Here is a 72,089-nt window from a genome sequence, read left to right on the forward strand (position 1 = left end):
ATTACAAATGAACACGAATAAGCATATTGCTTTAGTGGCTTGTCATCATTTGAAAAACACTGTCATCATTTGAAAAATAGCAAACAACATTTTGGCAAAGAAAAAGGAAAATATGACTTGGAGCACAGCAAAGTAAAGGGGAATCTGAATTAGCACACTTTAGGTTCAGAACTGCTGAATAAACGTGACTCATTCTTCTTCAGCAGTGAAATCTCTCATGCCTCTGGTTGCAGTTTCTGTCTGTAAAAAAACCAAACAAATGGTGCAGAAATGAAAAATAACTGCAAATCTTTTTTTTACATACTATTTTTAAAATCATTCATTGATTCATTTAGCTATATGTTGGTAGCATTTTGCTGCCACGTTTCGAACCTACACAGCAAGGATGACATGGACACATTTGATATTACAAAGAAAAACCACATCACTGTGGTTATGAACTGAGTACTCTGACCTGAAAGCAATTTAAGCACATTTGATGTAACATTACATGTAACTTGTGGACTTGTGGATGGTGTGGAAGGGGAGGGAACCAAAGTAGTACAGACAGCCAGACGCAAAAAAAAAGAACGTGAAAAGACGAGGAACGTACACAGCTACACGAGAGGGATGGACACCTGAGAGAGGTCAGAGAGACTCGAAAAGGAAGGACACAGAAGGACAAGACAAAAAGCCCAGGGACAGAAACTGACAGACTGAATACAAAGACCCACGTGACACAGAGGTGTGTGTGAGGGTGTGGGGGGATGGGGGGGTCACTTTTACACTTCAATCGTTAACAATTAATTCATACCCCAACCGTGTAAGGCTATTCACACTGGGCTAGAACATATACATACGAGCATATTAGCCTGTATTTCATCATCCCACTGATGAGCAGTTATAGTTCACATGTGGTATACTCCAACTCCCTTAACCATCTTCCTTAAGGCGAACCAAACCTATACCCTTGACACATTTCAGAATGACCTCAGACTGATTGGTATTTATACGAATGTTTTCCTGATAATAACCGAACTCTCTCTGAAGAGCTTATAAGTGGGTTTATTCCAATAAAATCTGAATTAAACGCAGACATTTTCCAATTGAATCCATGCATGGGGGCCTGCAAGTCACAGATAAGGAGCCTTATGATACATATCAGAAGAGCGTTTGAGGCAAGCGGATCAATACGCTCGGATTTTGGCCCATGCTCCTGTCCTCTGTGCTCCCAATTGGTTGAGGCTACGACAAAGAGCTCATTGACAAATTAGGACTAACGTGACCAAATGGGGGATGAGAAATACTGTGGGGACAGACACCCTCTAATCTAAAACCACATTTCTCTCGGAGACAATCGGCAACAAACTCGCCGGGATCAATGCAATAATGGGTGATATACTCACTGTGGCGCCCAGTTACAATTCGAGCTGCATTCGTGTGTGTGTGTGTGTGTGTGTGTGTGTTTGTGTGGGTTGGTGTGTGTGTGTGTGTGTGGGTGGCTGGGTGAGTGTGTGTGCTTGCTTGCCGAAAAAGCTGACAGCATTGATTTGGTGCTTTTGCGAATGAGGGGTAATTTTGTGGAAGCTTTTCTGTTTCTCTTTTGTGCTGTGCTCTTTGTCATCACCTACTCATCCTGCACTGCTGGGACACACCTGTCCCTCGAGAGAACACAAAGATCAAGAATATGATGTGGATAGACGGACAATATGGACGCACAGTAACAAACACGATGTATTTATTATCCGCCTCAGTTCGTCGCAGAGGAGACTGGCCGAAAGTCGAGAGGGGCATGGAAAATTGGCAGAGTCGCCGTGTGTCACATTTTTCGCTGCGATCGTTTGTTTCCACTGCCAGCTTTCCTGAAAAGCCCGTGGCCCCGGTCTCATGTGAACCGCGGCTCGCGAAATGTACAAAAATGCTATGAAAGCAAAGTAAACAACAGGCGGGTCGTGACTGTAATAATACCCGCGTGGCGAGCTTTTCGAGCCTTTCAGCACGTTCCGGCGTTCCCCAGCACGGTTGGGCCACGGCAGGCGTACATAATTACAGATTTCGTAGGCTGTCATACCTTTTAAGGCAGCCTCCGTGTGGAAGTCCAGAGGAATGCACTGACGAAAGCACACTGCAGACGCTCTGCGGAGGTAGAGACCTACAGCTAGGTACACCAATCACAGACACCGTGTAAAGAACAACACAGGCCACATTCTCATGTGTTCTTTGCGCGCAACAATGCATTTCAAACACGCACACAGCCTTCCAGACACATATAAAGGGCCACACTTTCAATACAGTCTATATCAGTTGATAAGCTTCACTTGTAGCAATTCTCAGTGGACAGTAAATATTGTAGTAAGATGAGAGGCAGCTTCAGAACCCTTTGACAGCACTGGTTGACTTCTGCTTATGGCAGGAGTGTACAAGCAAACACAGAGCTGGGACCAGTTGCGTGATCGTCGGAAGCCCACAGCACTCGACAAGCATCAAGGCGTCAGGACATAGAGAAAGAGAATCTCAGCGTAGAGCATAACACAGTGGCGTACCACATGCGTACTGAAGGACCTGAGCTTCTGTGTTCTTATGTTGGCAGTGCAGCATTTGTGTTTTACTAAACACAGCATTAACCAGCATTATCCCATAATATATTACCTCCAAAGAAACCCTCCAAACAAATGGTGTATACAATAATGTTAATTATTCTACATAATGGTTCTATAGAATTGCCATTTTACATTTCAGATGAGTTTGCAGGTAGGCTTAATGGTAATTAAGCTATTGGATCGAATATTTTGAAGAATCAAAATAAATTCAGATTTAGATTTAAAATAACAGTCCCTTCACAAAGTCACAATGTAGTCTGCCAGTGTCTCTCCAGCAAAACACCAACAACAAAATAATTGTGCAGCTGTTTAAAATGTTTCTTTCACGGCCACGGCGAATATCTGGATCTAGATCTGCTCCTGAAGCCCTGCTGCAGGATACTTTTACTGCTGTGTGCACAGGTGGACCTGGGTCGGGTCGGTTTGCTTCAGTCTAGAGATTGTAAATGGCCATTAAATATTACAAGGGTAAAGCACGAGGAGGGGGGGGGGGTGTCTATAGTTATTGGGTGCAGACCAAGACTGTGTGTGACTAATGGATAAGACCATCAGACTGTGTGAGGGAGAAACCATGTTTTGGCCCTCATTCATTCCAGACCAGATTAATAACGACCTTAGACCACCTGCTAATTCATTCTCAGTTTGAATTTAACTCAAACAAATTCAAATCAGTTCAAATCTTTGGCTATTCACTGTGGTTTTCCTTCATCTGTCAGTGTGTTAGTAATAGTTAAGCTTGCATAACATGTGCCTAATGTTTTTGTCAGATTTTTTTTTTGTGCCCATTTCAAATCCATTAAATGATCTACACTATGCAAATACTCACTGACTATGGTGTACCATAGTGAGACTTCGCGCCTCAGCACCCGGCATCGTTGCCACATCCACGTCGTGTAAAGCTGTATTCTTGGTACTGAAACATTCATGAACCGCAACAGAAAGCAAACGCCAGAGACGTTTCAGCCATCAAAAATGGCCATTGAATTCTATAAGGGAAAAGTAGCTGTGTGTCAAGACTTTTGGGAAGTGAAAGCAGCACAGTGAGCTCTTAGAAGGTCACTCGCTAACATGAATGAGAAGCACCTGCACATTCGCTAGGTGTTAGCACGCCCATGTAAGGAGACGTATCTGCCTGAGCCGCACGCACGCACCGTCCTCTCCAGCGTTCGCCCAGCTGCCGTCATATGTTGCTTTTAGTCTGGCCTGAGAACCGAGCCCCTGTCTGAAATGGAAATGCGAAACTGCTAGCTGTGCGCGTAGAAGTAGGAAGAAAAAAACACACACAAGCGAGTCAACTCCTCAGATGCCTCTCGTAATGCTGTTTCTCCACGGGCGCCCGAGAGGGGCGATTCAAAGGAAGCGCATCGCTTGCCTCGATTGCAGCCGCGGTGACTGCTAACGAGGATCAAAGCGGGCGGCTCGAAGTCGGCCGAACTCGCTCTCCGTTTCAGAAGCAGGTGGGGGCCGCCGGCCCGCCGCGGTAACGCGGCAGTTCTTGGGGGGGGGGGGGGGTGGGGGGGAACCTCACCGTCAACATCCAGACGAGAGGAGGAAAAAAACAACGACTGCAGGGCACGAGCGGGAGGCGTCTGTGCCTCGTGCATGTTCAGACCGCTGCCAGGTTATGCGCGAACGGGCCGAGCGGGCTCCCGCTGTAAACCGATCCTCGGGTCTGTACTTTTCCACACTGCTGGCGAGGTGGGCCTGGATGAGGCCCGTGCTCAATAATGAATTCGTGGTGCGTGGTTGCGGGTTTGGCATTGCTGACTGGAGCACGGATACATAAATCCATTAATAAAATGAGGATGCATGTGTGAGGGGATGAATGGCATACTAATGCTTCATGCTGCACTTACATCACTTTGGCGAGCTGGATTAGAATTTTATATCCTTTACACTCTTATTAATGAAAGTCTACAACAAACATGACATGGAATATTTACCAAGTGGGTAAAGGGATACGCGTTGCCTCTGTGTGGGAGTATATGCAGCCGTACAAGAAGTATAGAAACATTACTGAGCACATGTGCCGAAATCTTCATATGTAAATACGTTTCCACAGAATTATAATATTTATATGCTCCCATGTGGGCGCGTGACAGGTGGGAATACAGTCTCGGAATACAGTCTCATGACCGCACAAGGGAATTTGTAGTCATTGACTCATACATTTGCATAGGAAGAACACATAAAACATTCAACGATTTCAAATTTTACCTCCTTAGTTATGAGCCGGATTTGGGAAAGGGGGAAGGAGCTTATTTGCTGAGGTACATGCAACTCTGGAGACTCACTGAAGTAACAATTGTGCGGAGGTTGGAGCGTGAGCAGACCTTTATTAGGTGCGCCCTAAAAAGGCACGGCCCTAACGATCTGCGATCAAAGCCCCCGCCGACATGAACATCAGACGGAAATCCAAAATCGAGGAAGACCAGGAACACGGAAGAAGTGTAGGAACAGCACAGAAGGGTAAAACCACAGGCTCCAAACAGCAGGGAAGCCAGGGGAAATGTGAGTAAGGGGAAACAAAGCGGGCATGCAATTATGGAGTTTGCAGGGAATTCACCCAACCTGCCAAGCAACTGACCAATAACAGCGAGAGAACAGGGAAGGGGAGGAGTCACGCCCAAGGGCTAATGGGGTTGTAATGAGGCACAGTTGAGAAAAGAGCCTGTAAACAGGCGCCTCGTTAGGTCATGGGGGAGAGACCTGCGGAGGCTGGGTCAGAGGAGAGCCAGGCTGGAACCCTTCATCACAGTTTAAGATGTGGCGCAAACCCTTGCCACGCCGCATCCGCCTCCGGGTCTGTGGCCATATAGCCACGCCTGCTCTCGTTCTGCTCTGGTCTGGTCCATCCTGGTACTGTTTGCAGCTTCATGATCAATCAGCCAAACCGATCACCAGTTCCGTCTCACGTGGAAGAGCTTCCATCAGACAGTCTGTCAAATGCGAGGGTAGGTCACAATCCTGATTGGTCGAAGGAAGCGACCAAGCCTTTGGCATTCTGGGTTGTGCACCATTTTTTTTTTGGATGCTGCGAAGTGGATGTTTTCATAAGGGCCCTTGACAACCCCGACACACTCCCCGCATCAAGCTGTCCACTCCTAAACAAAAGCAAGGTCTCCCCCGTGTGCCCACATCACTGCCCTCTCCACTTCAGTAATGGCCCAACGTAGGCGTGTGGCGCCTCACCCTCCAGATCCACGGGGCCTGCAGGGTTCCAGCCAGGCCAAGCGGGAGCGACACCTGATTCCAATTCTTTAATCAGCCAGTCTCCTAGCAATTGATCTGCCTGCACCTGCCCGCCTGCTGCAACCACCTGTAGCCCCCGCCGGCCCTCTGTGGACAGAACCGGTCCTCGGCCTCATGTCCACTGGGGCTTTGCCAGTTTTGACCTTATATTAAAAATCATATTCTCTGGAGTGTTGTACCAGAGAAAAGCAGAGAAAGAGACAGAGAGGTCTGGAGCAAGTTAAACAGAGCTGAGCAGTGATGGTCATTTTTCATTCATTCATTCATTCATTCATTCATTCATTGCACTTGGTTGATCAACAACACATGGCTGGCCAAAACAGAACTGAGTAATGAATTTATCCTTTAATATAAGAGCATAGTTTAACTTAATAGTCATGGCTCGATTTGAAATACAATAGTCAGGGTATAGTGCCAAAACTTGAAAAATCATCTCAATGTCCACTGAAGCTATACGTTCTGCGTAGCTAAAGACCCTGAAACATTACAACTATTAACTAAACAACTTTGAGTTGATTGTATCTGTCACATCTAAGAAGAAGTTAATTCAGTAAAAGCATACACTTTGGCAATATCGTGATTAGATATGAATACAGGCAAAATAAGTTTTGTTTTTAATTCAAGTACTACTTGGCGTTGGCTGGTTTGGTGTCATGGGTGGATTACTGGAAAGACACTTTGAGTCCTGATTGGTTCACATCTAGAGAGTGAACGCTCACCCGACAAGACAAGACAAGACAATTAATATGTAGCCTCAAAACCAGATCCTGGCAGCTTTACCCATGGAATTTAAATAAAGAAACTGAAAGGTCCATAATGAATAAAGAGCTTGTTAAAGCCTTCGATCCCACTGTAGCATCCGTCATCCTTCGCTGTGACCCACAGCTGCACACTGTCCCTTCGCCAAAAGACGAACCCCATAGCAGTAGAGCACAAGCGATGGGGGGGTGGTTTGTCTCCGAGGAATCACCGCCGCATTGAGCTGATTTCCTCGGGCACGTTCGTCTAGGGCTGGGCGTCTCCTCTGGGACCAGATCTATTTCATCTCGTCACTTTGAACACACACACCCCCCCCCCCCCCCCCCCCCCCCGGATATCGACAGCACTGGTGCCTGTCCTCCCCTGTGGGACCTGGCAGCGGTGGGCGACGCACAATAAGAGCCAGGCGTAAATTTAACACCGTCTTTGATGTGGAGCTTGTCTCTGGTGCTGGCCCACAGCCCTGAGCACCAGTACACCCCCCCCCCCCCCCCCCCAAAACCCACACGTGGGCCCTGACATGTTCTCATGTCCCCTTTCTGTTTGTTTATTATTGTAGGCTCGATTATTAGGTAGGTCAGTCCATTTTCTTATAAAGCAATTTGTCTGTGCGATGACATAAATAAAGCAGCATTTTATTCAATAATGAAATGGTCTGCCTATTGATATATCAATATGTGTATATACATGATGGATACATGAATTTAAAAATCAATACAAGGCATGTATATGATAGATATGTGCAAAGAAGGTGTCTATAGTTACACAAAAAGCATTTATTATTCTTTAACTACCTTCTTCGTTACTTTAAGTGGCTGTGAATCACTTTCAAATAAGACTCACCTTATAAACAGTTTAGAAATGATTTAAAATGTGTTTGTTACTAGTTATTAATTTAGCCATCAAACAACTAATACACAGAGCACTTAAACAAAGCAGTGTTGACTTAAATTTGTGTAGAATAAAATTGTGTAATTGTAAGTACGTTTGGTAAGTTACTGTAGGCTAAAATATGTCTTATGACGTATATTAAAGTATACCATTAATGGTTTGATAGCAGTATCATATTAACAAACATTTGATGAGGTTGTCCAGCATAATGCTAACAGAGGAGTTAAGGTTTGTAACCAGTAAGATATGAGGATTAATAATATCGATGAAGGCTTGTTATCTGACAAACAACAGGTGACTGGAGCCCTTTTTTATTTAATAAAAAACAGCTCCTTTTTAAAAAGATGTACATGACCTAATTAACAACCATAAATTAACTAATTTTAATTAATCTCTAACCACTTGATTGGGGAGCCTAAGTTATACCAGTGTTTACAAACAACATAATCTACAGTCTTTGTCTGTGTAAAAATGTGCACAATGTTTGAGAATATAACAATCTTTCTCTCACAAACCATGCAGGGGAAAAGGCGGAGTCCGTTCTGGAGCCTTTGTGTAGGGTTTCATATTGTATATTGAATGCATCTTTCTGAGTCTTTCATGTCCAGACAGCCCTACACTTGCCTTAAGCCCCCCATATCAAACAGGCGCAGCTGCCGTGGAGCCTCAAACCACTCCCGCCTAATCCAATTCCTCCGGCCGTCACTTTGGGTGACGCTAGACGAATCATTACGTGAGCCGATAAACCTTTTTACTTCGCATTAGAGAAGCGGTTTTATGTTTTTATTTCCGACTGGGCCAGCAAAACGAATTAATCAAGAGTTCACGGAGCTGGTTCGCGTGCGTGTGTGCGTGTGTGCGTGCGTGCGTGCGTGCGTGCGTGCGTACTCTCATCCAATTAATAATCCGGTAATCTCTCCGAGGCTTGGGGTCCCGGGAAGTGGCCGTCCGTTTTTGGAAGACTGATGCTAATTGTTTTTCCATAACAGCCTTTCGACAGTAAATGTAGTGATGGAAAACGGTAGATTACACTCAGATTGGTGTTGGGAGGGGGGGGGGGGGGGGGGGGGGGGTTGGTATCTTCAGCAACCAGGAAGAACGTTTCTTAGGGAGGGTGCGGCGCGTCCTGGGCGCCTTTAGGAGGGACGCAGACGGATTGGGACGGCGCTCTGGCTGCAGTCCAGGCGGAAGGGCCCCTACGTTGGCTAGCGCCTCGCTCCGTCCTCCAGAGGACACACCAGCGTCCGCCTTTTCCCCTCCTTCCCGGGGATCCCTGCGGTTTAAATGTCACCGGGAGCGCTCATTCGAACTGACACAATTAACTTGCAATCACCTGAATGAGCAGAAGGCCCATCTGACAGGGGTGTGACGGAGGGGCTCCGGCGTGCTCACCTGCGCATCCGGCTTAGCGCAAACAAGGCAGAACTGCATAGGGGCCGTAAGGGACGTGTCCTCTCACGTGTCCTCTCACGTGTCCTCTCACGAAAAACGACAACCAACAGCAGCGCCGCCTGACATGTCACACCCCGGCACGCCAGAGATCCACTTGGCTAACCTTACAGATTCGCTTGAGCATTGCTGCTTAGATACCGCTTGTGTATATTCGCATTGGTTTTGACTTCTAGGGATGTGTCTACACTAAAACGTGATTATGTTTCATCATACAAAAGTGCATGATATTGTAACGGCAACAAAATGAATGACAGAAAAGCTTTTAATCATGAGGAATGACAGTCTATTAATACCTGTGTATAGACGCACACTGTCATTGTCTGTGACCTATATGCTTTTCAGAGGTCTATTGATTGAAGCAATGCTCCCAGGAGACTGTAAAAAGGGGTCAGACGTTGGGCATGGACCCCCCCCACATTATTCTACACTAATGCCCCTCCCCTAGCCTACTGACGAGGATCTGACTTTAACAAGGCAGCACTGGGTGACACACACAAGCTTGTATGATTAGAGGTTGGGGGGGGGGGGGGGGGGGGGATCTCCCTCACTCTCCCCCTCCTTCTCTCTCTGTCTCTCTCCCTCATGTTCTCTCTCTCTCCAACCCCTTCTCTCCTCTCCTTCTCTCTTGCTCTCTCCCTCGTTTTCTCTCTCTCTCTGTCATGTTCTCTCTCCCTCTCCCCCTCCTTCTCTCTCTCCTTCTCTCTTGTGCCATCCCTCCTGTCTTTTCTCACTCCCACTCTCTCTCTCTCTCTCTCTCTCTCTCTCACCCTCTCTCTCTCTCACGCTTTTCAACGTCTGCCTTCCAAACATCCAGTGATTTGCAAAAGATTTTGCAGCTGAAATACAGTCTCCTATTTGTTTGTTTGTTTGGGTGTGTTGTCTGGAGGTTGTAAAGAATGAGTCTCTGGCAAATGGGGTTTGACCACCTGCTTGTAGAGGTGATTACTAATACAGGCCATTCCTGCCAAGGAAATTGGCTGGGAATTGTGAAGCTTGAAGTCCTGGGGCTTTTGGGACCATGTCCAGCAACAGCATCCTGGGTGGTGTGAGCATGTGTGTGTGTGTGTGTGTGTGTGTGTGTGTATGAGAGAGAGACAGAGAGCGAGAGGGGGAGGGAGGAGGCGTTGTGACAGTGTCACTTTGGTCAGTTACAATATCTCCGAACCTCTCAAGCACACTCCTTTGACTCGGAGTTGTGTCTGCGGTCTTCTCCCTTGAAAACCCGGCCAGTGGAGCTTTTTAAACAATCTCATTGTGACAGTTGCCTGTGGCCGAGCCCAGCCCAGAAGAGATTTAGCTTCCTGCCTAATGTGATTTAGTTAAGGTGCCCACGAAAGAAAATGCGAATGTTTTCCAGTTCTGTGATCTATTAAAGGCCAACATTAAGAAATATTCTTTTTATTAAATATAAACCATTAAAGATGGTCATGGGGGAGAGGTGGATGAGGGAGGGGAAAGGGGAGTGGGGGAGGGGGGTAGCAATTCAATATCTGAGAACAGAAAAAGCTTTGGCACCCTCTGGTGTTAACTGTATTTTTTAGTTTGATCTTATTTCAACAGAAGCCTGCAGGGGTAGAACGAGGAAACTCTGGCGAGGTTAAAATATTACTTCACATGAAGTACACCACAGAGAGGCTAATGTTGCCCCAGCAGAGGGCGAATGCAAAAGAATAAATGGTTACCGAGTCCATGCGGAAAATGAAAGCAGTCCAGTGAGAGCACTTCGAGACGACCCCCTCCCCCACAAACGTGTCCCGACGCCCTGCATCTGTGTGCTCCTCTCATGGGGTCAGGGGTGTTTTTCGGGGTTAATTATTATCTGTTGAGGCACAGCGAGTCAGGGCAGGCTGCTGCTGCGGGTCTGTCCAGGGTGACGGTCAGCTGCATTCGACTGGCAGCGACGGGACCCTGAGTCCTGCCACGACTCTCTCGTCGAGTTGGGGTCATGCTGTACCCAGATGTACTGGATGTACGCAGACAGCCGGACTCCTCCCTGGCCACAAAGGGGGGAGGGGTGAAGGGGGGGGGGGGGGCGTCCGTCATCCTCCAAGCGGCAGGACCAGGCAATCGGCTGCCTTCACCTGGACACCTTGGGGTGACCACGCACCTCCGTCGAACACCCTCCACACGGAACCATTCCCACACGGATCTGCAGCTGCTGCAAAGACCACCCAGGAGCTAAGACTTCTCTACTAGAGTGCTTTTTGTGTTTGTGCGACTGCAATCCACCCCCTCCCCCTTCAAAAGAAAAAAAAACCCCAACCACACCCGCCTGTCTTGTGAGAGCGGATCTGGCCTAGCCGTGCCAGCACAGAATGAAGAATGAAGCTACTCCCATAACCAGCCTCATCTCCTCACAGTCCCTAAGAGAGGCACACCACACATTATCCCATTAATATCTCAAACTATCCACAAGGGAAGTGTACAGAGCAAGGCGCGGGCCCAGCAGAAAAGCACATATTTACCCCCGGTGGGTAAAAACTCCCTTTGGGTTTATTACCCATAATCAGCACCATCCGCAGGCTGATCGTGGGCAGGCGAAGCACCGGCGGCAGGCTGACGGAGGCGGAAGCTGTCTGGGTGGAGGTGGGTGGATCTCTTGATGCCGAGCATGTAACCCATCACAGACGAAGAGGGACACGGAGATGAGGAACATGCACTTCAACCACACATCGAGATGATCGCCAGCAGAAACGTTAGACCTATATTTAGACCACAAATGCTAATGCATCAAATAATGAATATGAACTAGTGGAGCGTGGCAGGCAAATGAGATCAGGCTAACTGACTCCCAAAAGCCTTTATTGGTTATTAGCTATAATGACATTGCAGGGTGAAGTATTGCTTAAAGTAATTATGCAAGCTCTTTGACCTATACTTATGAGCGCATATGCACATACTGTATATGCTGCTCATCTTTTAATCTGAGCTCTTTCATGTTTCTGCTCCCAGAAAATCAAGACCTCTCAAACAAGATCGGATGGGGATTGAGCCAATCAAAAACAAAACAAAAAACAAACCCTCTGGCAGAAACGATTCAAGGAAGCACAGGATTATCATGCAAGATCAAGCATTCTCTTGTGCACCAGGGAATCGTTTGTATTTTTTGAGGACCAGTTGCAGGAGACTGTGGGGAAATGGGTTCAGGTATAGCCGGGAACAAAGGCTGTTGTACTTGGTATTTTAAAGAAAGTAAACCCGTTGTTTTTTAGTCGTTTTGTGGCTAGCTGCGCTGCCAACGTGGAGGAGCGAACGGGAAAACACACGGAAACACATGGAAACACATGGAAACACACAGAAACACACGGAAACACACAGAACCTAACAATCGCAGTGTGAAATGTTGGTGATTAGTGTTTTGTGCTAAGTTATTGTAGTCAGAACAGCAGACCATGTTTAAACTTGGCACAGCGTCTAAACTTATAGGAAGCGTGTAATTTATTTCTGCAGCTACAACTATTGGGCCATGGAATAATGTCGTAGATAATCACAGTTCTGACAGATGTAGATATGATTATAACAACTATTGGGCCATGGAATAATGTCGTAGATAATCACAGTTCTGACAGATGTAGATATGATTATAACAACTATTGGGCCATGGAATAATGTCGTAGATAATCACAGTTCTGACAGATGTAGATATGATTATAACAACTATTGGGCCATGGAATAATGTCCTAGATAATCACAGTTCTGACAGATGTAGATATGATTATAACAACTATTGGGCCATGGAATAATGTCCTAGATAATCACAGTTCTGACAGATGTAGATATGATTATCTGTAATAGAACCGGATGACATACTTTATGAAAAAGCTCACCAACATTTAATTTAACATTCATAACTCTAACTTTAAATAAACATACATAAGGGTCAGAACTTCCAAACACAGATATCCTTTTATTATCTCACGCAGACTCAATATTCAGTACTAATTTCTGGTGAATGGCCTGTTTCCACACAATTTGTCGTCATTTAATAGACTGTTGGAATACATTATTAGGAAAGAGGACTAGGTGCACTCAGGTTTCCTGGAAAAGAAAGTCATTGTTCCATCTGCTAGAACAAAAGTGCTAGCATCATTTTCACCTTCCCTCTACACTGTAGCACAAACGTGCAAGATTTCCACAACAGGAAGTGATGCTCCAGGTCATGTGACAATAACAGTTCCTCACCTCTGGGTCTTTACAGCATTGCCCCAGCCCTCTCCCCAGTATATGCTGGGCAGACATCAGTTCGATCATACATGTAGTATGGGTCTCACACAAAGAGGACCCGATTTAATTGTCTACATTCTTGGATGCCTATGGATTCACCAAGCTTCGCTCTGCAAGACTGGGTGTTGTGGATTGCAGGCACGCCTCACCCGTGGTCATACCGACAGAGCCGTGAAAGCTTTCCCTATCTCACCGTCCCAATGCACTGGAGCACAAAATGCAAGGTGGCGTGTTCCGGGTCTTTCTAGGTTCCACTTATGATTCGTTGATTTCGGTAAACTCCACTGTCCCCACAGCCATCCTAGATTTGACAATGGCTAGTGCACGATTGGAATCGCACGAACATTTGCTCTGCTGAAAACCTGTTCCACATAGTTCGAAAAAACTCAGGTGGCGCAGAAGACAGCCCTAGTCTGTGCATTCTGTGGCAATGTGTGGCTGCACACTACGGCCATGCATCATGGACAGCAACATGACATTTAAGATGAAACATGAGATAGGGCAGGGCAGAAAAGGCTCTTATATTTCTAAACTGCATGTGTTGTTAGGTGAAAGGAAATATTTGGGAAAGGACCACTCTCTATTGACGCTTGTTGATTAGCATGGTATAATTCTACACTAAAAAAAGCATTAATGATAATCAGTGATAATCAACGCACTGTTCTCCACCTGGCTGGGTTCTACAGGGTTCTACTGTTCTACCGGCTGGGTTGCAGCGGTGCAGGGAAGGAACTGGAGAAGAACATTTGTGGATGAAGGTGAAGAGGAGCCTATGTCGTTCTGAGGCTGAGGAGCAATCGAGATGTAATCAGAAGCAGTCGGGAGGACCCACAGATTGAGATGACATCGAGGACGCAGCGAGGTCTGGATGAGTAATGGGAGCCCCGTCATTTGCCCCTTGCCCCTCATACATTTGACACAATCTGCTTCTCCATCTGACATCCCTGAACTACCCAGTGCAGCATTCAGACTAACCCGCATTAATGCAGACTGCCACATGCGTTCTGGTCATCTTCATCTCGTCAAAAGGAGGAAGACCCAGCGACTACTACAAACATTCGTTCGCACTGTGCCTGTGGCATGCAAACGAACCCCTAACTCTCTACTGCAAGAGTTTTGCGAGCATGCCGCACAGCTGTGTAAACGCACGGTGCGAGGAATGTGATTGGACGCTGCTCGTTTATCACAACACCTTATTGGTTATATTCCATTTCATCCGACTCTTTTCTGCACAGTGCAGACAGGATATGCTACACAAAAATTGCATTTTGGAGGCCTTTTGAATACTGTGTCCCACTATGTCTTTGTGACACGTTGCAGAAACTGACATAATTAATAATTATTCCTGATATATAAACCTTCCTTGATGAATAAGTAATCTAAGTCAGCAAATCATGACGTTTCGGTAATTTAATTTTGCAGGGGAAAACTCAATTTCACTGCCCATATTAGGGGCAATATATCACACTTCAATAGCTATCTGCTTCACGTTCGTCAGTATGAGTAAATAAATAATAAAATCCATGAATCCTGCTTTGCTGTTAACGTTATCAATAATGTTCTCATATAATCAACAAAAAACAAACAAATAAAAGCATTCTTGGAATTTCTAAATTCCTGTTCACTTATAGCATACTAAGAAAAGTCATCTAATACTTCAATGACAGAAAAAACAAGCGTATTCCAGCCAGATTATTTCATAAATTATGTTTAGTTAAAACCACACTTTCCAATTGCACATTCCAGGAATAAATACTGCATGCGGGCATATTCTGATATCTCCACCATGTGTTTTTGCTGTGCAATTTTAATACAACTTTGAAGTCTTGGAAGTTACATATATATGGCAACCACATAGATTGGGTATAAAAATTAGGTCTCGTAAAGCCTGTCAGTCAAACTGCAGCACCTTGACAACTTCATCCAACAAAATTAGTTGTTTTTTTTTCCCTCCTTTGTTTGTACCCTTTCTTTTCACAAGCACAAAATTATTCCTAGCACAGCTGAGCAGGGAGGCCAGGTCCCAGGGTATCCAGATCAATAAACACATTTATTAGGAACCAACAAGAGAAATGATAAACAATAAGAGCCTATAACAGATGCAGGTCTGTTTTATTTTATTTTTTATGATAAGAGAATAAGACTTAAATCAAAAGAAAGGCAAAAGATAAAAGACAGATCCTGAGGATGGCTTCTGATGTCTATCACGGACAGCCACAGATTTCACGACAGGAAATAATGAGAGATATCCTGCTGACTGCATCAGGACGGCAGCAGCTCCGCAAGAAGACACACACACACACACACACACACACACACACACACACACACACACACACACACACAGAAAGGGAGCGACGAAAAGAACCGACACTTAACCAACCAAGAGGAATTGCAAATGCAGAGTGAGAAGGAAGGGCATCTGTCCTAGCAACACCGCAGGTTCGAACGCATTCAATGTCCTACACCACACAGACTACAATGAACAATGTTGTGAACACACGAACTACCCAGAGCCAGAGGAACGGTAAACACGGCAATACATCAGCGCGTTCATATTAGCGACTATATTAGCGACTCAGGCGGTCAGTCTTCGTGACCCAGTAGCCACACACAACACATTGTTTGTCTCACAGAAAGCTACTAGAAGTTGAACACGGCGTGCAGGGAATATGTAAGTCCTCACAGGGGAGATAAACCTCGTTAGGGTAGGACAGGGAAGAGACATAAAAGAAGCCCACACAAAACAGCAGAAACAATGAAAGAGAAAGACAAAGCAATGCCCTACACAAGAACGAATCAATCAATGAATCAACGCATCCATCAAACCAATCAGTGACTCCTCACAATAAACCTGCCGCTAACGACAGGGTGGGAATTACTGTTCGCCGATTCGTTCATTTCATCCCATCAAAACAAAATCATGATGTGGATGAGGTTGTGGGAAATGTAGCCCAAAATACAGCACAGAATTCCAAGTGAAACGACACAGTATGGGAAAGAAAACTCAATAATTCACTCCAAAAGCCACTCAATCCTCTCGCCGATTTCTGGTTGTCTTGTTAAAGCACAGGACAAAGGAGAAACCACGGAGAACAAAAGCCAAGGTCACCAGCCGACATCCACAACATAAGAACTGGACTTCCAGGTACAAATATGTACAAAGAAATGTTAATACAAGTAGATCATTGCTAAATCGGCCCAATCGTTTCTAGAGTGGCAGAGCTTTCTCTAATAAGAGGTCAGGATTGTAAATTCAGCAAGAAATAAACGAAGTAGCACCCAGATGAAGGAAACGGCTCCACCTGTTTCATACCCAATAGCACAAGATCAGATGATAGTGCCGTTAGCTCCTTACTAAGCTGGGAAGATGAATGGGTTACTGTACTGTCAGACAGTCTCCCTCGTTGCATGTGTTTGGAGGTAAATAATTGAGTGGCTGGAGTAACACGGACCTCAGAAACCATGAACATGTTGCCCCATCTGAATCACAGGAACATGATTCATGACTACTGCACATAAGTACTGACTTATAGTACTAACTTATAAGTACTGACTACTTATTAGTATTACTTGGTCAAGATAGAAAGTTAAGTACTACTTATAAGTACTATAATAATAGTATAATAGTAAGTACAATACATGCTATAGTATAAGTACTTCTTAGTACTGACTTAGCGCAGTGAGTCCTTGCAGAAGGAATTCGGGGAGGGACTCAACATGCTTTATCTGAACATCGGTCATGGATTCTCAGGCATGACTGATGTCGAGCCATAGGCTGTTTAATCTATGAGAGATGAGATGAGCTGATCCTGAGAGATGAGTCTTCCAAAGGCCTTAAAGACTGTCATTATAACCACGCATTGCCCCAGAAACCCAGACACTCAGTCCATCATCTTATCTGCTCATGCAGAACATTTGACAACTTAGACAACAAGATGTTGGTTAATCGCTTAGGGGCAGTTAACACCTTCTCAATCCCTTAAATGTCATCCAATGTTTTGATCTATGCAGATACATTTTGGGATCATGCCATTCTGTTCCTGAGATAGCACTCCTTATAGTCCACATGTATCAGCACCAATTTCTAAAATGAAAGGAAGAGAGAACTTTGTGCAGACCAGTACAGGTGAATTAATCTTGAAAACCCTCTTCAGGTAATTCAGTCCAAGTCTCTTATGACCTGTTCCAGAGAATCCACAGGAGCAGTTCCAAACCAGGGCTAACCACTACTTCAATGACTCCATTACATAAACTCACCACCTATTTATCTTAGAGATAAATATTGGTGTTGGCAAACTATATATTGCTGGCCAAAACACAAACTGCACTCCCTTGACCATGGTCGGTGAAACAAGTGGGCTATCAGGGAAAGAGTGTCAGTGGGAGTAAAACAAACTTAAATTCAAAAGGACTTGTAGTGGCCATTATCTGGACTCAGCTTCCAGGAAGCATTTCAGGTGTTTCATATTTCATGTCCTCAACTTTGGTAAAAGCCCTTTCAACAGTCTCTCACAACTGTTCTGTGCCTGATAACTGTAATGCAAAGTGTGTTGCTACAGCACGGAAGCAATTTTAAAACTCCTGTACATTAATTCCTGAGCTCAACAACACCAACTGGAACTTCATGGAGATGCCTACAGATAACTAGAGGTGGTCCATCACAGCTTGCAGTCTACACAACGCAGCTCTCTTATCAAGAACTTCAACAACAAGCTCCACACCAAAGCACTACGGTATTTCTAATCTAGTGGCAGCTTTAGGAAATATAAACGTGAGCACCTGCTGGAGGCCTCCAATGGAAGCAGCCTGCCCAGGAGCTGGCTTTCTGCACTCGGACTTTTGCCAAGGACTCGGGCCCTGGCGTGAGCCTTAGTCTTTGTTGATCCACCTGCACTCTGATAACACCAAGCGGTAGGTGTCGACAAGCACCCGGAGGTCACCCTGTCCCCGCTAAAAGAACCTCGCATAAAAGACGCCAGTTTCTCAGCCCTGGAAGGAGGCTTGGCAGAAAGGGGAACCAGCACCGGCTCTGAGGTGAGGTCTTTATTTAGACACTGGGAGGCGTTTTCCAGCGTCCTCGGTGCATTGCACTGGTTCTGTAAAAGCATCCCCCCCCCCAGCGTCTGTTCCACTGACACCGGCGCTCACGCTTTGTGTCAACTATTGTTCTCCTGCTGCACGGTCGCCGGAGATCCATCAGGTTATAATAGCTCCTGCCGCAGAGTAACGTCCAAATCAGATCACTGGTGTTAAATGAACACCTACAGTTTACAGCTCTTCGAGACCTGTCCCTCGCAGCTATTAACAAAGCCAACGGTACCTACAGCCTCAGATCCTTTACACACTTTCTCAGACACGTTTTGTGCATGCGACAAAAGCAAGGATGGGAAACTATGAGAGGCCTCATGCAATTTATCTTGTAGAACATCTTAGCTCTGTTTTAAGATGAATCTAGCAGGTCATGTTAATATCTCAGGGTAGGCACGATGCTGATGTTACTAAGGAGTGCTATGCACCCTCTCTAAACAACCCACTCTCAGTCTGATTGTTTCATTCTCACTTTCTATAAATTATTTCCTCCATGCTGTTGCCATGGCACCAACATCCCCAGCAGCGCATGAATTTCCTGGACCAAATCTAAAATGCATTTGAATTTTTTTTTTGTCTTCTTCCTGCTGTATACTAATCTAAAGCAGATTCACCCAAAATGACCACACAGTCAGAGTTCTTGAAACCTAAACTGGTAATTCTAGATATAGACCAAAAGCAGCCCACACAAGTCAAAGTTAATCATATCCATATTAACAAACTCAAGTTCCAATTTATTTAATTTATAATTTCTTTACATTCTTTCTTGCTATCGATTGATAGCACTTTACTTTAACTTGTACTTTACTTTAACATCCCTGTTTTTATGGCAGCCATTTCATTTAATATCAAAGCAACTTAACAAAGGCGTTGCAACGTTACTGCTTGAGTTTGTGGACTTACTGTCAACAAACGCCAACTTTCATGAAAAAGATCCATCTTTACAAAAGAAAACATTCATGTAAAACACTGTCACTACAAATTTCAAAGTGTAGCAGTAGACGGATGTAAATAATTTTGATACAGCAAGCTGGTGTCACGTCATTTGTAATACAAGGTTGCAGCCTTTTCACAAATGATTTGATGAAGAGGCCTGTCAGCTTAGCACTGGCGTTTTCTTCACCACACCCCTGGCACTAGGGTCGCTGAGAGCCGGGATCACACTATATGGCCACATAAGCAAAACCTTTGTTCCCAGGCATTGCAGCTTGTTAGATATTCTATTGTTTTAATATTGTATATTATATAATATAATGTTCGTTTCTTATCAAACTGATTAGAAGGTATGTACAGCAAAGTGGTAAGTAGTGATGAAGTGGTCTCTCTCTCTCTCTCCCTCTCTCCCCCTCTCTCTCTCTCCCTCTCTCTCCCTCTCTTTCTCTCTCTCTCTCTCTCGCTCTCTCTCTCTAACGGAGGACTGCTCCAACTGTGGCATGTGATTGTACTCCAGGTGTGACTGATTCACTCTCCTCAGCACAGTGCCCTGCTGTTACCATTACAACCTCGGATTTGTGTTGACAACGGTCCTCAACCCCATTAATATATGATCAGCAGTGGTCCAATGGACTGGAACTGACCAGATTGACCAAAACAGAATATACTTTTAAGAAGCCGCAGGGCCATGAAAGGATGGATGCTTATAATTTTCTTAGAAATGCATGGATTCACTTACCGTAACTGGTAGATTTATGTATAGCACATACTATATTGGTATTCCTTATGCTAAGTATTTAATTGTTTACAGCAATGCTAAGCCTAAGTTTGCTGTTCTGAAGTACCTTCTGTTTTGCTAACGCTTGCTAGCAGACAATTTCATTAGCAGCTTCTTGATTTGGTTAGCTAATTGTGTGGTGCTTTGCCTATCTGAGATATGGAGCACAGTATACAGGTAAAATTTTAATAAAAAAATGACAGAAGTTACATTAAATGTGTGTTTTGGGCTAACACTTTGTATTACACCACCAATACCATTAAGTACAATGCACAAGAATGCATTGATAATCTTACTTAAATTACAGATGATTTAGTCCAGAAAAATAGAGTTAGAATCAATCAATTTTGTCCATTGTCCTATATTTAATGCAACAGTCATGGCCAGTGTTGCTGCTTTTCAACCACACTGTTGTTCCATCTCTTTCATTCTATTAATACTTGCTCATTTGTCTCCTAACTTACTTGACTCTTGATGTTAAATGACTCTTAACTTCAGGTCTTGTACCACAGGATCCTTGTCAAATCATCAAAGCAGGGAGCGCTCAGACGCAGAGCGTCCTCCTGATCTTATGTTACCAGCGTGTGTATCCCAGACCCAGTCACAGCTGCTACTGACGTGATCTGAGAAAACACAAGGAGGAAGAAAACACCTCCTGATTTTGCCAAGTCAAAAGTGTCCTGAGGGCAACAATTTTGATGATGTCCCAGGGCCAACATACACACCAGCCAATCAAAAGCACTTAATGTCTATGACATCATCAAAATGAGCCCGTTTAATTTTCTGAAGAAATTCAAATGAACTAAGGTAACTGACTTCTGCCAAAGCCTCAGGTAAGCACAATTATATTAATTTCTTGCATTTACATTTACAATTTTTACATTACAAAAATGTATAAAAATATATTTAGAATATTAATTCGAACAATAAAGGAATATTATAATACATAAAATATTACGATTTACAGTGAATGGTGCATAAATGCTTAAATAAATATAGCGGTGCGTCCCTACTTCGCGGATTTTCGTTTATCGCGGGTGGTTCTGGAACGTAACACACGCGATAAACGAGGAAACACTGTACATGAAATACAGGTATTTCAATGCAGTGCTGATGTTAAGCCAAATTTGTAGTTAGCTTATCTAGCTAGCTGTCCTAGCTAACTAGCAAGAACGACCAGCTCCACAGTGCATAGGAATGTAGGGATATATATACATTCATTTCCATATATCTGTATTACTTATATAGACAGTACTAAGATAAGCAGACAGGTTTTGAAAAGCATCTTCTTGAGTCCATCATAATGTGTGTCGTCCTGAGTCCATCATAATGTTGTCCTGAGTCCATCATGTGTGTCGTCCTGAGTCCATCATAATGTGTGTCGCCCTGAGTCCATCATAATGTGTGTCGTCCTGAGTCCATCATAATGTGTGTCGTCCTGAGTCCATCATAATGTTGTCCTGAGTCCATCATTATGTTGTCCTGAGTCCATCATAATGTGTGTCGTCCTGAGTCCATCATAATGTGTGTCGTCCTGAGTCCATCATAATGTGTGTCGTCTTGAGTCCATCATTATGTTGTCCTGAATCCATCATTATCTGTGTTGTCCTGAGTCCATCATTATGTCGTCCTGAGTCCATCATAATGTGTGTTGTCCTGAGTCCATCATTATGTGTGTTGTCCTGAGTCCATCATTATCTGTGTTGTCCTGAGTCCATCATTATGTCGTCCTGAGTCCATCATTATCTGTGTTGTCCTGAGTCCATCATAATGTGTGTTGTCCTGAGTCCATCATAATGTGTGTTGTCCTGAGTCCATCATAATGTGTGTTGTCCTGAGTCCATCATTATGTGTGTTGTCCTGAGTCCATCATAATGTGTGTTGTCCTGAGTCCATCATAATGTGTGTCGTCCTGAGTCCATCATAATGTGTGTCGTCCTGAGTCCATCATAATGTGTGTCGTCCTGAGTCCATCATAATGTGTGTTGTCCTGAATCCATCATCACCTGTGTTGTCCTGAGTCCATCATTATGTGTGTTGTCCTGAGTCCATCATAATGTGTGTTGTCCTGAGTCCATCATAATGTGTGTCGTCCTGAGTCCATCATAGTGTGTATCGTCCTGAGTCCATCATAATGTGTGTCGTCCTGAATCCATCATCACTTGTGTTGACCTTGTGTTTATTGTTCTGCCAACAACAATAATAATGTTATAACATAAAATAAGTTACATTTTAATCATGATGTTGGTTATACTTCTTATTATATCGTATTTCCTTTTCAGCAACTACATTTACTGGTCAGGAACAACCAAATGGCTGCTGAAAAGTAAGTTTATATTTAAATTGTAAGTTTTTTGAAGCACTATATTTGAATTAAAACAATATTTACATTGTGTACATTAGTTTGATTGAGTATAGTTTATTTGCATCAGTGTCATTGTTTTTCTCTTACTGTTCACTACAGATGGAGACACAAGCCAACCAGTCTTGTTGTATACAGTGACTCCCTAGCTACACTCGATGACAATCAGTGGATCGATGATGTCATTCTAGAACTAGAATTCAGGTTAGAATGAAAGATTTTTGGGTAAATTTTTCAAATAAAATTTTACATATTTTACAAGCTTGTTTAATGCAATTTGAGTCAAATTTACAAAATAACCAAATTAGAAGTAATAGGTTCCATATAGGTGAGATCTGTAAATGCTTTGTCCCAATAGTAACCACTCTTACTGCACTACATTAACTACAACAGTCTGACCTGACATTTTATTGAGCTTAATTATCTTTCATTAATATTTTTAGGAATATCTATTCATCTCTACGTCCCCCATTACAGAGAAAGACTTACTTCTTTCCTGTTTTATTTGGTAACAAACTGGAGCGTAGGTAAGACGTTTGTTACTTCATGACATCATGAGCAGCCATGCTTCATGATGGTTGCTCTTAGAGGATAGGTGCACTTGCAAAGTTCCACTGCTTCTTGCCCCAACAGACCTGATCCAGCTCAACAACTGATTAGCAAGTTCATGGGCTGGATAGGTGTTAGGCCAGGGATAAAATGTGTAGGGCACAGATTCCCCAGACTAGAAAAATATCATAGCCTTATATGTTTGTGTTTGCTTGTGTTTAAAACTTGAATCCATGGCGTTGTGCTGTGCATTTTATACATCTGAGTTTATATATATATATATATATATATATATATATATATATATATATATATATATATATATATATATATATATATATATATATATTAGTGCTGTCAATTCCAGGTGCCGCGATTAAAAGTCCTCACCAGGAGTTTGCTCAGGCTCCCTGGATTGTGTTGATTCCACTAATTTTACCTGGATTGCTAATTAGAAAATCTAGCAAGCTTGAGCAAAATCCTGGTGAGGACTTTTAATATATAATATTAATATATATATATATATCATTCTAATACTCATTTTAAGTTGTAAACAATATTTTTTAACTTCTCACTTGTTTTCAGTAGCCAAGGTGATTACAATGAAGCCATATCCTGGGTGAAAGCTGGAAGAATTTTCAGTCGGGAGTATCTTTTCATGTGTCAACATGTGAATGGGTAAGTATATGTTCACATGGCAGTGTTTATTCTGGAAAACAACTACACATAAACTACAAGTGGAGTGGATTTTAGTCAATGAGGCTATATCAAAATATTTAGTGGAAATAGACACTAACCCTAGTTTAGTAGAAATAGACACTAACCCTAGTTTTTACTTTAATCATGGTGTAGAGTGTTTGCTTGAGGTGTGGTTGCTCCTGTCTGAATAATATTTTCTCCTCCTCTGTTTTGACTTTGAATTTTAACAGAAACCACTGGAGGCTGCTGATTATTTGCTTTCCAGGACTGGACCCTCTTGAAACAAAAAAACAAGGCAAGGCAAGGTGATGTGTTTCAGGTTTTCTTAATCAATTTTAATGTGGTTGCTATACTGAACACCTACTCGATAGATAGCAACATTTTAGATGTACCGTTAATTATGGTGCCACTTTTGTCTTATCAGACCCTGTATCCTTATCCTGGATTCTTTACAGAGATCTGGTGGCAATGAAACCATTTGCAATATCAGAGGGTAACTTTTTCCACATTTTCTATCCATCATTTATTTTTTGTAATTCTTTTTGGAATCCTTTTGTAATATTTATAGTACTGTGCATTGTTGTTTTAACAATGGTATGAATTCAATATATTTAAATATTTACAATTTATTAAAATACAACCAGAAAATTCATGTAATTTGTAAGCAGTATTAAAAACAATATATAGTGTAACCTCCTCTTACACTGTAGTAATAGTAGCAACCTGGCATTCTTTAAAATCTGGTATAATAAACCAAATAATTACTTCAGAAAATTACTTCAGTCTCTACAAAACAAAATTTTAATGCTTATACTTATACTTAGTGACAAGGGAGGTCACACTAAGTGCTGATAGCTTGATAGCTTTAACGTTTTTTTGTGGGGATATTTTCTGTATTTTCTGTTTCTATCTTTAAAAAATAAATGAATGGTATAATTTATTATCATTTTTGCATAGTACAGTATATATTTATAAAATTTATAAAAACAATTTATTTTCTTTAACAGGTTTTTAAGTGCAGCCTGGGAACAGACACACAAAACTCCAAGAAGTTTTGCATCCCTTCCTGCTATTTCTGTTACTGTTCCCCAGCAAAGTGGATCAACAGAATGTGGTATTTTTGTCATCTTGTTTGCAAGGCGGTTCCTGGAGGTATCTTGAGAAATGTAATTTTGATTTATAAAAGTCAAATTTATAAATCTAATATATAAACTGACCTTTTCATATTATGATTGTCACTCTCACCTAGGATCTCCCAATAGATGTGTCAAAAGACATAATTGATAAAAGCCACTGGTTCACAATGGAGGATGCAAAGACAGCAAGGAAAGAGCTCAAAGAGAATATTCTCAGTTCTTGTGAAGTCTGTGCAGGTAGCATCTCCATTCTTCATCACTATGCACCAACTGTCATTTAGTGTACCATTGAAATTAAACGTTCCTTTTCATCTTCATAATTGCTTATTTTTTAAAACATTTTGAATCTCATGCTTTCACAGTTGAAAACAATGAGAGGCAAAAAGATCATGACAAAACAGAAGAGGTCAGAAACAATGAGGAAGACAAGATAGCCATGAAAAGAAAAAACAGAAGCAGTAATCAAATTAAAAGGGAAAGTGAATGGAAAGTATGTCCAAAAGAAAAGAAAAATGACAACAGAGAGGGCAAACAGAAGAAATCAGAGGACAAAACAGGTGAAAAAGGGACAATTAGAAATTTAGGTCAAGAGAATGAGATAATCGAGTGCAAAGAATGTGAAAAACAAGAGAAGACGCATGGTGTGGGTTGTGGTGAAAAGGAAAATGTTGTGGATCTACTTGAAGCTTTAGTAAAGGAAGATGAAAGCCTTGAGGGGTATGGAAAGGAGGAAGAATCGACAGGACAAGGAGAATGGAGTCAGAAAAAGCAAGGAATAGAAAGCAAAGGAAAAGTGTACAATGTCCTTGGAAGGTTAACAGTAACAGGAAAACATTACTGTGTTGATGAGGAAGAAATTAAGAGACGCGTGAAAGGAGAAAATATGTCAGCAAACGTATTGAGAAGCCTGATCAGGGTTACTGTTTCTTCATATTTTGAGTACAAATATACAAATATTTTCATTGACAAAAGAAAGTACGAGTTTTTATATTTAATTATATTTTTTAACAGGTTGGGAAACGGGACATTCCCAGAGAGGTATTAGCCCAACCAAAGAAGGCAAAGACCCAGGTGAGCATGTTTAGTGCTCTCACAGAGGGAGAAGCCCAGGACCTTGCTCTGGGTTATGGATCCAGCCTGACCAAGTACTTCCCCAAGGCCCAACTCATTCAGGGCATACCACCCGATGATGCAGCGGTCACAATGTAAGCTGAAGTACACTACAAGGGTCATTATTCATGTATTGGGTTAAGGATTCAACAATAAAGGTGGAGTAATTCTTTGTAGAATTATTGTTATATTTTAAAAAACTGCAGTCCACATGAGTTACTTGCACAAGAATGGTGGAGACAATTACACTGGTACCTAAAAATCAAATTTCACTGTTAAACAAACAAAGAAAAGAGAAAGACAATAATGACATTTCACAGGTTTTTAATGAATGTGTTATCATATTTTACACTGAGCTACATTATACATTTAGCTTTAAAAAATCAACACCATATTAAGCATACACATAAACACATTTTATTCCCATGAGAGAATGAGATAATCGAGTGCAAAGAATGTGAAAAACAAGAGAAGACGCATGGTGTGGGTTGTGGTGAAAAGGAAAATGTTGTGGATCTACTTGAAGCTTTAGTAAAGGAAGATGAAAGCCTTGAGGGGTATGGAAAGGAGGAAGAATCGACAGGACAAGGAGAATGGAGTCAGAAAAAGCAAGGAATAGAAAGCAAAGGAAAAGTGTACAATGTCCTTGGAAGGTTAACAGTAACAGGAAAACATTACTGTGTTGATGAGGAAGAAATTAAGAGACGCGTGAAAGGAGAAAATATGTCAGCAAACGTATTGAGAAGCCTGATCAGGGTTACTGTTTCTTCATATTTTGAGTACAAATATACAAATATTTTCATTGACAAAAGAAAGTACGAGTTTTTATATTTAATTATATTTTTTAACAGGTTGGGAAACGGGACATTCCCAGAGAGGTATTAGCCCAACCAAAGAAGGCAAAGACCCAGGTGAGCATGTTTAGTGCTCTCACAGAGGGAGAAGCCCAGGACCTTGCTCTGGGTTATGGATCCAGCCTGACCAAGTACTTCCCCAAGGCCCAACTCATTCAGGGCATACCACCCGATGATGCAGCGGTCACAATGTAAGCTGAAGTACACTACAAGGGTCATTATTCATGTATTGGGTTAAGGATTCAACAATAAAGGTGGAGTAATTCTTTGTAGAATTATTGTTATATTTTAAAAAACTGCAGTCCACATGAGTTACTTGCACAAGAATGGTGGAGACAATTACACTGGTACCTAAAAATCAAATTTCACTGTTAAACAAACAAAGAAAAGAGAAAGACAATAATGACATTTCACAGGTTTTTAATGAATGTGTTATCATATTTTACACTGAGCTACATTATACATTTAGCTTTAAAAAATCAACACCATATTAAGCATACACATAAACACATTTTATTCCCAGCAGACTATTAAGAAGTGCAAAGTTCACTATGTTTTATTTTTCTTTCTCTATAGGAAAACCATAAAGAAGATAAGACAAAACCTGCATGAGTTGGGCCCAGATTCTGACTTTTCTTTAAAAACACACAATTTTGGCCCAGTTGCAACAGATCTTTGCCTATCTTTTGTAGAGGATCAACTAAAATAGTAAAAAAAAACCTCCAAATCTAAAATACTACAAATTTCATTGTACTCTTTACAATATGTGAATTAGTTTTGTATTCTTTTTAGTCTCTTACATTTTCTAATTAGTTTTTGCCTTTTTTTCATTGGAAAGCTTTTTAAATTTTCTGCCTTATCACATTGACTGGCTTTTCTCTTTTTTGTTCTGTTTTGAAATATTGGAAATATTTTCCTTGTTTTGTCATCACTGCAGCTCTTAATAAAGCTTGATGCATTTTGATTGTTTGCTCTATGCACTTCGACTCCAAGCTCATGTATCTTATTTGATATATGCACTGGGACCTTTTTCCATTTGCAAACAACTTCCAGTATATATTTAAGCTCTCTTACTGAGGAACTGTGCCTTTGGTTGACATCAACAGTTGCTGAAAGACATGGACTCTGTGATTGTGGAATGGCCACAGATTCCAAAGCTGTTCCAAAAAGTTCATGCGCAACAAGTAGACAAGCACATTTGTTATAATGTGAAAAAGAACAACAGGTACATGTGTTAGTAGTAATGCATGGTTTAAATGGGCCTTTTCTGCACAGACCTTCAATGATCAGTTGTTTGTTGTCTTGGCAAAGAATAGTATACTTGCAATTTTTAAGCAAGTTATTAGCATGGACTTGTAATTGTGTGCTTATATTTGGAAAGATTTCCTCATCATCCTTTTGTAAAAGATTTATCAAAAGCAAATGCTTACATGTTCGACCTCTACAACCAATGACACAACTACAATAATGTTCTGCAGGGCAAACATTATAAACCACTTCTAAAGAGGTTTCTGATGGCACATGATATATAAATGTATCTGTCTGTATCAAATTAATTTTACCCATCCAACCATTTTCTCGCATTCTGTTGGCACATTTAAAAGTGCTTTCTTGAACTGCCTCCAGAGGGTTTAAGACCCTTCCGACTGCCTGCAGATCCTGAATTATGTTGAAGTATGTGTTTGTCTTTCCCAGAAGCAATTCAATGAGGTAATCCAGTCTTCGGTTTCTTACACCACAAAGAAACTGGTACTTGAGGCGGTGAAAAAAGCTTTGAAAAAAAAAAAGTTAAAACTTGTAACATTTACAAAATACAAACATATAATAAGTAAATATTTTCACACCTACTGAAATTTTAAACATGTTTATTCTAGATATTAGACTACCATTGTCCCCATTAAGGGAAACTACCTAGAAATATTTCTAATAACTTATGTGGATAAATTAAGAAAGTTTTTCTATGACAGATGAGTATTATATGTCCATATACTATGGATTAGTACAAACAATTTTTTTATCATAATGAATAAGTTACTGCCCTATAAGTTAATAAGCAGAAATGTACCGTTCTATAAGATTGTTGGTATCGGAGTCACCATGGTTATAACATCGACCAAAGTCAGCCCACATATGACCAATTTTCTCCCAGTTGTTTTGAAAGTATATGCATACTTCTTTAAACTTGGCAAACTGGCAAAGGAACATCTCTGAGGTTTCATTAAATTCTTCTTTCTGTCATACAAGAATTATATATGCAGCATTTTAATATTAATGTCCTGTCATTTATCTATATTTGTTACAGATTTATATGTATCCACACAGAAACAGTAAAGTAATACAACATACTGTAGAGCATGATTTCAGTTTTGTGAAAAACTGCATGATGCCCTGTCTTGTTTCTGCGTTATCAGCTCCACTAACACCAGATTCTCCTCTTGATAGCCAGCGCATCACTGCCTGTATTTTAAGAAAAGAAACATGTTTTTTCCATTACAAAACGTACAAAAAAAAACATTGTGGATATATTTTATGGTAATTTGCATACATTTATGCTTTAAAATTCCATTACTAAGGCAGATAGAAAATTGCAAGTATTTATGCAATGTTGTATACAAATATACTTTCCTAAAAAATTTTCACTGACAACAATATTAAAATGTACTTGCTTGTGTAACATGGTACCAGCAGAGCAAAATGTCTGACTCATGAAATACTTTCCGAAGAGCATTAATTTGTCTTTGGTCTTTGTCCACCATGAAGCATCTTTACAAGAAAAAAAATACAACAGATATAAATACAGAAAATATAACTAATATAACTATTTTAAAACAACAATTTGTTGGAATAATTATTTAAAATCAGAGACATTTATATTTCTACATGCATGTATTATTACCTTGGCGCTACTGTGAATACAGGCCTCAGTTTTTCTAATGCCAGCTCAAGTGTGGCTTGCTTTTCATTTCCTAAGATGAGATATGCAACAGGTATGCCGTGACCATGGCTGTCTCTAATGGCAAGTGTTAATAAAGGGAAGTCATACTGATTTACACAATAGGTGGCATCCATGAACACAATGTCTTTCCCATATTTCTCAAGATTGTTCCACATAGATGGTGTTTGAATAACAATGATGAGATCTGTGGAATCAGTGTAGGCTTGATAGAAAATCACATGCTCCTTGAGTGGGCCTTCAAGAAGTTTTGATGTGCTTTGGGAATCATCTTTGTGTAAACGGCATCTACGCATCATGCATGTTCGAATGTTTTCAATGTCCTTTGGTGTAACAAAATAGGCACGGCTGTTCAAGTCATGATATCCTTTCTCCTTAGCCCATTCATGAGCTTTGACAAGAATGGTATCTGGTTTCACACCCAATTGTAAAAAGTTTTCAATTTCTTTAACTAGCTCAGGACATATACTTTGCACGTGTCCCTCTGATTGGTCATCTGGGCTGTGGCCTGAATGCACATTGAATGTTCTTTGTACTATTGCAATATAATTGACCCATTCTGTTTTTATTTTAAATGAAACATAGGCCTTACATCCTTTTGCCTTATGGCTTCGAGGTCTAGGTTTTCCAGAGCGGCTGCAGTGGTATAAATAGTATCCGTTCCTTTGGTCAGTAACACTCGAAGAGCAAGTACATCTAAAAGTTCCCAAAGTGGACCCCATTGTCTTTATTATATTCATTATGAATTCTTCAGGATTATTTTCTTTTGTTAAGATGTGGACTTCTAGATTTGCTTCTTTGTTGTGTGATTTTCTTTTCTCTTCCTGAAAGACCATTTTTCTAATGCAGTCTTCCATCTTCAATCTGAATATGACAATAAAAACAAATAAAACAGTTTTTAAGTATACTCATCTTCAGGACAACAACACAATAATGGACTCAGGACGACAAACACAATGATGGACTCAGGGCGACACACACAATGATGGAATCAGGGCGACACACATAATGATGGACTCAGGACGACAAACATAATGATGGACTCAGGACGACACACACTATGATGGACTCAGGACAACACACATAATGATGGACTCAGGACGACACACATTATGATGGACTCAGGGCGACACACACAATGATGGACTCAGGGCGACACACACAATGATGGAATCAGGGCGACACACATAATGATGGACTCAGGACGACAAACATAATGATGGACTCAGGACGACACAATGATGGACTCAGGACGACATTATGATGGACTCAGGACGACATAATGATGGACTCAGGACGACATTATGATGGACTCAGGACGACATTATGATGGACTCAGGACAACATAATGATGGACTCAGGACGACAAACATAATGATGGACTCAGGACGACACACATTATGATGGACTCAGGACGACACACATTATGATGGACTCAGGGCGACACACTCGATGATGGACTCAAGACAACATAATGATGGACTCAGGACGACACACATTATGATGGACTCAGGGCGACACACTCGATGATGGACTCAAGACAACATAATGATGGACTCAGGACGACACACATTATGATGGACTCAGGGCGACACACATGATGGACTCAGGACGACACACATTATGATGGACTCAGGACGACACACATGATGGACTCAGGACAACATTATGATGGACTCAGGACGACACACATTATGATGGACTCAAGAAGATGCTTTTCAAAACCTGTCTGCTTATCTTAGTACTGTCTATATAAGTAATACAGATATATGGAAATGAATGTATATATATCCCTACATTCCTATGCACTGTGGAGCTGGTCGTTCTTGCTAGTTAGCTAGGACAGCTAGCTAGATAAGCTAACTACAAATTTGGCTTAACATCAGCACTGCATTGAAATACCTGTATTTCATGTACAGTGTTTCCTCGTTTATCGCGTGTGTTACGTTCCAGAACCACCCGCGATAAACGAAAATCCGCGAAGTAGGGACGCACCGCTATATTTATTTAAGCATTTATGCACCATTCACTGTAAATCGTAATATTTTATGTATTATAATATTCCTTTATTGTTCGAATTAATATTCTAAATATATTTTTATACATTTTTGTAATGTAAAAATTGTAAATGTAAATGCAAGAAATTAATATAATTGTGCTTACCTGAGGCTTTGGCAGAAGTCAGTTACCTTAGTTCATTTGAATTTCTTCAGAAAATTAAACGGGCTCATTTTGATGATGTCATAGACATTAAGTGCTTTTGATTGGCTGGTGTGTATGTTGGCCCTGGGACATCATCAAAATTGTTGCCCTCAGGACACTTTTGACTTGGCAAAATCAGGAGGTGCGAGGAAGAAACAAAATCACAGCAGTACAATGGGGTCGTTAAAACCATTCTGATGCCTTCTTCAATTCCAAGGATGCATTTATTTAGTTATTTATTTGTTGCTCCGTTCATAGCGTGTGTGTACCCAAATTCATTTTCCAGGGACTGAATGCTTTTTTAAAAAACTTTTTCTGCCCCACAGTAATTAAGCTGAAGCACCTTTGAAAGCCTGCATCCATAGAGTATTTCATATGTTGACCCTACATGGGATTAAAAATGATCCAATGCATGCTGACATATTGATGAATATCCTGTCTGTATTTCAGAAAATGTAAGGTTTAACCTTAGAGTTGGGCCTGTGATTTACTACACAGCCCTATACGCGTCTGACAGAGCTGAAGCTTGTGCAAAAAATAGCAACGGAGAGATAATGTTGTATTGAACACGCTGAAACGTGCGATGGCTTTTCAGAGGGACGCGGCGCGCGAAGCGGCAGGCAGAAATGCGCGTGCAAGACTTTGGCTGCAGTTCGCTCTCAGCCGGGCCACGCGACTGAGGTCACATCCACCTGCTTTCAGCCACACCTACAAATCATGCGTGGGGGGTTGAGAAACGACAGGCTGAGGAACATTTGATTTCACTTCCTGAAGGAACGTTTATGAAATGGAAAGTCATAACCGATAAATGAGGCTTCATTTCTACATTTCTGCTCAGCGCTATAGACAATTATGAATTTGGTGGCATCATTAAACAGACTTGTCTAAAATATAGAGGTGATGGATTGAGAAAACACACATTTGTAATTAATCCAAACATTATTTGTATATTATTTCAAAAAAGCAACATGAGATTGTGTCGAATACAGATCAAATTCAGACAATGCTCCATTCTCATGCTCTCTTTCTGATGTTCTTGTCGAGCCTTCTCCTAAACTGAAGAACAAAACCCCTTCTGGTTCTGAACTGACAAAACTAACTTTAAAGCTCCAGACAGGAACTATGAACCTTGTAGAGACAATACATTTCTTGTGCTGGTAATGGGTGAATGCATCCAATCACCATAATCTTGTCCAAGTACAGTTGGAAGGCTAAACGATATTACGGTTTTCACAGAAATGTCTATGGACAAAAATGGCTTTCGGCTTTTTCATTCTTCTTAACAAGAATTTCTATAATTAAACACAGGACATTAGCACCACGTAGCTTCAGCTGTTTGTTAAAGCCAAATTATATTAATATCTTTCAATTTTCGACTTAGGGAAATACAAAAGAACCATGTTGCTCTTAATTAAACCTACAGCGTCAGCAGCTAACCACTGTGGCCAGCAATCTGCTCTTTGTTTACATAGAAGGGAAAGTAGCCAGTCAATTGAACCAATTAATCAATTAACTACACATTATTAGAAAATTACAATAGCAAATTTATATATGGGTATTAGATTTTGAACACTCCATGCACTTTTTCCCCTCTGTAGGTTATAAAATTTCCATTCTTTCCCATCTTTCCCATTTCCCATAATACAGCATTCCTTACCACACCATGTTGTGGTAAATTGCCATGCAGTTTGTTGTCTTTTGAACCAATGACGGTTTTGCAATATACAGAATGTGCCACTCTGAGATAAGTTTAATTTATATCTTAATTATTTTGAAAATACCACAACATCGTGTCTGTTGTTCATTTAACTTTATGGAAAAAAAATTTCTATAAACATCTGTAAACACAGTCAACTTCTGATGGGACTATCCACCTAACCCTTAATCAACATGTCTCTCACTTTTTCATCCATCAAGCCCCAATTACTGTTGAATTTTCCATTTATATCCTATAAATGTAAGCTTACATTTATAGAATATAAATGGAAAATTCAACAGTTATTGGGGCTTGCCCTTTACAATCAGACCAGAGCCGGAGTGGCTAATCGGGAGATTCGGGAGGATTCCCGATGGGCCGGCTCATGTTTGGGCCGATTGGGAGGGAAAAATAATTTTGGGCCGGATTTGGGCACGAAACTCCCGGGCTGAAAAAATGGCCCACTCCGGCCCTGAATCAGACTATCACTATTGGTATGAATCACTCTCTTTAAACGCTTCACAGCTTACAATTCTTCATGTCCACTTCATCTCGCAATTCTGGTGAAGGAACATAAAGACGATAATGAGAAGCTGACCGACTCAGCCTGTGCTTATTCTAAGCTCACATATTCTCTCAAGATGTTCTGTGTATCTCTCATGACGTTCCACGTACATCCTATGTTCATGATCTCATGATGCTAAACATACGTGCTCACTCAACTTATCCGTCCTGCCACGAGTGCTGTTAGTACACAACGAACAAACATCTGATCTTTTCTCCGAGAAGCTTGACAGGACCTCTTGTTGATTGACGGGACCCAGATGAGCTTGCTGCGTTTGAGGAGAGGTGCCTCCAGTCTTTTGAAGGTGCTCCAGCGTGAGATAGCGTGGGCAATGACACTTTCCTCTTCTTCTAAAAACCCGATTTACAGATATACATGTTTTAAGGGTAGTCATATGTGAGAGAAGCAGAGGGGAGGTATGACATGCGTTGTTTCTTTTTTTAAGAAAACACACGGACAAGATTTATGTCGAAGCATGTTTGTTATGACATTACTGAAGACTGACAAGGATATTTATTTCTGTACCTGCTCTTGTTTTCCCTATAATCAAATGCAAAGAACCAACAAAAACAGACAGAGAGTTAGTACAGTGCACTTTCAACAAAAGGTGCAGGGAACGTCTCAAACCCGGTTATGCAAACGCTAATTTGGCACTTTGTCTAGTTCCTCCCGTTTTCTAAAAATATTATGAACTCAAGTGCACAGGAATCCTTGGTTAAGGAGAGGGAGTTGATGAGAGGGAGCTTAACAAGGCTGCGACTGATATAAGAGCGCAGTATTAACCCATAACTCTGCTAAATGTTCCTGCATAATTGAGGAAAATTAACAGAATTTACGTTATGCTCCCATTAAATAAAATAACCCCCCCCCCTCCCGCCCCCACCGGTTAGTGTCATAAATAATATCCCCGTCAAGTTCAGAATCGTAATAGGTATGGAAAGTGTTTGAACCTGCAGGAGCATTTACATCCAATTAGCCCACAATCCATTTAATGGTGGTGTGGTAATTACCAAGCCAACAGCAACATTTACATTTACTCCTTTAGCTGATGACTATGACTTTCATTCACTAAAGGGACATGCCTCCCTACATGATTAGGTCGGCTGCCCCACCCAAGCGTACAGGTGCCGTATCTACATGATTAGGTCGGTGCCCCACCCAAGCGTACAGGTGCAGTACCCAGCACCAGAGAATAATCCCTTGATCTTCTATGACCAAAATCTCAGACCGCCCTAGGCTGCTACATGCAAAAGTTTGTTAAATGGATCTACAATAATCCCATGCTAATATCACATCATGCTATGAATGTGTTTTTGGGTGTGGCGTTGTAGTCATCAGTCAATAATATTGTTACTTATCTTTTTTATAACTGGATTATCTTAAATGAAAAACGATGACTGTTTCAAACTACTGTTACTCTAATGTCAAATTCAAGGACACAAAATATACCATACAAAGTTCATCTCTGGACCAAATGGAAAGCTCCTGTGTGGGACATACGTAGCAGTGCGGGACAGTCAAGTCAGAAATGAAGCACCTTCTTATGAGTTTGATCTTCCAATATTACCTTCATTAAACAGCTTGGTTCTGGTCCAGGGGCTTCTGTCATTCACTAAACCAGGCGTACTCAACTAAATTTGTCCGCGGTCCAATTTTGGCAGATACCTGTGACCTGAGGTCCGGTGCGGCGGGGGTGGCGAACGTAAGTTGTTGAGCGGGGTGGCGAACGTAACACTCGTGACGGAGTGTTTTTTCAATAGCCCTGAAATATATGCTACGGTTTTGTTTTGGTCCGTATCCAGTTAATCAGGAATGAGATTGGGTCCGGACAGGACTGCGTTCGGGTCCGGATCCGGACCGCGGTCCGCCAGTTGAGTACCCCTGCACTAAACCTTTCATCAGATCTGGTTCAGAATTTGCTTGGGGCTTTTATTAAGGGTGTTTTGTATACTTCATGAAAACGAAGGCTGTGTTAAGACTGGAAAGTTTCCAGGTGCGTAAATACAGTGCAACACCCCACGGCTGCGAGACGAAAGTGAGACCTTTGACGTCACGCTTTCTTCAGGAAGCATCAAAAAGGAATAACCGGCAGTCTGTTATACACAGGATCACGGCTGTCAAGGGCACGGGAGTCAGTAGGGGGTGTGTGTGTGTGTGTGTGTGTGTGTGTGTGTGCACAGCGATGTGCATGCCATGGAGTGGAGCACCGGGCCCGTGCGGGTGGTTCTGGCGTAGCGTCTCTGGGGCAAAGGCACTTGAAGACCTTTTCAGCAGAGCTTCAGATCTTAAAATATCTCAGAGAAAATATTGTGCTGTAAACACGGGCGGTGCACCATCATTGAAATGCAGCTGCATCTTTCTGGCTTACGCAACAGCCAGCTCTCCTGAAAAAGGAGGAATTAGGTAAATATTCAGCCAGCGCGCAAAAAGCAGCAACTTAAGAATATTTGCCCATAAAAACATCTCTCGTGCCGTCAGGCTCACACCACACTCGCAGGAGGAATTTGCATGTTTGCCCATTTTATGTGCCAAAGCTTTCCATTTTTCCCAGGCAAATGACTATATACTTCAGGCTGACTGGGTTTTGTTTTTAGTGCCACGGTGCCTTGCTTCGTGTCGGCGTGTTTCTGGGAAAAGGTGTTCTGGAGTGAGCAGGGTGGAGTTTGGGATGATCGAACCGTCTGGGGCATTTGCTAGTTTCTGGATGTGACACTGATATGCAGGGCTTGGAAAAAAATGAGACAGGACTTCAACTACCATCTCTGCAAAAACCTCCAGGTCTGACTGCTCATTTTGGACCTGTTAGTATCTAACTGCACGCATTTCTTATGGATCAAAAAACATGTGGCTTTAATCACAAAGTCCTCCACGTTAAAGAAACTGTGTCTCCTTCAAGAAAGCATATTGTTACAACCAAATACTGTACAATGGAAAATGGGCTCTGAATAACTCTGTACGTGTTATAGTTCCCAGCTGTCTCCCTGTCTCTGAAACACCGGAACGTCACAAACCCAAAGCGCCTGAAAGCATATTTTATCTTAAATGCTACAAACACTGCTGCAAGCCGTCATCTGAATACTCTCAGCTTAAGGGCTGTTATGCCTAGCAATTCTTCATACCTGCCTTTCATTTAGCAAAGCAAAATCTAAACTGTGAAACTCTGACAGTATAAATGACCGGGCGCTTGCATGCCCGGAATCTTAGCTCCTTGTTTCTGTTGAGGCCCAAATACATTACAGCGTTTACCTCTGACAAAAGTTCTCGAGTTCAAAAACGGCAATCAACTACGAAGCCCCACATGAGCCGAAGGCGAGGAAGAGGAAGAGGAAGACGCCCCAACCAAATCACAACATTCCAGAACGTCTGTGGCATACAGGTCAATAAAAGAAAGATAGTGGGTCGCACACTGGTGAATGGGTTGTGGGATTGGCTTGTGTGGTCTAAAATATTCTACTTTAAACACTTTTGATTTACTCTTATTTGGAATAACGTGACTTAGATGTGCAGGAGGCTAGATGTTGCCATGGTAATGACAACTATGTGCAGGAGGCTAGATGTTGCCATGGTAATGGCAACTTTTGATTGAAAGGTGACAGGCTAGGTCTGCATTAGCTATACAATGCTGAAGCTCAAACATGACCCAAAGTATGTAGAATATAGACTTGCATATGGTGGCCATAAACAAAAGTGACTGAAAGCAAGAACCCAAGAAATGTAGGGAGCTGCATGTGATGAAACATGAAGACTTTTTAAAGTGGGGTCTGGAGAGCACAGAGAAGAAGGTCTGATGTTTTCAGAACCTGGATATCAAGGCTAAAGATGCTATAACATGTTTATGGACTTAAACATCGCTTTCTTCCTCTCAGAGAACTAGCCTTACGTGGAGTTGTTTGACAATTAAATATGGATCACAAGACTTGTGCATCTTGTTGAAGCATTCGAACACTGCAGCACATTGAACGTCTTCATACAAGAGAGAGGTCATGTGATCAGACACTCATTAAGAAACCACGCGATGTGAGTCTCACCAGGATTGATGCAGCCTGTTCTGAAGGCCTTGCCTGCAAAAAACACATTCATGCATTTATGATGTTAATTTTATTCACAATAATAAAAACCATACAAAACAGATTCTCACAGCAATGTGCTCTTAATGCAGGGATGAAAATATGTGTATATTTTATGTAAAAAAGAACATATTACATAGTATACGTTTGTTTACTATCAGTGTTTATTATTACTTGTTTACTAAGCTGGCGAACATTAGTGTCGTGCCGATAAAGTTGATACCCAACCGACATCTCAAGCAACGGCAAAGAGCAGAGGCCTCAAACCCAAACCCTTTCCAGTCTGCGGAGGAGGGCCGTCCCAGAGAAGGACACGTCAGACAGAGGAAATGTTCTGTTTTTTTTTCTCCCTTTTTCTTTCACTCCTTTTTAAGCCATGAATAACATTTCATGCTTCACGTCAAGGGGGAATGAAAAGAGCTGGCGTAAAGACTCCCAAAAGGAAGTGATGAGAGAGTCCACGGACTTTATTCCACCATATTGTACCAGTGCTCCACGCCGCAAATGCACTGTTGCCACACAGCTTCTCCCCTCGCCTGTGGATTTGATGAGGCTTTTTTTGACACGTTATTAAAGCATAATCCACAAGTAATTCTCAGAGCTCCCACTTTAAGTCCGTGTTTTACATAATACCTCTTGCCTGTGTTCTTACGCTTGAAACCCAAAGCCCGTTTTCTGAGAAGGCAGGAAATCAAAGCTTTGTGTGTGTGTGTGTGTGTGTGTGTGTGTGTTGTGTGGGGTTTGTTGTATGCATGGGTGCACTTAGAGCAGAGTTTAGAGCAGAGAGCCTTCCAGCAGTAATGTGACAGACAGGATGAACATTGATGGACAGATCCTGGCTGTTTGTGTGTGTGTGTGTGTCCTGCATGTTATAAAGAGAGAACATATCTCCATGCTTACCTATCATACATACCAATATAACATCCGTTATGATTCAGCTAGTTCAGTTGAGCAGTTTGGCAAACCGTTGCATTCAATTAATATGATGGTGGATATGCTTTGTATGAATAACGCTTTTATTTTTAGTGCATTCACAAGACTGAAAAAAAGAAAAACATTTTGTACAAATGCACAATGATTTATTACTTCTCTAACCAATGTTTTTAACATTAGCCTTACAACACATTTTATGATCGTTATACAAGTCCTATAACACTCAGTAATGTGTTCATAACATAATGAATTATACCACAGAACACATAAATGTATACAAATCACTTGTTTCAACTTGTAGGTCTGTGGTTTTATGTTAAACAGTTGTAACATGATCATGAAAGCAAGTATAAAGTTTCACAAGGGCCTTTACGGATGGCCAGTTAGGACTGCTTCGTTTAATAATACAGCATCCACTGTATTATGTATGGCACCTCATAAACCAGTTCATCTCTCACCACACACACTGAAATAGAGGAGTCATAAATGCTGACTCATTATAGCAACCCGGCTCTACAGGAGAGGAAGCTAACAGCGGCAACAAAACATCCCCAAACGCTCCAGTCTGCCATTTTTCTTATCTGTGTGTTTTAACAGTCCAGTGTGCTGTCTGCAGAGATGGCTAATTATTTTAACACAGGGATTTTAATTAGTCGGATCTCTGATTGGTGCTTACCACCGAAAGTCGCAGCCACGGCTGCCACGTGGCGGAGGGATCTGTGCGGAGTTTATTTATTCATTACACTTATGGTTGCTGAAGGAAGAGATCTTTCCTTCTAGGAGAACAGATGCGTGGTGATCAAACAATGCCACCTGTGCAGATGGCTAAATAAATGTTAGCCTATTCCGTTGTGTTCTCCTCATAAAGGAGATTTTCTCCTTCACACAACGGAGACTATAAATATCCTGGTATAGAATACATTATATCCAATGTGATGGAAAAAAACTGGGGAAAAATGTTTTGCTACTAGTGTGAAGGTCCAATGGTGATGGAGAGAAGACCTAAGCATTAAATGGTTGGTAGAATGGACAGAAGGTTTAAGCATTAAACGGTTGATAATTTGATAATTTACAAGAATGAAACGAGGTAAGCAGAAATACTGAGCAGGCACGCTGAGTAAGGTATCTTGCTTTGTTAACTATTCGGTTCTAAAACCCTTCAACTTGGGTCTACACTAAATCTCTAGGGCAGTGCAACCATATGAAGGTATTGAATAAAGTTAATAGTCCTGCATATAAGATTAAACTGCCATTATAAAGTTAATAGCTAAACCTAATGGTCTTGCATATACAATTAAACGGCCATACTTTTAGTCAGACCTCATGGCTGGCCAAAGCAAAAGGGGCACTTTACTCACAGAATGAAGGCATGACTAACAATTTTTGAAAAGGGTTCCAAGTTTACAATTTATTGTTGGCTATAACTGACAATTACAAAATACAGAGCTGACTAATATTTTGGCCCTGTGTGTGCCAGAGAGCATCTGAGACAGCAGGGCTCTGGAAACAGAGACATTTTTCTCAGCAGTAAAACACAGAAGGCTTCAGGAATTTGACGCGTCCTTTGTAGATTTCTAAGCTTTTTAGATGTTGCACTGTTGGCACTTGCTTGAAAAATGCTCGAATTTAGGTTGCCAAGTAGTCGTATTTTTAAACTATACTGGCAAAAGTTCTTGAATAAAAATGTTTAAACCTGGATAACAGCCTCTCGCTCTTGATCAATGAAATGGCATTTGTATTTGCAAACACAGTCTTGTTTACTACATTAACATGAACAATAGTACCTGATTAACGACTCTCATTTGCTGTTTTATAAAACAGGATAACGCAATCTCAAATACACAAATCTTACATGCAAGACCATTCAATCTTATTTCTCAAATCTCCTTACTCTTTGTTAATTAGCCAGGTCTTTCATTTTGAAATAAATACCTCATGACCTCCAGGTTAGCATGTTCCTTTATATTCTGCGGTGTTTGAGCACCAGGACATCTCCGTTCTCAGATTCAATTCAGTCACTTTGAGGGTTACAAATATTTGCCTTCCTCAGTAAACAATGACCTCATTTCAAAGCACAGCTTTCCTGTTGGAGGAGATGAGAGATGTTTGAGGGGAAGGTACAGTTATTCATGTTAGACTAAAGATAGATTTGTTGTAGTCTGCCTTATAACCTGATAATTGGCTATTTTCAGAGAATAATCCTAATGCGTTAGGGATTGCCCATCCATGATTTAAGACACGATTCTTTATGGTTGGAGGGTTTTAGCCAACCAGCCGCTCAGGTTTCTGATTGGTGGTAACTTGACTTTGGCACAGGGATGTGCTAGGAGTCGTTTATTAATTTATCCACATAATACGGTCACGTTCCTGATTTTACGATTCTTTTTCCATAGGAGGCCTCCCTATTACAGAAGTCGTTAAGGCATACGACCACGTATCAGAGTGCCTGAGGAGTGTTACAGATATGGCGGTGGATGATCAAGCATTAAACGGTGGGGTTGGTGTCAACTGCTCCAATTCTTCCTGTTTCTTTCATTCTTTCTTTCATGCTGCTTTTAGAAGATAGAAACGATTTTCATCTTTAAATTGCCGCTGCCACAATCCTATAGTCCCATCAGATTTTTTCATTACAGATTGTATTATATATATATATATATATATATATATATATATATATATATATATATATATATATATATATATATATATATATATATAAAGAATAAAACACTGAAATGAGTGTAGCCCTCAATTATTTCAATGTCCCAAAAAAGAGCCCATAATGACTTTTGTCCAAGCTGTTCTCCCTGGTGGGTTAGAAACAAAGGCCTGAAAATGCCTCCACTGCAATTCATAAAGAGACACATTCTTGGTCCACAAACGACAGGCCGGGCGAACCCGGGGCCTCTCGCGAGGAAGGCCTGAGTTTTTAAACAACCGCAGTGCGGGGGCAGCTGTTCTTGGAGCATTTACATAGACAGAGCAGCGGGAGCGTGGTGGGGTGGGGTGGGGTGGGGGGCACTAGGGCCCAGTGGTCACCGTGACGTTCAAAGGAAGTGGGAGGACAGGCCCCGAGGATTCCTGCAGCACCGAGGCGCTGTCTCTGAAAAACACAGGCAGCACTGGGGGAAGAAGCACCTTGATTTTAAATTCAGTTACAAACCCCGGCCAGTGCAAAGGCGCCCAGCTCTCGCGAACAGAATGAGAAACAGAGGGGGAGCGGGACGGGCCCACGAGCTCTAAAATCTCATTTAAGGGCATTTGCTCGGATAAGGCTCCACAGGCGCTGGGCCGGACTGGGAGGTGAGCAGACGGGAGAGACGTATGAGAAGTCGTTGATTTGACGTTATTTGATCTGGGGACCTTATGTAATTGCCTGAACAAAATAAGTAGCGTCCACAGCTAATAACCACGTTTAGTCTTGCCCCCGTCCCCGCCACGCCCATGCCCCGCCCATGCCCCGCCCCCCACATCTGCTCTGGACAGTGGCACAGCAAGCGTTGACTTTTTGGAGATGAAATACACGCCCACAGTTTTACAGAAAATTTTGCTGTTGCTATTTTAATGAACTCCTGCAGTGAAGCTGCATTGCTGGGGTTTATCTGTTATCCCAGGCTACATTCCGTGACAAATTCATTCAAGGCCTATAATAGGATATCTGAGTATCCCTACTGGCCACAGTTCTGGGCTATTTTTTCATCTTAACTCTTGCATTAGAGTCCTTGAATGAGATATGGCTGACATTAGGTGGAGGGTTTTCAGAATTAGATTATTTAAAGTCAAGTACATGACTCAGACTGCATGATAACTCCTGCATATTCTTACACAATTTGAAGCCAAGCTTGGAGGGCAAGCCGAAGTCATTCTGCTCTCAATCCCATGTCGTGTCATCCCTTAGAATCCCCCTTCGCACGTGCTGCAATAAAGCATTTACTAATGAGGGTGCATTTCCACAATGCATTAACCGAGCGCTTCATGCAAATCTGTGCCAGATAATACCGTTTCTGAGAATGAAACTCCCAACAGCCATCTTGAAATGTTTAGTCCCAAAAAGGCAATTTCATTTATTCACCAGCTGCGTCTCCCATAATGGGCTGGTATGGCACCGAAGAGTGATTTCCTCATTCATGGTCCATAACTGAGTGATAAAGCACTTACATTTCTAAGAGGAAAACGCAGATGAACAACGCTTGGCTTTGAGGCGGTTGGAAAATCCTTTCAAGTTCAGAGTCGCATTTAAGGCGCGCTCCCGATCGAAGCTTAACCTTGAATTCCACGACATCCGGAAACAAAGCCTTCTCGCTATGATAAGAATGAAATTCCACCATTTGGCATACTGTCTTAACAGGGATCTGCTCAGATCCTTCTGCATTGTGCACGAGTTTATGGCATACTGTTCTGTTTATGCACAGCGCCGAGCACTAGAGACTGAGACCTGCACGACACAAACCTCCCCGTGATTAATCTCCAACCGCAAAGGCCGGGCTGTCGGCCTCCGCTCACCAACGCACCGTCGGGCATCCGTGTGCTGAAGAGTGGCACCTGCTTCACGGTGAGAGGCTCCTAGCTTCCCTGCAGCCTCGGGTGCTCGGGGACGGAGGCGGAGCAAATCTGGAAGCGCTCCGAGGCAGAAGGCGCCGAGGCAAACCGGCGCAGACCCATTGCCACAGTGGGAGTAGTAGAGAGCGTAACCTTCAATTCCAACACATAGAAAGAAGCATAAAACAGCCACCCTCTCAGGGAGGCTTGGGGAAAGCTAACTGGTGCGATTATTTTTCAGAAGTACTGGGAAAATTAATCGTTAATGGAAAGCTATACGGGCATTCATTGCAAGACGCATTGGGAGCGGGACTTTACGTGATGTGCACCGGATCGTAAAGATTAAGAAGACATCACACTGGTGGGGAAAAAAAAACAAGATGATTGGGAGAAATACGGGTCCCGATCCTTCATCGGCAGTTGGTGGAACAGACGCGGCCATGATCTACCCCTCACTGGGCCTCCAGCGCTCACACCAGAGATACTGCGAGCTGAGCTTAACAGAACCAGGCAAACAGCCTCGTGAGTTCATGAAGCTGTCACCGTGCGCTAAATCCTGAAACAACCCCCGCCGTGCCGTGCCGCGACTACGTATTAACAGAGTTTCCTCCTCTGAAGAAGAATTTCCTCGCCCCCACCAATTCCGCCTTTGTCACGGCGCAGACATTCCACCGAAGTTTCTGAGGCATTGGCCCGCGCTGTGTAATTGATTATGCAGATCTATTCACATCTCTGAGCATGCGAGGGATTCGCCAATTAATTTAGTCTCTCTAAATAATGGCTGCGGGTTCATCTTGGGAAGCGCGTCCCGCTGAAACAATAACTCTGGCAGGCGTGACGGCTCATGAAAAGGAGCTGTATCGGAGCGGGAAGATCGCACGTCACTCGAAAACATCGAGCCCACCATGGAGGAGCTTTTATTTTTTTTCGCCCTTCGAGATTTGTCATCATTTCATCAATAAATCATCCAAACATTTAAAATAACAGCTGACGTAAGCACTTCTTACATGTTTACATCATGAACTTATGATATGAAAAAGTCCATATCTAATCAAAACAAACAATAACACACACAAAAACATGTGAATATTCGTTAATCTATTACATAGATAACATAATGACAAGCCTCATTACCCTGACAATGTGCCAGGCTTGATCTTACAATTATTCAAAATAACTAACAAAGGAACTCTTGTGAGGGGATATTAAAAGGAAGACTACATATTCTCAGAATGACAAGAGATCATTACACTGGCTTAAAGTGGTTTGCAATTTAATGAGCAAAGCTCAAGTAGTAACTTCAGAGTCATTTAGGGTTTTCCATTAGAAGAAACAGGAACATTCGGAATAGGATGCAGTATTAATTTTGGAAATGTATGAATCCGAATTTCCCAAGTGACTCATTGGGCAGAGACTCTTTGTTCTAGGAATTTCATGTTGTCAACAATATTCAAAACTGAAGCATTTTCACCGCTACACTGAGACAGAAAGGAGGGGGGGGGGGGGGGAGATAAAAGGATTGAGCGATTCTTCTATGAAAATAATGAATGTGGTCATTGAATGAAAGGCATCAAACTGAATGAACGCTGCATTAAAGGAACCAGACATCTCAGTGATACATAAAATACACACACACACACACACACACACACACACACACACACACACACACACACACACACACACACATATCATCAGTAACCTGGACAGGCTCAAAAAGGAACGGCAAACGCAAGCCACAGCAGCCTTTCCAAGCCAGGTAACGACAAACAACCACAAGAGCCGGCTAGCGAGCCGTTTAGGAATTCTGAGGGCGAGCGGCGCCGTCTGAAGGACGAACACTGCTGGGGGGCAGATCAGTGCGTGCGTTTCTGACACAGAGCCAGCGGGACGGCGGAGACTCCCACAGTCCGTCGGCCGGCCTCGCCAGGACAGCCTCTTCCTTCGCCTCCTTCTGTCTACGAGGGCTTTCAATAACCCCGCCTCCCCGAATCCCAGTACCCCTCCACTTCAGCCCCATTAAACCTTGCTGGGCTCAAAGCTCCCAGAGTGCCCTGCTCTTCATTATGGCCACCGAATGTGGGACACCTGCAGAGAATTTGTTTTAAGTGCAGCCTTCCCATGTCGCACCAAAACAGCTGCCTGAGGAATCCAGGAGTGGCGAGATGTGAGATCCTCGATCGCTAATGACCTGGAAGTGAATCCAGAGTGTGCAAGACCAGGTTTGGGGCTCACAACTTCGCTTTGTTGGGGCTTTTCCATGTTTGTTTGTTTGTGGTGGTCCAAATCCACCATTCGTGGACACATTAGTATGGGAAGAGATCTCTCCTGCCACTTTCCATTGCCGGGACTGATTAATATTCTCCATCCCGCGGCCTGATGCAAACACAAAAGGAAAATTGGCAGGCGAACAGGACTTTCATTTGATGAAGTCCAGGGTCCTCTGAGTGTAACATGACATTCGACTGATGTGGGCATTTCAGTGCTTGAGCCGTCATTGGGTGGGGTGGGTGGGGTGGGTGGGTGTGAGGGGTGGGGGGGTGCAGTCCTTGAAGTGGTGGGCTTGCTCCAGGCTTTGCAGTACATGCTCAGAGCGCCGACAGAAAGGTCTCCTGGGAAACAGTGATCCACCCGCATCAGTACCACAGTCAGAAACCTGAGCAGGGTCACATGATACCATACAGTGTTGTTGTCAAGAAACAAATGTCAACACAGAAAAACAAATCATAAAGACAATTAAATATTTTTAGTAAAACAACAAGGAGTGAAGAAAATTGAAATGCCAACCAGAAGGTCCATAGTTATATCAGCAGTAAGAAATTGGCGTGCAGAGCCTGATACTTCATGGAATGCTATTATACATTTGTTTGGAACATTTCTGGTAGGAAATTGGGCCATACTTCAAGAAAGCAGACCCTGTCCAGAGCAGATGATGTTTAGACAATGAAAACGAAAAAGAAAGAAAGCATAAACCTATCAGGCCATATCACGCTCTGATATTCCCATGTTTCTGGTGAGAATCTTCAGCTTTAGAAAGCTCCTTAAGTTTCTTAAGGTTGGGTGAAAGGCTTAAATTGGTTCCTGCAGTTATTGGTTTAGACCAGCGTTGTGTTTACACTGTATTTCCATGTAAGTGGAGTTGGATTCCAGCCTCATTCAGGGACTTGTTCATCATCATCATCATGACTCTGTTCTCTCCAATATGCCCTTCTGACATGTTCAAATGTAACATTTGGATAATGATGTTTTTTTTTTTTATTTGTTGTCGCAAAGTCATAAAACTTAAGCTCAGCCTTACGTGGTGTCTGCAAAGCTATATGGAGTATGTTAAAAGCACTAAATAAACTAGAATTAAATTTTCTTAAAAATATCATGCCCCTCAGGCATTTCATGGAGATTTTGGGTTCTCTGCACGGTTCTGCAGACACTGTAGAACTTCAGACTAATCGAAGGACATTAAGCATTTCCACAAGATAATAGAAATACATGTAGATAAACGCCTGGGCCTTCACAGAATACCTCACACCATGGTTTTTATTTCAATCAAACAAACACATACATAATATGTAAAGAGTAAGTGCTGTGTGGCCTACTATTGGCTCTGAGAACAATAACAACCCAACCGTTCTTGTTTTGGTTATTAAAATAGAGCATCGAGCAGGTGTCCTCAAGAGAACAGCAGGGTTATTTTTATGTTTGTTTATTTGTTATAAAAGCCACAGTAAATGCAACCATTTTTACACCATATATATTGACCAACTGTTTCATCAAGTGTGCATTTTCCCTAGCTGGTTTGCAATCAGTAATTTCTAACCTGAAATCCCATGGAAACATTTTTGTTTCTGGATTTATCCCAGGACCTACAACCTCATACACTCACGGGCGATGAAACCAAACTAGTCAGATCCTTTCCACTGCATGATCTTCCTGCTGAGGGCAGGAAACACTTCCCTGCTCTGAAAGTCTTTTCTTTCTGCGGAATGCACTCGCTCCACTGAGGGAAACAAACTGACCTCGAAGTTTTTAAAAAGGCAAAAAAGAAAAAGAAAGAAATGTTGGCTCCCTGACCTCTGCGCGGTGATTTACTGCAAGGACCTGTCATATCTTCCAGCTTTTTGGTCCCTGTGTCCTTTCTGCATGTTTGTAATCAGGCTACATCATTCAGCGAAGTCATCATAGAGACTACGTCTGCTTCATTACAAGAAGTGACCCTGAAAATGCAAATAAATTTCGCACTGAAGTCCATGCTGTTATATTACAGATGCTGATGGTAATATAACTCTCAGACCACAGGTGAAAGCTCAATGTCTATGTGTATATACAAGGAAGAACTGAGGTCAGGGACACCTTGGTGCTCATGGAACAGGATGTTTGGGATAGAAGTCTTGCATTGGCTGTATAAGCAAAGTGCTTTAGAAGTTTTGCACTAAAACCTATGCTGTTTCAGGCATTTTAATTATGTCAACAGAGTTACATGGGGCTTTGAGCCGGTATGGGACTGAAATATCCATTTACTTTCTGACAAGCATCCCGTAGAGCTGGACTTAAACAACCTCCAGGCAGGATTAAAGCCTATTAGTAATCAAGGGGAAGTGTACATCTCCTTGCTGCACTCCACTCAAGCATACTTGCTAAATGCGGTATCTGTGTCTATTCACTCATTGGCCATGCAGAATACGTAATAGTTTTGCCATACAAACTGAAACACTGGAGGAAAAAAATAATTTATCATAGTCATCAAATCTAGCATTTTCGATTGTAGTGTAAACTGGTTGAATAATGCCAATTAGTGCATTTCTGGGTACGATGAATATATCAGCACTGAAGTTTAGGCTTTATCCGACATGCCTTCCAAGCTTCTGGCCTTAATTCGAAGGAGTAAACACAACTTCATCCAGAAAAAAGACAAATTCATAAACACCCCGATGCAAAGAAGTGCAAATCAGAACAGTGGGCCTGATCTTAGCACGTGTCTGAATGGTGACATGCTGCCAATTCATCAAAAGTAGCGATTCAGCACAGGCCTATTTAAGGAATAATTTAGACCTTTTCAGGGACATCACCCTACCCTACTCCGCCTCTTCACAGACATTATAAGAGATTTCTCAATAACAAAGTTGCAGCCCCAACACTGTGTCACCAAAAATAAAAACCAATACAGGTTCGGTTTGTAATTGTTTAGAATAGCGTGGTTTTCCTGTTCATAAAGGGCCAATTTATTCATCCAGAATTAAGAAAAATGTTACAGACTCAATGGCTTGTAAAAAGGACAATGGTGACTCTGCAAATTCTTGAGATGTTTGCACCCACGAAGAAGTGCGACAGCTTTTACTAACGCTACACAAATTGTGAATGAACTGTAATATTTTGCAGTTGAAAAATGTGGTACAGGGTCACAGACCCACCAAGAACATTGATGACCATGAAAAAGAAAAAAAATTACTGAGGGTTATTCAGAGATCAGTTATCATTAAAAGCCCCACTTGAAGGTCTATTAAATACTTATAATAACTAAAACACAAAGTATGCACATTAACCAGTATGCATGCACTCTTCTAGTCGATGTTCTGCCTCTTTGTCAAATATCAAATACCCTGACTTTTCCTTGACTTTCATAATGAATTCCATGACCTACAATGACAGCAGAAACAGGCTGGCTTTGTTAAAGGGGCCCTGAAAAACCAAGTATGCGTAATAATCATCCACTCACTATGAGATCTGCAGGGATATACAGCATTATGGTGAACCGCAACACAAATGTCCAGACGCTACAAAGAAAATCTTCTGGTATTCCAGGGCTTGACCCAAAAAATTATCAAAGCCACTGAATTTCCATGTCTGGAAAAAAACTTTAAAATATTCTGTGATTTTTCAGAAATGTCCTTTGGGAACCCAGTTAAGTGAACTGTTAAGTAACCGTGGTCAGTGGTGGTGCTGTATTAATGAAAAGGTCCCCAGTGTCTTCTGCAAATGTCCAGTGTGGACCAGAGGTTTGGTTTCTAGCTAAGAGCAGCACACTTGACACCGTTGTTCCTACAGTAAGGGCCCAGAGTGCCATAATGGGCAGAGTGACAGAACACAGCTGAAAGGAAAAAATGGCTCAGTCCCTTCAAAATTTCAATATCAAATGCTACCTTTGAGTGGAAATAACAGCATATCCGAGCACTGCAGCTCACGGACCGGAGCATTTCGATCGAGCCACTTCTGCCCGTGTGCTGTATAGCTCAGCAGTGTACCAAATCAGCAGGCAGGTATTACAGAAGAAACAAGAGATTTGTGTATGAACGGCATGGGTTGCTGCATTCAGTGAAGGGTGCGTGAAGTACACATGAGCAAAAGTGGCTCTCCACAATCAAAAAGGACAGCAAATGTGTCAGCTCTTCACACCCTGGCTGTCTCGGGTGAAATAGCGCTGCTTTGTTGAGAGTTGGGCTAACCTCAGAAAAAAAAACCCTCTGGAGACCACACCTTCAGGGTTCTGTCCTTTATCTCAGGTTCATCAAGATAGCGGGATGTCTCGGTGACCTTGTCGCTCTATCCGTAAAAAACAAAGCCTGGATTAACTTCTGGATTAACAACACCATGCCATAAATGGATGACAAAACACCCACAAAATTATCAAAACCATATACCATGAATGCGGATTTTGGACGTAAATCAGAGTGTTCATCTTATTCACATTACATCACACTGACTAGTTCCTGACGTAGAGCAATTTGTACATGCTGGTAACGCTTTTAAAGAAATGCACAGCGCTTCTTGTAACACACTCAGAAGAATCACGTCGTGAAAAGGAAACATCTCAACGAACTTCATCTCCGTACGTGCTCAACTAATTCACACGCGTAACCAAGGCGTCAGGAAATATGTTGATGTTGCACATAGGGTTGTGTTATGGGTTGCTTCGATATCTAATTCATCCCCAAAACTAGTGCTCAAAATTGTCCGACAAAACACGAACGTTAGCGTTTAAATATACGCATCGCTACTTAATGTTTCAAACGCTGCTCGAATTTTCCAAATAGTAACGCGTGAAAACTAATACATGATTTTACACTAACCGGCATTTTGCGTTTTGATGCCTACATCGTATCATTCATTTTAAATATATTTAGTGTACTAAACGTAAAGCATGTAAATGAGCATATAGGTTTAGAATGATTGAGTATGAGTATAGCTCGCTCGCTCGCCCCATCACTCGCGCGCTCGCCGTGGCAGGGTCTGCTCGCGCAGGGTAAATGTCACGGTGCACAGCAAAATGCGTACAAATAAAGCGTGTATTTCCAACAAAAACATTAATTACAAACTGATAATACTTTATAGAAACGTTGAACTTTCAGGACGGTTGTATCCATTCGGAAAAGTAAAAAGAGTAGCCTCGTATTTAAAGCGTGACCACAAAAACAAACTAAACACATTTCATAAATTTACTGCGTTAATCACACAAGAACAACATAAGTCGAATAGCTTATTTTTTACTACCATAGTTACAGTTTGTCGTGAACTTCAACGGGAAAGAATAGCCCACAGCCATCAACTCAGGGGAGGAAACGACAGAAGGGTTCTCGAAGCCAAAAGCCCACAATATGCTGCTTACGATAAAGAAACGAGACCAAAAAAAAAGTCTTTATAAATATACCCATTAAATAAACAATATGAAAATACAGGAGAGGTAAATCCAAAGTGTGTCCTAGGAAGCAGTCACGCACTTGGTCCAAACGTCATCCACGTAGTTGTGATCTGGTTATAGTCCGTTGGAGAAAACGCAGCATGCTGCTACATCCAGCTCGAAGAACATCTCCTTGCTTTGATTTTCAATAAAATGAGTGCTATGCAAGCCGGGGGAAAGGGGGGTGAAAGTGGAGAGAGACGCAGCAAGAGACGTCCATACGTGCTTTATCTTAGTGGCAGTGACGTGATATTGCAGCTCCAGTCCTGAGGCTCGGCGAGCGAGCAGACGAGAAAGCGGTTCCTATCTCATTCGGTACCAAGTCAGTATTCCAGCGTCGCCCCACCATCCGTCCAGGGTTTGGGTCTACCTGCTACCCTGCTTAACCTGCTCGAGAGGGGAAGCAGAACACGACTGGCCATCAACCAAGATACATTTACCCTTCGTTTGGCAGATCATCGTTTCTGGTGGTTCTAGCGTGCCTCCGACCGTTCTTGGGTCGCTCTCACTCGGGTCCGGTTGCGTGAATAAGACGGGAGATGATCCAGGTTGGAGTCTAACGCATTTTTGCCCATTGACCATCTTGTTGCACTGGACTTCTGTCGTCGGCAATGGGAAATATTGATTTGCAAGATAGCTTCACGTTTTGTCATTTCTAAAGGATGTCTTCAAGTATGTGGGAAAAATAGCCATAGCTTCCGGAGTGTAAGGTAAATGATTATTATTACCGTTGTTATTATTACATGTAAATGCTGAAGATAATGAAATGGCGCGCACAGAATAGCTATTGAATCAAAGTTTAAATCTATCAGACGCATCTCAGTCAGTGATTACGTTACTTGCAGAGGGACTTGATCGTCTCCGCTTTTGATTAATGCAATACAACTACGTCAATTTTTCAGAGCAGTCACATAATAGACGAGGGTTAACGGTAAGTTGAGATGATACTGAGGTATTGGGTGGAAATGATAAAATGGAGTTTTGGCGCCGACTATGCATCGTTAGGTACGATTTAGACGTTTGTTTTCTTATTCTATTACATTTCGCCATCCTCAAAACTGACAAGTGATAAACAATAGGGTTTTGTACAACACCAGTCTGTTCAAACACAGACTAGCACGTCGCTGGTGCATGAGATGAAGCTGTAGTTGCAATTCGCTCATATTCTGCATGAAAGTGGTGAAGCAACTGATGTTTTTCGAATGAGCGGAGTGTCTCGTCTTAAATAATGAAACTGGATTCATACAAAAGCGTGTAGTCACGCAGTATGATTTGCAGCTTCGCACGTTATGTATTACCGCATTCAAGCCAAATAAACATAACAACACAATGTCCTATGACAGTCGCTGGATTTCGGGAAAGCCGAATCTGAAGGCGTCCTTACAATGAATTTAAACGCCTCCACACCGCTGTGACACTGCACACAGCTGCAATGCCTGCAGGATTAATGCAATCAGGACACCGAATAGCATCTCTCTCTCTCTCTCTCTCTCTCTCTCTCTCTCTCTCTCACACACACACACACACACACACACACACACACACACACACACACACACACACGAGATAGATAGAGTTTCGGCGTTTAACACAAGCGTTTCGATGTGTTAAACATAAATACAGAAACACCCATGACTCTGAAACGACGGATAAGTGTCTAAAGGACAGCTTTCAAAGTTTGGTGGACGTGTGTGTGTCCGGAGATGTGCGTCAAAAGCACATTCATGTGCGCTCCAACGGGCTGCGCATGTTAAGACTACTTGTCGTCAGATATCGCTTGTGCCTTAAAGTAATAGTGGTGCGAAAAGCGCCTGGCACGGCGTGGTAACAAGACGGATTCGTGATCATTTCGCAAATGTATCTTATTGCCCCAATGTAGCTTAATAATTGCAGTGCAGAATATTGTCTTTCCAGTGCGGAATCCAGTGTTACAAGGACATTAACAAAATTAACCACTTATTGAGTTGTCTTTAGGTCTATTTCAATGAGAGCCGAGGCACAGCATATCGAGGTAGCCTATGCAGAATTTTATGCAGGCAGGCAGGAGTAGAGCGCTGCAGAATATTGCGACTTTTACATTTCCCTTTTGATTTTGCCGCTTAAAATGCTTTTCCCCCTCCACAGCCGAACAACTGCTCGAAAAACACACGTTTGTAAAATATTGTATCATTCTATATACGTTATTTTACTCACTGGCTGTCAATGAGACTCGACCTTATACGAGGGCAAAATAGACGTCGCTCTATATACAATTTAAAGAGCTTGCTGTGCTAAGCTTATCTAAAAAAATAAACATCATTCGATAGACCTGTGCTCATGTTAAATGTTAATTTCACAGTCGATTTTTTCAATCTTAATGGCTATGCAGGTGCCGAAAGTTATTATTCTCAATTTATTAGGAACCACAAGGTGGCAATGTTTATCCGAAATGTGTTTTCTTCCCAGGAAAAGATGAATGCAACCTCAATGTAAAGCATATGTAAAGCAAACCTAAAATGGCTATGGTGTACATGAAAATCAAACGAGCCTAGTTTTTATAGTTTCGTGTCTGCTAACATTTTAAATAAATCTTAAAATCAAAGCCTTAAATGTAAGATCCACACAACATTCCCTGCCCCCCCCCCCCCCCCAAAAAAAAAAAGATTGAGCTGTACTGGTGAAGAAAATCTTAGTGTGTCTCTTTTTTCTCTCTTTCAGGCCAAATGACATAGGATGAAGGCTATTCGTAATCTGTTGATTTATATATTTTCCACCTATCTCCTGGTTATGTTTGGATATACCGGTGCCCAAGATTTCTGGTGTTCCACACTGGTTAAGGGAGTTATTTATGGATCTTACTCTGTGAATGAAATGTTTCCGAAGAACTTCACAAATTGTACTTGGACGTTGGAGAACCCAGATCCTACCAAATACAGTATCTACCTTAAACTTCACAAACGCGAATTAAGCTGCTCTGAATTCTCTCTTTTGGTTTACCAGTTTGATCACTTCTCCCACGAGAAGATCAATGAACTATTAAAGAACAACGAATCCATTGTGTACCTGTGCGACGCAAAGAATATTTATGTATTTTTGCATTATGACAAAAATTTCGTCCAGCTTCGACGGGTGTTCCCTTATGATTACAATGGATTGGTTACAAAGAAAACGGAGGAAGAGGAGAAGTCCATGGTGGAGTTTGTGGTTTTGAACAAGGCGAGCCCGAGTCAGTTCGGATGTCAGGTGTTATGCACGTGGTTGGAAAACTGCTTGAAGGGAGAGAAAGGGACTGTGGAGTCGTGTGGAATTGTGTACTCCAAATGCACCTGCCCGCAGCACTTGGGGGATGGGGAGTCAGATAACGTGTTAATGCTCAACAACGTGGTGCTGCCTTTAAACCCCCAAACCGAGGGATGCCTCACTCCGCAAATGCGCACGGCCCAGTCGTGCAACCTGAGCGCCGAAGTGAAACGGCCGTCCAAGGAAGGTGAGTATGATCCGCGCGCACTCTTCGGGGAGCACTCTTACGCAGCGAACGGTCTTTGTGATCATTACGTCCGGTGATTATTACCTTTGGTGAAGTCTCCCAGTGTCCCTTCAGCATTCCCAGTAAAGACTTCACAGCACTCTAAACGCACAGCACACTACGCTACTGTTGGCGTCTTTAAACGAAAATGGGCCAAAGCCAACTTTTGTTTACAGTCTATAGTTGGGAAATGGATTTATGAATATGTAATATACTGGAGCTGTGGCATGGACTACATTTGCATATATAATTGCCACTTTGTAAAACAATCTATGTAAGTTTTCTTCAACATGGTTTCATTTTCAGGAATTTTATGCAAATCATATATTGACGAGGCTATATTTCATGCACGCATGAAGACAAAGTCATATAACCAGCTTACTCTGTACACATTGTCATGCAAGTACACAAATGTTTCATTTGTAATACAAGAAAACAGATAACCTTTTGGTCTCCTAATGATATCTGATTATGTTCCTGTCTTTGGTCATGATGGTGCCATGAAGATGGACAACGTACATCGAACAAATATGGTCCAAGAAAGGATAAATCACCTTTATCTTATACACCCAACCAACAACCCCTGATAACTGTTTCTGCTTAATTATCTAGAGTGGCAGATTTCTCTATCAATAGAGGGAAAATATCCAAGAATTCTTGTAAACATTTCTAAAACCCACTCTGTTTGAGGCGTTACATCATGTGGTGACCTATGAAATACAGAGATTAACTTAAGAGCATTGCTTGTGTTTGATAATGGAGATCAGTTCAATAGCCCTTCATTGCAGCAATGGCTCAGAGTCTAACACAGGGGCAAACCTCATGGGGTGGGCTGAGGGGGGGTCTGTGTACCAACATTGACACCCTCATTTCATTCCAGCATAGCAATTTAAAGGCAATAAATCAGTCAGACAGAGGCAGATGGATAGAGAGAGTGAGACAGAGAGAGCGAGGGAGTGCTGGAACAACCCTCCTATGGCATGCCGTTTCCACAAGTCTGAAAATAATAGCCCTCCTGGGGGCAAGTGCCAGCCTTGCTGATCAAATGTAGCACCGTTCCAGAGTTATCAGAGTTCAGTCGAGTTAAGCAGGTCCCTGCGTTCTTCTTCTTCTTCTCCTCCTCCTCCTCCTCCATGCTATCACACAAGCGGCTCGTTCTCCAACCTGAAGCACGTCCACCTTGGCTTCACGGCACCTGCGAGACGCTCGTGGCCTTCTTACTCTGCGCTTGCGCTTGCGCTGTGCATTCCGAATTCGAGCAGAGACCTGGCGCCTGCAAGCTGGCTCACGTACGAAAAGCGCGTGGAAGTGTCACGCTCGGGTGTCACGCCATGCCTTCCTAAATTTGCTGCTCCTGCAAGCCTTATATGGTACAATATGGTAGCAGAAGTTACATAAACCCACTCTCTGGACATTTCTGAAGTGTGGCTGTGTCCCCAAAACAACCAGTCAACATTTAGTTATCTGCATGTCTAGAAAAGCTACCCGCTGCAAGCTTATTCATTTTCCCCAGGAAGATTCCTTTCAGTGTTCCTATTTATAGAGTGACACTTTCAAATCCTTTTTCTTCTTCTTCTTCTTTAAAAAAAAAATCTGTACATCCTGTGGATTCCTCTCGGGTTCAAAAGAGCCCTGTCCCTCCTGTTGCAATCAGAGTGTAACGGCTGCTCACTCTTACGAGGGGGGAATCAACGGCGTCGCTGTGCAGAAAGGGCCCTGATAAGGTGAAAATAAAGGGCTTTCTTTGATATCCTTTACCCTCATGCCTGCTTTGTGTATGGCAACACAGTGTGGCCTTTCAACAGGAAGCTGAAAGGCTCCTGAAAATGCTATTTTCCCCCCCTCCCTCGTTCTTTTTTGGCTCAATGCTCTGTGCTCGATCGTATCCTCCCAAGCCAAGCAAGAAAGGCTGATTAGACTTTCTAATATCCTCAGTGTTTGAAACAGGGGCCTCACTGGTCATGCGAGAGAGTAAAGTGGTTTGAAATGTAAAAACCGTATTATACTTGCATAATGGGTAATTATGATGGCACCACACATTAAGACACACTCCAGCATGCATTAGTTGATTGCGTTATTACTGGGATGCTTGTTTGCATTTGCGATGCCGTCGCCGTGTTAACTTTAGCCCATTCCTTTCCACTGTAAACCTCAGGAGGCTCTGATGTGAACTGCAAAAACAGATCATTTGAGGCCTGCGTTAAAGCAACAGGTTATTCAAGCTGTATTAAGCAGCTTGATACAGTTGGGGTTCAAGACTTTGGCATGGAGTGCAGACTGCCCATCAAGCACTGATGACCAACTGATGTTCAGGAGTTCTTCATTGACTATGCCTGTGATCTCTCTTGGCAAAGTCTAGGAAAACTGTCTGCTAGAAGGCGGTGCGGCAGAACCTTGTAGCTAGGGTGCTGTTTCCCCAGTCTGTCGTCGAATGGGTTCCAAATGTCGACATCCACTCGATATAGCAAGCGATCGTGCAAGACCACGCTTAGCACAAAGTGTACATTGTACCGAATCGCATGTACCTAGTTTGTAAATTATTTAACAATTTAAGCAACGTCTGAGTCAACATATACTCATTCAACATATGTAGGGGGCAAAGGGGTGAAGCCGCCATCAACGGGGCTGCTGAGGTTCTTTGGAAACGGACCACCCCCTCCAATCATTTATTTCTCCATTACTGTATGGTCACTGTGGCCATCTGCAAGATTTGGCCGAGCCGCCATGATTTCTTACAATGCGCTAGCTCGGAGTCGGCCGCTCTGAATAGCGTCGGCTAAATTAGTCACTAACGGAGCTCCAGCTGGAGAACATGAACAACATCTTGAGGCATTGTCTCATTACAAGACTCCCCCCTCCTATCTGCCCTTGGCCAGCAGTCGGCCAGCTCTCTCCTCTTTTTTTTTCTCCTCATTGTTGTTTTCCAGGGGTTGGGGTGGGTGATGCGTTAGTAAATGTGGTTCCACGGCGACACAAACAGCCCTCATCACACTCAGGGCCTGGGAGGTGGGGACTGGGATCACACAGTGGGCCTGCGCCGGCTGACACTAACGAAGTTGTGGGGGGAGGTGGGATCATTTTTGCTGAGTCATTAGGTTGACTTACAAGAGTGTGCTGCTCTCTTCTTGCGCGATTTAAAATGGCAGACGGCCTCTTCTCAGAGAAGGCTGCTATTTTTTGCTCTTTTGAGATACAGAAATCGAGACAGTGGACAGAAGTGGAAAAGGGGAGGGGGTGGATAAATAAATAAAAAACACACACATTAGGAGACCGGACTTTAAGTATCGCTCTGGAGCCACCGTACCTCGACATGAAAAGCTTGAATGATGGACAGACTCCATGATGACTCAGTGTTTCAGCATGGCGATTAAAAGGGTAATCTCCCATGCACAGGAAATGGACTTGCCGATATACTGGCCCATGTGCAGCACCGCTGGCCAGTAGAAAGCTCATGTCACTGCCTCTCCTTTGCATCACGAGGTCCTTTAATCTTGCTCGATTTTGGTCAAGAGCCCCGGTAGTCACTGTGCATTATGTTGCCCGGCATTCTCAGTGCATGGAGTCCATCTTAGCTCCCACTAAAGGGTTGGGGGAGGAAGCTCAAGTTCATATTTCCTTTTTTTTTTAAATAAGAAATGTCAAATGTTATGGCTCTGCTTCAGGGATCCAACTATAATCAGAGATAGTGCCATTTTTCTCAATAAAGCTTTCTTCTGAAGGCATGGAAGGAAAGGGTCCAATTTAAAGACGCGTGGCAATTACGACTGAAGACGGATGCAAAAGCTCCACTGAAAATTAATTATCTGTGAAGACCATCAGTGAAAAATCATGCATTAGATTTCATTTTGCTTTTGCACGGCTTGCAGGTTTTGCCTTGTTTTACTGAATAATACAGTCCACTGCGGTCTGGCTCATCCGCATGTGTATAGGACAGTAGGAACCTCACTGCTTTTACCAGCGCTCATCCCATAATGACCACCGTCTTGGAGATCAAAACAAAGAATTCCTGGAAATGTCTGGAAAAAGCCAATGTTCCAGATGCAAGGGACCGCTCCCAATTATACAGACCCCTCATAACGTTTATTTCATGTCCATACCCATTCAACTTTGACACAATAAAACCGTAGGCATGGTAGAAGCTACAGCTGTTAAAGGCAGTTCAAGCGTTATATGGAATTAACTAGCAGTCGAAGCAATGATAAGAAATGCCACTACTCACATAATTATTTTTAGGGCACCAGTGATAAAGACTGACCATTGCAAAATATTTTTTCAGAAACCCTGATACCAGCTCAGAGAGCATGATAAACACTAGTGTGGTTAAAGAAAAAAAAATTCAATACTCATTACATTTGTGATAAAAGTACCTAGTAGGGTTGCAGCGGTAACCGGTTTCACGGTATACCACGGTATTAAAATGCACGGTTATCATACCGTGTGCGTTTGCTTATTACCGGTAAAAAGCAAGCCAGCGGAGAAACTGACCCGCGCATGCGCAACTCCGCTCCGGTTCAGCTACTCAGCACACAGCAGTGAGAATGGCAGAAAGTGCATCAGACTTAACACATTTTTTAACAAAAAAAAAAGCTAAACTAAAATCAGTGGCGAAAATGACGTAATCGCGGTGGCTCCGCCCGTGCGCGAGGGTCTCGCGCGCTGTCGATTCGCGAGGTCGTGCACCTCTCGAATTTTGTAACTAATGAACAAAGTCATGTTTGCAGGATTCATACACGTTTAAAAGGTGGAATTAAAACACTTGTACGTCACTTTAAAGGTCCGTTTCAATATTTCCCAGCACCTTAAACTTAATTAAGTTAAATATTTATACATATACTCGAAATAATTCGCTTTTTCATCACATTATGTAATGGTTGTTTATTTCCAAAACGCCCAATCTTAACGTCTTCACGTTCTCTCATGTTTCGTCCTGGAATTAAAAGAGGCTCGTATTTGTTAACGTAAGACAAAAGAACTGTGCGGAGTCGCTTGCTACGGTCACTAGTGAAAGTATAAACCTAGCTTTTTATGGTCCTTGCTTTCACTGGATGTGAAAGACGCTATTAATTTACATGCGTTCAAATTCTAACGTACCTGTTTTTGATATGTTAAAACCAGACTCGGTGTGAAAACCTTAAAATAGACATCTCTATTGTGATGATGTCAGAAATAAATCCTCTCTTCCTGCAGTATCTGTTATAGTTATAGTTGTATAGTTGTACTGCCAAGTTATATTCCAACTTGGCAGTACAACGGACGTTTACAACAGTTGTTGATCAGACACTGACCCAGGCTCAGTTTATCAGATATTAAATAATTTAAACTTAAATAATTGTACTGAAATCCATGATTTAGGTTTCTCTAATTTTGCAGTATTTATATAAACATGTGTACGGCTTATTTTTTTAAAGGACACATTTTGTATACAATAGTTCCAGGTTTCTACAATAAATAGTTAATTGAACAAAAATAACTTGTTGTAATTTCTTTAAGGGTCGGTGTATCTTTTAATAATATACAAACTAACTGTGATACCGTGATAACCGTGATACCGCGGTATTTTCTGAGACGGTTATCATACCGTGAAAATCTCATACCGTTGCAACCCTAGTACCTAGACATAACTTGAAAAGACTTAGAGGGCAATTTAGGTGCCCAAGTTACAAACAGATTTTGTGTTTAATATGTGTTACTCGGATGCAAAATAGACAAGGGTAATTGGAGGTCACAAGACATGGTGTTTACAACACAAGGCACAATATGGCTACATGTGATGGTTCGTGACCGGCATAAACCCTCAGGCTCCACACCAAGGTGTTCTGCATTAGACATGCTCTGCCTTTGAACCAAGCTCTGCAAATAGTGTATTTACATATTGACATATACCAAAATGAATAATTTGGGAATACAGCTGACAATAGATTGTTTAGGTGTTTAACGTTGGACATGAGGTTTACAAATGCTTCTAGATTTTTAAAACCACAATTAAGCAATTAAACAAAAAAAAAAAATAGGTTTACATTGTTGGCCAGTTGACTGCAACTTCATTTCTCACTTAAGTTTAGGCTTTGTAATCTATGCTGACTACTACTTGATGATGCTTTCAAAAATGGCTGTTGCATATCCACTAGATTTCAGTAGGTCTCCTCCGACTAGTTAATAGCATATGGATGGTGCATTTTTCCCTCATCGAATGGGTCGCCACCGTTTAGAAGCTCGAAAAAGCCGGCTGCTCTTGATTTGGACTCTGCCTGGTCACTTGGTCCGTCTCCAGGAGAAAAGCTCCGTGCACAAGAGGAGTCAACAGAAGGACTTGGAACGGGAAGTTGAGGGGATCGCACTGGGGAACCGTGGCCGATCCTGTTGGTGCTCATCTGTTGTTATTGGCCATGTGATCGCAGCCACACTACCAGCTCAATGGGACGTTTTTTTTTTCTTTTTTGGCCCAACTTGAGGCTCATTCGAGTCTGCATCTTGAGCGTTTGTTGAGCCTTTAAATCAACTTGCTAGCCCCAAAATAATTCGGGCCCAGCTGTGAAGCCACATGGTTCCTAGCTTTCACTTGGCAATACACTACTTCCTGTTCACACAGAACTTCAGCTACCGGTGTAAGATCAGACTTCATTCTGAGGTTTTTGGGTCACAGTAAATTATCGCATTGTCTCCACAAAATCATGAGATGTTCCAAATCCTTGACTAAATCATATTCATCACCTGCTTGATTTATGAATCAGTTTCAATATCATTTTTCACATCACTATAACTGAAGGGTGTGTTGTCTGCCAGTTTATACCGAATGGTGTTTCAAGGCCTTGGTTGGATTGTAGATTACTTGTTGAAATGTTTTTATTCACGCTCATCTTCAGAACAAGACAATTTGAAGACTTCCCGCAGAACACAAATGGCCACTTAAAATGTGGATTGAGTGATGCTTTTTTAAAATAACCTTTTTACTTATTTATTTCAAGATGGTTCCATTCCATTAAGCCTTGTGCTGAGGTCATTTTGACCTGTCGTTTGCCGGCGCAGGTGCTGTGGCTGTATAAATAAAATGACACCGATGATCTATGACATGGTACCTTAGTGATTAATCATCATGCCGGATATCAAGTATTGAACGTTTTCTCATAGTGTGCCATGACATTTTGTGATAAAATATGACCGACGGTAGAAGTATTTGGCACAGTAAAACCATTGAACAATATCAGGTGGTAGTTTTCATTTTCACTAAAATGGTGCATATGCCAGCCTTTCTGCTATAGAGTTTTTCATGTGCTGAAGATGCAAGATAAGGATGGATGAAAGGGGACCGGTTGGGTTTAAAATGTCAGATGTTTAAATACTGTATGCTGGTATGAGGCATAATTCACATTCGTCGTTTTATCTTGCAGTCCTCATTGCAGGTTTTGTTCTTCAAGTATGGACAACAGGGCTACATTGCATATAGTGGACACAGAAATTAAGACCTTTTTTTGCCAGGCATAAAATTCCACATTTGATATTTTTCTTTACTGCATATCTATGAAAGGTTATACTATGTCTTTGTAAAAGAAAACATTGTTTTCACCTTATGGTGTATCCCATGATGTTGATTAAGCTATTGACATTTCATTTCGAGCAGGAAGTTAGGCAGACCAGGCATATGGTGCCTTTAATGTGTTTTGGTTATTTAAATTTGAAGGGACCCAGTATGACTTGACGATAAGTCCTTTGTAAATAATCACACACTGTTATTTATTAGAAATAGAAGCAAGGCACAGCCTCCATTTCTCATATGCTGAGGAGTTTATTGGCTCCGTGGCGGTGGGGAGGTGCATCTATCTGGTGCACACAGGGAACCACATCAGACCTTTCATGCTTTTCATTATGTTTGTACAGTGACATACAAAATATGATGTGTATTTTTAGCCCGTCCCACGCTACTGCTGAAACCGCTCAACAAATGTTAGGTTGTATTCCGGAACACTTAAAAGCTACTTACTTGGGTAAACTCACCTTTTCTCGTCTTAAGTTGCATCAGGAAAGGGACGTATCCCTACTTTTTCTCCCTTACTTCACATACTTCTGGAACCAACAGTATACATTTTACAAGTAAACAAGGTAGCTAGCTAGATAATGTAGCAGCTGGGATTAGACTAACTTCATAGTTTGTTGCGCTGAATCAAATATTATGGTTCTTTATCAGGTGATGCTTATCACAAAGGACAGCAAATGTAACGTTGGCTAAGCACTAGTTAGCAATGTTAGTTGCGTTACCAGAACACATTAATGGTACTACACATTCGACTGTTCATACTTACCCGTTGTGTGACAGTAAGACAACAGAAGTTGCATGCCCGCTTTTTGCATTCCACTTCCTTAGTTTTTGAAACCCTGGTTGACAGACGTGTCCGTCTGATGATGGCGTCACTTCCGCTTTTGAGGCCGCAGTAGTGGAGGGCAAGTGGGAATAAAGGAAACTTCAGATAGATGAGCATCATGTGTTGTGGAAGATGCAGTCTTGTAGCATTTACTTAAACAACAACAAAAATAACTTAAATCAGCGCAGTCTAATCGATCAGTTACAAACCGAAGTAATTTGTCCCGAGGATTTTAGAGCCCACCCCCCACTCTCATGCATGTATCTGTCCATGCGACCCAAATTCAAAGAACATTAAAGTACAGCCCTGCTAGGCAGTGGTGGAGCTAGACTTTTTTTGAAGGGGTGGCCAAAGGGTGAGCAAGGCTTTATCAGAGGAGTCCATATACAAATGATGAACTAAAGGAAACACATATTTTCTCTTAAAATGACCATTTCCAGTGGGGTGGCACTAGGGGTGGCAAGGGCTCTGTTGGGGGGTGCCCCCCCCCCCCTTTGGTGCCACTGCTGCTAGGTAAGACTGCAGCGTAAATTCTGGCACAGTTCACTACACAGCAGTTATCATGTTGAAACTCTTGAGGAAAGGCCACCTAACGATTTTGAATGTATTGGTATAAAGTTTCAAAGGAGGGTAAACCTTTTTTCTTTACTTTGTAATTTTATATGGAGTGTGATGCAAGAACGTGGTCACTCATAAGAACAGACATTTAGCCTGAGCCACTTAACATTAGTCTCGTAATTATACCGTAAAGGCAGAACAGAATGTTTAAAGATCATAGGACAGCAGATGATGGGGCATTAATTTATTATTCTATTAAATTACTCCATTTTCTTCCATTAGTCATTAAGTCAATTTTCTTCCACTGACTAGGTCACTCTTTTCTGCCATAGACCTCCATGTACTCCGGACCGTGGAGGACGCAGGCTAGCGTGTGTGTAATTACATTAATTAATAAAACTAGAAAATAGATATGTTTTAATAATTACAGTAAATGCCTCCATTATGTGTTGATATCCCTTCCAGATACATGTTATTGTCTGTTATTGTCATGTAACATTAAATGAACACCACTAACCACCATAGCGATAGTTCTGCATGAGACAGAAGTTTAATTAACATAATATCTGTTGGCCTGAGGGCGGTTGTGACTACATTGCTTCTTTCTGTATGTTCTGACAATTACATGTTTGTCCTTTCCAGAGCTTAAAGAGTGAGATTTTTTAAAACAGACTTCACATTCTTTTTTTATTCGTTCAGCCTTTCAAGTCATCTGCCATTCGAGTCTGTGGGCCTGAGTAATGGCTCCACAAATGTAAAAATGTGAAGGTTGTGCTGATGGGTACAGTGGCTGCTGGCCAACCCTTTCAGCCACTGGGCACATGGCAAGGCCGAATGTCTCGGTGCCCGTGGGGAGGGTTTCACCGCGCTTCTGTTGAATGACAGACTGGTCTGGTACCTGAACCTGCGAAACAAAAAGAGGGTGCATGTCCTGATGGTCCCCAGATACATTTTCCTGTATATAACGGGCTATAGGATCTGAGGGGGGCGGAGGGGGGCGGAGGGGGTGGGTTGGAGGTTGGAACTGCCTGTAAACTTTAAATTCAGATGTATACATGTCAGTGCTGTCCATCCAGGTTTTGCAAAATTATTTTAGCTCAATAACCATATATTGAATAAAATGCTTTCATCAAATATAATTTTATAAAACTCGGTACTGTGTATAGTCAATTCATACATAATCAGCTCCTTTTTATTATGGACAAGCAATTTCTGCAGTACACAGTAATTATCTTGCCCTGGAGTTCATATTCTACCACATGTAATTTCTGGACATCTGCAAGAAGGAAAATTAAGCTTGTAATAACTGAGTCATTAGCTTGAATAAATATATATTTTATTGGATGGCATTAATAAGTCCCATTGTGAACATTGTTCATATTCACGTTAGATTTTATGTGTGCAGCTTAACAGACACAAGTCTATTGTTTAGTTTGTGTTTGTATCCACCGTTTTAGTTTTAGTCTTTTTTGACCATATGTTTTTATTAGGCAAATGTGAGTATAGAGTATCACATTATGTGTAATGTTAAAATTAAACATTTGAAATGGTTTTGTCTGTGTTGAAGACCAAACAGACCATCTAATCATGTTAATCCAAATGATGGCCTTCTGTTTGCTACTGAAATCCCTTTTTTTAATACATTTATTCATATGATATTGTTGCTTGTATGTATGTATGTATAGAGAGATTCAAAATCATAACGAGTCTCGAGAGAGATGGGGTGTTTTAGAGGTCCTTTATCAGCTGTGTGCAAGCAAAGTGCTTGAATGTGCTCCTTTGGAAACTCTGTGTACTTCACTAGAATTTTCAACGTCTACATCTCTACATCTCTGAGAACACTGCTGATACTCAGCTGGAACCTGGTTTCATATATATATATATATATATATATATATATATATATATATATATATATATATATATATATATATATATATATATAATATGTGCTGCTGCATTTATTGTAATCTGCTGTTTTTGTCAGATACTAATGATAAGTGGTCCCTCTATGATCAAAGTACTGTTGTGGTTTCATCTTCTCTAGCTTCAAACAGCAGTGCATTAAGAAATATGGCAGTTTCTAATAATGAGTGTTTCTCTGAAGACACAGCATCTGACTTTGTCTTCCTTTTATGTACACCAGAAATACATTTTTGTTTGCAACATGTGCATTGGGTGGGGGGTGGGGGTGGTTCTGTCATGACTAGTGCACGTTGGGTAGCCTGTTTCGCAGATGCGTAATTAGTTTCGTTATTAAGGGAGTTTTAGGAACAAGCTGCTGCTGTTTGGAGAGTTCAGTGGCTTTTACCTACAGTACATTTCGTTAGCACCAATTAACTTAAAGTTACAAGCCAAAAAAAAAACAATCTTCCATTCCCTCCAAGACTGGTTTGCTGTTACACTGTAATAGCTGAATATTACATTATTACTGTGAACTGAGACTTCGCCGATACTCTGGTGACCGTCGAACGGCTGCAGCTGAGACACTGCGTCCGTGGAGGCCCTCTCCGCTTCCGTCAGCTCCGAGCCTGAGCGGCAGCGTGGCCTGACAAGCGTCAGAGATGCTTGTCATCGTCTGGCAATTACAGAGCGTCGAATGGAGCTATTTGCATTAACATCCAGCCAAATACCCTGGGCAAATGACTCTGTCCATCACAGAAACTGTTTACGTCGTGGAAGTGGTCCAGTGGGGGCGGGAAGGAGGGAAGAAAACTCTTTTCTCCAGAGGCTGGAGGGATGGTTGACATGGCTGTTTTCCATGATGATGCTCCCATAAGACCTAGGGTGGGGAGACCTAGGGTGGGGAGACCTAGGGTGGGGGATAGGGGGTGGGGGGTGTTAACCCCCATTGTGTTAACAGTTTAACTTAAAAATACACGAGTGAAAGTGAATACACAAGAGTGAATACACAAGAGTGTGAACAGGCCGTGTACCAGTGCTGGACTCTGAAGATTATTTCTGAGGTTGGTTAGGGTTCAAAGAATCAGGGCAATCATGTCTAGATGCACTGTGGTTTCAGCCACTCCAGTATGTTTTGAAGGTAATTACAAGCCAGTAGTGAAAAAAATCTAAATCTACAGGGTTGCTGTACCCATGGAGCTCCAGGCTGAAATGCTGGTTAATTACCCTCATTTAGTGCTTACGGCAGACCAAGAGTTGATCCGGCAGCAAAACTGCCGAGGTCTTTATACAGTATAAGGGAAAAAATCAAGATGAAAATAAAAAGATGAGCGAGTGTCTTTGTTTCTCGGAGCAGTCCTGCTCAGAGCAGCGGTTGACCCAGAGAGGCTGGTGAGTCAGACCCAAATGCCTCAACAGGAAGGACGGGGAGCCGACTGGAGCCGTGTGTCAGGGTCTCCCAGCATAAAGTGCAGCATATTAATGACAAATTAAACTTCAGTGAGAAACTAGAGGAACTGCAAAGACAGATTTTTTTGTCATCGCAGCTAAAGTATCTGAAACAGACAGCATGACCATGCATAAGTCATACATATGCATGCGGTTCCTTTTGATTTAAATGCAAATGTATGCGTTTATTAAAATTTGTACTAATCCTGGGGCAGCTCTTTGACTGGCTAAGGGGTGTCCCTAGTGTTTCCTGGGTTTGCTTCCGCATAGATAACATTGACAAGGCTAAGTGAAGGATGCAACCAGACTCTGGCTGCTTTGCTGGATAAACACAAGCATTTTTGCTAATGGCATAGTCTGACCAGGCCCTATGGGTATACAGTTATGAAAACTGAAAAAAGTGATAATGAGGTGTAAATGGCGAGTTTCTTTCATTTTCATTTCTTTTTTTTTTTTTTTGGAAGATAATTTTTATGTAATCTTAAGGGATCACAGTTGTTATTTGTTGTTGGAATTAATATATAACAGTCTGTACAGAGTATTATATACATTATTGTAGTTACCTATAACATTACTGCTGGTTCTACGGTAGCCAGTAGAGGGGTTAATGATCAGACACGGTTGGACAGAAGAGCTTTTAGCTTAATGAAATCACATATTTAAATCTATGTGAAGCCAGTGCGTACAAATGCAGTTCATTAGATATGACGAGGGCAGAGGAACCGCATACAGACGTACGTTCATAAGACACCAGCATCCAAATTAAACAAGACTTCACCCACCTCAGTGTCTAATTAATGTGTTTCTACTGCATGACAATCTCATGTGCCGTGTCTCAACATTGCTGCTGTAAAAAAAAAAAAAAACACTAGTTTGCAATAAGTATAATCAATACTTCAATAATGCACTAAGCACATCAAGGATGAGAGATTTTACTGAATCTCTAAACACCTCAAACCTGCCTTTTATCTCAACGTGAGCATTATGGTTGGCACCGTGATCTGCTCACCCACATCCGCTGCCGTGGTGGGGGACGTACAGGCCTGCACGTCGGTGGTGTGTGTTTGTGTGTGTGTGTGTGTGTGTGTGTGTGTGTGTGGGGGGGGGGGGGGGGGGGGGGGGGGGGGGGGGGGGTTGTATGTTTGGGGGTTTCCGACAGCGCGCCATTTCTGAAACTTGTGGTCTCCAGAGCGGCAGAGCCCTCAACAGGAGCCAGGCCAACAGATGGCAAAGTTTACTGATCGGATGTACGCTGGACGGGAAAGACAGACGAAGCAAGAAAGACCAGAGATCTGCTCAGTGGCGCAGACCCAATGCCCAGACCCAAGCCATCTGAACATTGAGAAAACATGCAGAAACTGTTATTCCTCTTGGTCAGCTCATGCCATAGTACCTCCATAGTTACTGTAGTTCCTGGTCATATTTTAAGTTTATTAATATATGTATGGTGGTGTTAGATAACATCGATTAAACTGTGTGTGTGAGAGAGAGTTCTGCAGTACACTAGTTGTTTCTGGTTGTAGCAGTCACATAAGTCCATTTCTTGATTTTTTCTAATTAGGTGTGTATGTTGGTCTCTTTAATACTTTATCTTGACAAACATAATATGTGATGCCTGGTAGGTTCTGGTTCTTGGCCGTAAGTGGAGTTGTGACAGGCTTAATTCAGTGGTATCAGCTGACTGACAGCACATGCATTGCAATTAGGTCTTTTCTCAGCATTGGCATTCAGAAGAACAATTTCCTGAATAAACCTTAAAGTAGATGTGCAGTATTAATGTTTCAAAAAGGGCTTAACTATGTTACGCCCCTAAGACCTTTAAATGAATACCTTTTAATTGACTTCTCTGGTAGTCTGTGGCATGTATTATTATGATTATTAAAGTCATTAAATCTGGGGGTGGAATTGTTGAGCAGTTTGGGGGTGGGGGGGTGGGGGTGGGGAGTTGCCCCTGGAGACCATACTCCAATTATTGAAGGCTGAACTGGTTCTTCAGTGTATGCATTTATGAACTTTAATTTTACTGAACAACTTTTAAAACGCTGAGCTTACATTCATGGCAAAAATTGTGGCAGTGTTACTCCTTTTTTGTCAACTTCCCCCACCCAAACAGTCGGCAACGTCGCGTTAAAACTGTCCAGCTGTAAACAGTGTACAAGGTGCCATGACATATTTCATACACACGCTGAGCTTCTATCTGGATAAAACGTACCTTTGAGATGATGTAGCAAAAAGCCCTACAGTCAACTCCATCCCTGAATCTTTGCTGCTTCTTCTTTTTAGGCCGTTATTTAACAAACAGAATTTTTACAGCTTTTGATTGAGATCATATAATTTATTGCTGTTTATCCACAGATCTGCCTGCAGTGTTAGGAATATAACGCTTCCAAACCTCCAACAACACCTATATAGGAAAACTGCAGGTTGAACTTCTAGGTACAAGCACAGGAGTGACACCAAAACTTTCTACACTTGCAGACTTATTATAAATGACGTGCAGACAGTTAATCGGTGTGACCTCCTTGTGGAAAAGAATCTAGTTTGACAAACTGGATTAATTCTATGCAAAAATGACAACAGAAACAGGTTGCAACTACAGATAGAAACTTAAGTCAAAATAACTTGAAGTCGTTAGCTATTAAACCCTTTGGTTTAAAGATACTCTGTGTTTGTAGGTCATACTGCACCCTCGTTCACTTTATTCCAATGTGATTATGCTAATAAATGTTAATTTCCTTTCCAGACTGTGGACAAGTAGCTTTCTTCCCTTTTAGAATGACTATTCTTTTGATTACTATCAAAAGTAACCTTGGTATATCTATTTAAATCGTCTTTGATACACTGAAACTGGAACAAAAATAAACATCTATGTTTATGAAAGTGTCCTTATTCCGTTCAAAGTGGTGCGCCGGTCTGAAATGCAAATAAGCGCACAGACACTAAGTGACCTAAGACGTTGTGGGCTTTAATGAATGCCTTTTCTTCGCCCCTGCTTAGGGAATGACATTAGCCTTGAATACGTGAGTGAATATGTTAGGTCTAGTCGGGAGTCAGTGGCGGGGAAGAGAGCTACACCTCAGCGTCGTGCTCCAAATGCGGCGTGGCAGAAGGAAACTGTGGCGCTACTTGGCGGGAAACGCGTGTGATTTGATTTGGTTGTTGCGGGTAAATATGCAGCGTGAGCTAAGTGCGTGTCAGTGTACGTGTGTGTCAGACAGCGGGAGCCGCGCTAAGTGTGCGCCTTTCTCTCTCAAGGGAGCGAATTTCTCTCGCGAGTGGAGAACAAAAGTGAGTGATTGTGAGATTTGACGCGTTGCCAATACACAAGCGGCGTTAAGATCTTTTGAATGTGCTTGTGAGGGCACTTCTGGCCTAGCCAGCGTGGACCGGTCTTTGTTTATTTAGAATAGCCCAATTGACCGTATTGTGGCTTTTGAATAATGACATGAACATGCTTTCAAATGAACAACTATAAGATTTACGCCTACAGTGTTAATTTGCAATTTTTTTTGGTCTCAGATATCATCATGACACAGTTGATAAAACTGCAGATATCTTTCCATAGATTTCAACCACTCGTGTATGTTATTCGCCATGGTTCTTCAAGAGCATAAAAACCATATATGTATAGTCCTTCAGTGTCGGGATGACCCGCTTTCTGCGTTCCGTCCACACATCGTTAGTAACTCGATTCGCCTTGTTCTCCGTTGCTCACTAAAATACGTGTGATGGGTAGGTTAAATCAAGTTCGCTGACAATAATAACCAAAACGGGAGGAGATTCAATACATTCATCCAATCCATACACACACACTCGCAGTTGACCAGTATAGAGGGCCCATAGAATGTGACATGAATCAGGAGCGCTCACGAGATTGTCCCAAAGTACAGATTCAATACCACCTGCTCTGCTCTCACCTGTTCATTCCACCCGCCACTGGATTTCATTTTCATCAGAGATGTTTTCCCAGAGAAGCTTTTCCCAGTTGTCTTTTACAACAAACAAAAGCCTAAACATATCTTACTTCCCACACACACACACCCTTGAACTCATGAACTCAGAATACTTGTAATTACATATCACACAGTGACTGGTTTTCATGTGGGCATTTACTTGCACACATTGTGGAGGGAGTTTAAGTCATTTCACATGTATTTTAAATCAGATCTGACATTTCAAGGCAAATTCACAGCTGCCTAGTCCTGTCAAAGTGTTGAAAATTAATTTAAGCTGGCAGACAGTGGCAGTTAAAAAGGAAAATGTATTGTTTCACCTCAGGATTTAGCATGTGGTGCCATGGCTAGCTGTGAGGAAAAAAAAAAAACTTTAAGTACGTCTGTTTCAGCATTCCAGGAGTATGCTAATCAAGTGAGTGCCTCCTCCCACACAATCAATATATCACTTCAAGAAGAAGAAAGAGGCACTGTCACCTGACCTTACACAGGGAAAAGTGTCATGCACATTCCACTGCATTCAATGGATAGTCTTGTGGAAGGCTTTTCTTCCCTTAAAATTGATTGGCCACTGGGGACTCTCAGGTATACTCTACGAAGTACAGCACACAGATCACGTCTGCTTCCCCCTCATTCCCTGTCCATCTTAAGGCCAAATTTCTCATGGACAAATGAGGCATTAGGTCCACTATGATTACAAGCCTGCGTGATGTCAGCCTAACGACTGGATTAAACAGCTGGGCAGGCGCGTACAGTGAGCTGCATGGGAATCTCAAGGAGTCACAGCAAGTGCACACACACACACACACACACACACACACACACACACACACACACACACACACACGTGCATCATCAGCTTCTGGCGAGGGTCTCTAGAGATGGCGGCTCCAGATGAGTACTTGGTATGCGCGGTTCACATTTGCTCCTCATTAGCGCCGAGCCCTGCCGGTGACCCCCAGTGACCCCCCGTTCTTCCCGACCTCTAATTGGGATTTACCGAGCGTCGCCCGGTCGGCACGCGGCATTCCGCAGGAGGACGAACGCACCAAGCTTCATTTGAGGTCCCGTT

At 42.1% G+C, this 72,089-nt stretch overlaps 3 protein-coding genes across 9 annotated transcripts in view; 2 read left to right on the forward strand and 1 right to left on the reverse strand.

Annotated features, from left to right (window-relative positions):
* The first annotated feature begins 20,593 nt into the window (after positions 1-20,593).
* Positions 20,594-27,862, forward strand: LOC143518203 (uncharacterized). Of its 7 annotated transcripts, XR_013132097.1 has the most exons (13): positions 20,598-22,285; positions 22,424-22,525; positions 22,765-22,848; positions 23,238-23,354; positions 23,456-23,548; positions 23,800-23,874; positions 23,994-24,062; positions 24,577-24,721; positions 24,819-24,942; positions 25,068-25,621; positions 25,717-25,910; positions 26,667-26,860; positions 27,246-27,857. XR_013132097.1 is itself a non-coding variant. In XM_077010681.1 (11 exons), the coding sequence occupies exons 1-11, from the start codon at positions 22,272-22,274 to the stop codon at positions 26,698-26,700; spliced, it is 1,488 nt and encodes a 495-aa protein (XP_076866796.1). In that variant the 5' UTR covers positions 20,597-22,271; the 3' UTR covers positions 26,701-27,196. The 7 variants fall into 7 exon arrangements, 1 of the variants encoding a protein (XP_076866796.1); XR_013132102.1 differs by lacking the exon at positions 23,238-23,354 and having other exon boundaries at positions 20,594-22,285; positions 25,068-25,262; positions 27,246-27,862; XR_013132091.1 differs by lacking the exon at positions 23,238-23,354 and having other exon boundaries at positions 20,597-22,285; positions 25,717-26,571; positions 27,246-27,862.
* LOC143525351 (uncharacterized) lies at positions 27,441-30,268 on the reverse strand. The gene is made up of 5 exons (XM_077019605.1): positions 29,566-30,268; positions 29,332-29,432; positions 29,016-29,122; positions 28,735-28,901; positions 27,441-28,440 (listed from the first exon to the last, which is right to left on the reverse strand). Exons 1-5 carry the CDS (start codon positions 29,919-29,921, stop codon positions 27,441-27,443), a joined length of 1,731 nt encoding a protein of 576 aa, XP_076875720.1. The 5' UTR covers positions 29,922-30,268.
* Positions 30,269-51,373: 21,105 nt separating this feature from the next.
* The window catches only part of adgrb3 (adhesion G protein-coupled receptor B3), a 127,641-nt gene continuing 106,925 nt past the window's right edge, over positions 51,374-72,089 (forward strand). The window contains 2 exon segments of the mRNA XM_077020824.1: positions 51,374-52,003; positions 53,991-54,759. Of these exon segments, the coding sequence (XP_076876939.1) occupies positions 54,006-54,759 (754 nt within the window). The 5' untranslated portion in view covers positions 51,374-52,003; positions 53,991-54,005.

This window comes from Brachyhypopomus gauderio, chromosome 1, assembly GCF_052324685.1.
Source record: "Brachyhypopomus gauderio isolate BG-103 chromosome 1, BGAUD_0.2, whole genome shotgun sequence".
Lineage (NCBI taxonomy): Eukaryota > Metazoa > Chordata > Actinopteri > Gymnotiformes > Hypopomidae > Brachyhypopomus > Brachyhypopomus gauderio.

Bases quoted from the DNA above. Each gene is read 5' to 3' on its own strand.
- LOC143518203 (XM_077010681.1), top strand. The intron at 24,063-24,576 runs GTAACTTTTTCC...TTTCTTTAACAG, and splicing joins ACCATTTGCAATATCAGAGG to GTTTTTAAGTGCAGCCTGGG. The intron at 25,622-25,716 runs GTTACTGTTTCT...ATTTTTTAACAG, and splicing joins TATTGAGAAGCCTGATCAGG to GTTGGGAAACGGGACATTCC.
- LOC143525351 (XM_077019605.1), bottom strand. From the start codon at position 29,921: ATGATGCGTAGATGCCGTTTACACAAAGATGATTCCCAAAGCACATCA. The intron at 29,123-29,331 runs GTACATTTTAAT...AAATACAGGCAG, and splicing joins GTACCATGTTACACAAGCAA to TGATGCGCTGGCTATCAAGA. The intron at 28,441-28,734 runs GTACATTTCTGC...TTTTTTTCAAAG, and splicing joins ACCAACAATCTTATAGAACG to CTTTTTTCACCGCCTCAAGT.